General features: G+C 38.4%; 1 protein-coding gene and 1 long non-coding RNA gene across 3 annotated transcripts; one reads left to right on the top strand and one right to left on the bottom strand.

Moving 5' to 3' along the window:
* Positions 1-19,508: 19,508 nt before the first annotated feature.
* LOC103563787 (regenerating islet-derived protein 3-gamma-like) lies at positions 19,509-22,570 on the bottom strand. Its single transcript, XM_008539235.2, has 6 exons — positions 22,530-22,570; positions 22,126-22,206; positions 21,435-21,553; positions 21,097-21,234; positions 20,081-20,207; positions 19,509-19,794 (listed from the first exon to the last, which is right to left on the bottom strand). The coding sequence occupies exons 2-6, from the start codon at positions 22,202-22,204 to the stop codon at positions 19,727-19,729; spliced, it is 531 nt and encodes a 176-aa protein (XP_008537457.1). The 5' UTR covers positions 22,205-22,206; positions 22,530-22,570; the 3' UTR covers positions 19,509-19,726.
* Positions 22,571-44,405: 21,835 nt separating this feature from the next.
* On the top strand, positions 44,406-71,699 carry LOC139075719 (uncharacterized). Of its 2 annotated transcripts, XR_011526423.1 has the most exons (3): positions 44,452-44,657; positions 53,241-53,539; positions 68,208-71,699. It is a non-coding gene; the product is annotated as an uncharacterized lncRNA (long non-coding RNA). The 2 variants fall into 2 exon arrangements; XR_011526424.1 differs by lacking the exon at positions 53,241-53,539 and having other exon boundaries at positions 44,406-44,657.
* Positions 71,700-72,089: the final 390 nt, after the last annotated feature.

Raw genomic sequence — 72,089 nt, 5'->3', positions numbered from 1 at the left:
CTCTCCTCCCCCTGTGTCCATTCTGTCCCATTGAACCCTCCATAATTTAACGTCTTCCAGGCAGTCCTTGGCTTTACTTCTCCTGATACAGTTGATAAAATTGCCCCTCTCTCCTAATATTTGTAGTATCTTATTTTTCTCACTAAAAACTACTTCCCTTCAACTTGGGGGAAAGAAGGTGCGGGTGCTCCAATTTGTGCGTGAGCCGCCGATGCCTAAAATTTGTGTGGGAAAATTTGTGTTTTATTCAATTTCTGAATTCCCCATAATTTTCTCTTCCAGAGTCCATATTTCTATTGAGTTGCTAACAGCTAAAGGTGTCTTGCCTGAGATGGGAAACAGGCTTTTTTAAGCTGGCCTGATTTAGACTATTTGGATATAAGATGCTGACAAGCATTCTAACTCGTAAGCAAGAGGGGACGTTTTTGAAAGGACATGGGTTTATCTCAACGCACCCAAGTTTAGGATGCATAGCTGAGTCTCATGAAGGACCAGTGAAAGAAAGAACAAAGTCAGAAAGGGATGTTACTCTCTTCCTTTTCTCTCTTTCACTGAGTTTTGTTCACAGTCTTTCAGCCAACCAGTTTACTTGCCCTTGGAATACAGACAGTATGATCAAATATGGCTAACTGATTAGAATTCTGCCAAACTTTTCACTCCAGGGGTTCAAAACTTTATATTTTTGGTGAACAAATTCATTTTCAGGAGAATATCTGACTATTCTAGCTAGGACTGGGTGCTTACCCCAGTCCAATCAGCCGCGGCAAAGAATTTGAGTCACATGGTATTATTATGGGAGCTACACTCGCCTCTTAAGTAGGACCTGTGGATGAGACCCAGTTCTTAGAGAAAGGGGTCAGGGAGGCATTCCAACAGAATTTTACTGCAGTGAACAAGACTTAACTGTCTCAGCCTCTCATTCTTACCTTAGCTTATTTTCTGACCTAGATTTCTGTTTTTGGATACTGACCGGTTGCCCCAGGTACCATACCTCCTTCTGACATTAAAGCATCCTCCAGACTTCCAGGAGGGGTCAGTTGTCTATTGGGCTCATTATTCTCATTGTATTCATCCAATCCTTGTTTGTTCCAAGAACTACCTATTTAACCTATCATGATTGGGATTTCTGCCAGTCATCGTGAGCCAATGAACTGGACAAAACATTTTCCTCAGTTGAATCAGCATCCCCACAGGCTGCTGGGCCTCTGGTGGTGCCTCTGTCATTGACTTTACTCTCCATCTAGACTTTGAGAGACAAAACCATCTGATAGCAATAGCAAGTGCAAAGAACATCTGGGTAATAGTTGGGGATACCGAGGGACCCTATTTCCTGATACCCCTGAATGTAACTCACCCCTTTTAGCTTTAGCAGAGTTCTTCCCTCTCCACCTCCAAACCTCCTACCATCAAACCACATTCGTCCATCCTTCCTAAGTAGTTTTTAAAGTGAACCTCTGGGAGGTCATTGCACACCAACTGCATAGATCTCTGCTACAATTTATATGTATATTTGGCACTTGAATTTATTTATGGATTTCTTACTCATGTCTAAATCAGAATCTCCCCAAATCTCACTCTTTGGAATGCTCATTTCATGAGTTACTCAAAGATTTGTTTAACTGTATTGCATGTATGCATTTTGGAAATACTCCTTCCATGGTTAGTTCGGGAAACACTAAGTTATGCAGAGTTGAGCAGATTTCTTTACTCTAGGGCTTTTCCAAGTCTTTGTGTGAAAATGTATGGAAATAAAAGAAAGTAATAGGGTTTGCAGCTCATCAGGCATTTGGCCACAGGTGTTTATGTGCATGTTTGTGTATCCTATTTGGGAGAAATATCTGTTAATAGATCACTAGTTTAATTCAGATCTAATAATAGTCTAAAACACTGTTTTTCAAAGCATGGGTTACAACTTACTGGTATTTGAAATCATTAAATCAATTTAGTGGGTAATAATATATTTTTCTTAAATGAAAGGAGACTTGAGAAAATTCCACAGTATATTGCACAAAGAAGGTAAATACAATTTTGTGGGAAATTTTCATTTTAGTTATATATTTATATGTGAATGCTGCTGAGATACAAAATATATTTCTTATTGTAAATAGCAGTCAGAATTTTGAATGCCACTAGTCTAAAGCACAGGCTTTTAGGTAACTGTGAGAAGATTAAACAAACTACCACTAGAGGGAGAGTTGGCCCAGCACAGAGTGCGTTACTGAAGAAATTAGGTGCATGAGCTGGCTGTTTCTAAAAACAGAGATGGTCAGACAAAAAAGTTAGAGAAAAAAAAAAGTTTAATCTATTCCTACATCTTCTAAGATTAAATGTCTGCTACAGTGGCACATCCCAGGGAACAGAATGAGCAAATCTTGCAAATGAAAATGCACGGTATATAAATAACAAACGGGTCGGAACTGGGTGCTTCAGTTGTGTCCCTAACTAACTAGAAAGCCAGGAGTATGAGGTGAAGAATGCTACACAGAGGAGTAAGTCAGAGAGACCTAGGACTCGAGAGTTCCTTATGCCTTCAGAAACTACGAGTGACTAGACAGTTGTTTGTGGGTCTTTCTTTCTCTAGGCTACTCAGAATGAGAATGCTTCCTATGTGTCGAGGGCGCCCCTCTTGGTGTGGCTCGTGGTAAGACACAGGGTTACAACTCCCACGACAGGAGCAAAGCTGGCAGATATCCTCCATCTGCCAGTTCTCTGGATGGCCCAGCCAGGTAGAGGAAGAAAGAGAAAGAAGCAATTAGAGATCATTTACAGTGGCAATGAGGCTGGGGGTCCCGCTGCAGTGGCAGTCAATGTTCAATGGTTTTGGCTCCCATAGATCTTGATAATCAAATCACTCTACCTACATGATATTGCCTATATTTTTAGCTGCCAAACTTTCCTTGTTCCTTCCTGCTGAACAGACCTGGCGCTCCAGCCTCCCAATGAATCTTTGAGCTAACGAAGAACCTCTGTATTTTGTTTAGATTTTACAACTTAGTCAAGGTATATTTGAAGTGCAATAAACTGTACGTATTTAAAGTATACAAATTGATGTCTTGACATATATTCCATGAAATCATCCAAATAATTGCTGTAATAAACATATACATCACCACTAGATGTTTCCTCCCACCCTCAACTTCTCCAATCTCCCCAACCCAAGGCAATCTTGATCTATTTTCTGACACTCTAGATAAGTTTAATTTGCATTTTCCAGAACTTTATATAAGTGGAATCATACATTTTATATTTTTCTCTCTGGTTTCTTGTACTCAACACAATTACTTTGAGGTTCATTCACATTGTTGCAAGTATCAATCCTTCACTTATTTTCATTGTTGAGTAATAGTCTATCATGTAGATGTAACAGAATTTGTCTATTACCCTATTGATAGACATTTGGGTGGTTTTTAGTTTTTGTCTATTATAAATAAAGCTGCTATGAATATTAGTGTACAAGTTTACATAGAGACAAATGCTTTCACTTGTCCTGGGTCAATATCTAGGAGTTGAATATCTGCATTGCACACTAGGTATATATTTAACTTTTAAAAAACTGCTAGAAGTTTTTTTTTTTTTTTTTTTGAGGAAGATTAGCCCTGAGCTAAGTACTGCCATTCCTCCTCTTTTTGCTGAGGAAGACTGGCCCTGAGCTGACATCCATGCCCATCTTCCTCTACTTTATACATGGGACACCTACCACAGCATGGCTTTTGCCAAGTGGTGCCATGTCCAAACCGGCGAACCCCAGGCCACCAAAAAGCAGAACGTGTGCACTTAACCGATGGGCCACTGGCCGGCCCCCAAACCACAAGCTTTTTAAAGTGATTATATCATTTATATCAACACCAGCAGGGCATGAGAGTTCCAGTTGTTTTACATCCTCATTATTGTTAGTCTTTCTAATTTTAGTCACTCTAATGGGTGTGTCATGACATCTCATGCTTTTAATCTGTTTCTCTCTAATAATGAATGATGTTGAGAAGTTTTTCGTGTGCTAATTTGCCATCTATATATCTTTTTTGATGAAATATATGCTTAAATCTTTTGCCCATTTTGTATTGGTTTGTTTGTTAGTATTATCAAGTTGTAAGAGTTCTTTACAAATTCTAGATAAAATTTCTTTGTTGGATAGATGTTTGGAAATATTTTCTGTTTATGACTTGCCTTTTCATATTCTTAACAGTGTCTCTGAAGAATGAAAGCTTTTCATTTTGATCATGTCCAATTTATTTATTTCTTTTCTTGTGTAGTTTGTAAATATTTTTAAGAAAATTTTTGCTTAACTCAAGGTCACAATATTATCACCTATATTTTCTTTTTCAATTATTATAATTTTACATTTTATATTTAGATCTATAATCCATTTTGAGTTAATTTTTGAATAAGGTGTGAGTATAGGTCAAGGTTAATTTCTTTTGCATATGGGCATCAAATTGTTTCAGCACCATTTCTTAAAATAGCCTTTCTTGAATAGCCTTATGTTAGCTGTTTTTTCCCTAGTTTTATTGAGATATAATTGACAAATAAAAATTATATGTATTGAAGATGTATAATGTCATGTTTTGATAAAATTAGAAGGAATCTGAGACAATGCAGATGAAACCAAATGAATCTAACTCTTCTATAATAAATCACATAAACACTGAAGAGGGTAAGAAAAATGAGCTGATTTAAGTAACTTTGGAAAACAATATTTTGATTAGATACTTATAAAGGCTAAAGACAAAAAAAGAATTCTACATACTGTGCACTAGTAGGTAAGTTTGTTTCTCACAAGGATTTAGGATAGCAATCTGAAACTACACTATATGTGTACTAGAGTTGGATAAATAAGTAAATGTGTTGTAGATAATGAGAGTCCGCTTATTCTCTGCGAGAAAAAGTAGTTACATATAAGAAAAGAAGGAATTCTAGAAAGAACCTTGTGGCTCTGGATTGTAGTTTGTGTCCTCATTTAAAAAAAAATTATATATATATAATATATATATGATCATATATTTTTCTTTTGTATTGTATTAATATGGTGAATTATATTGATGTTTTTGAGTGATAAAACAATCCGTATTTCTGAGCTAAACACTTCTTGGTCGTGATGTTTTATTCTTTAATATATCACCTTATTCAATTTGCTAAAATGTTGCTAAGAAATTTTGTATCTTTTTTCATGATGAGTATTGTTTGGTTTTCTTTTTTATAATGTATTTTTTCTGGTTTTCACATCAGGATGATACTGACCTTATAAAATGGGTCGGGAAACGTTCTTTCCTCTTCTATTTTCTGGAAGAATTTACGTAGAATTAATATTTATTCTTCCTTGATTATTTGGTGGAATTCACCAGTGAAGTAATTTGGACCTGAAATTTTCTTTGTGGGAAGGCTTGAGTAGCTTTTTCTCTATTATTTTTGTTTTCAGCTACAGTGAGAAAACATACTTTGTATGACTCAAACACTCTTAAATTTATTGAAATTTGTTTTATGGTTCAGAATATGGTTGACATTAGTACGTGTCTATGTGCACTGGAATGCGCATTCTTCTTTTGATGAGTGTAGTATTTTATAAAGGTCTTTGAAGACACGCTTCTTTCAGAATGTTGATTATTGATTTTTGCCCTTATCTGGATTATTCCCTTTCTTCTCCTTATATTGGATTTAGTTTAGTTTCCCAGGTAACAGATTAGATCACTGATTTGAAATCTCTTTTCTTCTCTAATATGGGTATTTAATGCTATAAATTGCTCTCTGAGCACTGCTAAACATATACCCCAGAAAAATAAAAACTTATTTTCACATAGAAATTGTTTTTTTATTTATAATAAAACAAAACTGGAAAGTACCCAAATGTCCTTCAATAGGTGAATGGTTAAACAAACTGTGGTACATCCAGGCCATGGAATACTGCTCAGCAATGAAAAAGAACAAACTCTTGATAAACACAATAATTTGAAAAATGCCTAGGAAATTATGCAAGTGAAAAATCTCATGTCAAAAGGATACATATTACTCAACTCCACTTATAAAACATGCATGAAATAACCTAATTATAAAGATATAGAACAGATTAGTGACAGCAACGTTTAGGGATGGGGGAGAAGGGGTAGGTAAGACCATACTGGGATCACAAGGGAGAGTCTTGTGATTGTGATATAGTTAAATATCTTGATTGTAATGAAGGTTAAAAAGATGAGCTTCCACTTCATCATTTACATTCCTCCCCTTGAGAGAGCTGCAGTAGCAACTTAGGTTTAATTTTTCAGAAAAGGAAAACCTAAGAACACCCTTACTTATAGCCCTGACTCCAGCAAAGCTTTGAGCTGGATGGGAAATTCCCAAAGACTCAGGTGACCCCACCTGGGGAACATGCAGGCATCCCCTAAGAATTCAAAGGATGACAAAAGGAGGGGAAACTATAAAAACTTGGGTTTCAAAGAGTCGAACGGGATGATAGCTTGAGTCTCAGTGAACGGGGCAATGCCACCTATATGGTAGTCAGATATTGGTGAGCTCCTGACAGGCTAGGATTATAGACAAGGAGCCCCTACCTCAGAAACTTTTCGATTCAGCATCAGGCTCTATTCATGCTAGTGGCCCCCTTGGTCTGTTCTCTGTCTCTGTTGGATTTGACCCCCCGACTTCTCTAAGTGTTTGCTGCCTACTCCACTGTGAGCGTCTGGCTTCCACTGCCTTTCCTTCCAGAATTTAACATGGCATGTCCCTCATTCTGGAAAGTGTTGGATTATTTTGGTCCCAGAGCCTTCTTTGGCTCATTTCCCAACTCCATTCCCATAGGAACTCAAAGCAGAATCTGCATCTCCCTTTCCTTTGTATCTTTCCACAATGCCTATTGGCGGGACAGCAAGGGCAGGGCGGTGGAAGGAGGAAGTGACAGGCATGTGCAGGAAAGTCTGGCCATGACGTACGGTGCTGAGTTGCTGCTTATAAGCAAAATTCGCTGAGAGAAGACATAAGATTTCACTGAAGAACATAATAGCTTACCATTAAAACAACAAGAAGTGACAAAGCATATGCTTGTGAGTTACAAAAACTGCTAATTAAACAAAATATGCGCATGCTGGCAGCTTACTAAATGTGGTATGTCACGGCTTAGCTTCCTGGCACCCTCAACACCCCTCCACCCCCATCTTCCAACATTATCTGAGCTCTGCAGATCATATATTCCATCTGTTTTTCTATTCCAGTAGTGCCAGCCCTCCCTTGAGAAAAACTCAGGAATTCTCACCAAGAAAGAGAAGTGAGAGATCTTTTCAGGAGATCCTAGTCATTCTCTGGATCTTGTTATGAAGTGAGAACAGCTGGTATCCAGTTCTTGCCAGCTTCAAGCTGACAGCTCCCAACACCATTGGGCTCCAAATAAGCTGTCCTCTGACAGGGAAGAAGCAATAATTGGAAACGTTTCAAACGCAACACAGGCTGTTTATTCTCTCCCCGATCTAAATTCAACCACATCCAACTGCCGAGTTTCTAAGATGTATGGAAACCTACAGATTCTCTCAGGTAGAAAACTAGTTCCCCTACTGAACAAAAGGCATCAGGTGCTTTGCTCCTTCACATTTTTATAAACTTTTCAGTTTTCCATGACACTCTTCTCTTCTCTTTCCCACACTCTTCTCTCCCCACTACCAAAACCTTCCGTTGAAACTTCCTCTCTTGGAATAAGAATAGAAAACATCTTATCTCTGGCAAAAGGAGTCCAGGCATGAGGGAGCCAGCGTGGAAGGAACTGAGGAGTGGGTCAGGGTTAGCGAAAGCTTCCTAAAGAAAATTTCAGTATCCAGAGAATTCAAAGGACTGAGACTCAAAGGTAGCACCATACCCCATGTTTTCAGAAAACAGCGACACCCAAAGGTAAACTTTTCCTCTGGTTACTGAGTGGAGCTCCAGCCGATCCTTCCCTTCAGATGTTCTTTCAGAAACTATTTTCAATTCACTCTCAGGGGGAAGAATCTGGGATCTTGAAACTCTTTCTTCCAGAAGACCTCATAATTTTGCATGAACATTGCCCCTGCTCCTCCCCTAAACTCTGCCTTTCAGGACCGGAGTGTGTTAAATCACAAGAGAACTGAAGCCTTATAATGTGTGTATTTTGTTTCCTTCCCTCCCCCCCCATCCCTTTCCCTCCTCCCCAGTGTGTGAATACATTTCTTGAATTAACATTACTAAAGGAAGCCACTCAAGTAATTATTCACAGAAAAGTATCTGAAGCCTCTCCTATAGATAGAGAACAACTGGTATAATTCTTCAGTTCTGCCTCAATAGATATGATATCATAAAGGATGCGCTCATCCTTGAAACTGATTGCCTCACAGACTGCTTAGGCTTTAAACACACAGGACCCATAATTTATGAAAAGGGATCCATTTGCTACTTCAGAACTGACCCTGCTCTTACCCAAATAATAATAACCAACATTTATTAAATATTGCCCAGGTGCCAGACATTTTATACAGCTTCTACATGTATTAACTTATTTAATCGTCAAACCAACCCTACGAAGCAAGTACTGTTATGATCTCAATATTATACATAACATGCAAGAAGGGGCTCCACCAGAGCATCTGGAGGGATCATGGCCCTGCCAAGACTGTGATTTTGTCCCGTTGATACTAATGTCAGAGTTCTGGCCTCCAGAGCTGTAAGAGAATAAATTTCTGTTGTTTAAAGCCACCACGTTTTGGAAATTTGTTACAGCTGCTGTAGGATACTAATATAGTATATGACAAGCTGAATAGAATCACCGAAGATCCTCAGTGTGTGTCAGTTCTTTCCAGGGTGTTGGAGAGGGTACAAGAGATTAAGAAAACCCAAGGCCTCCAAATATGAAATTCACCATCTGCTTAATTTACCACTTCAGGCTTCTCTCTGCTGGAACTGCATACATTTTGCATCCAAAATGCTTGAGGCATGGACATATGGAATTTCTTCACTAATGAACTTACCCCTTCATCTACGAAGAGCATTTCACAGATGGGAAGAGACGACTGTGGAGGAATCACAGATATCATTCTGGAAGATGGCTGTGATGTATATCAAGGCTGCCCCAGGGAGAGAAGCCCAAGGCCTTTCTGGCCTAAATGCCCATCTATATGACCCTCCAGGAAGTATAGGATGTCCTGACTTGATTCATATCTAAAGTGATATGATTATATGACCACATGATAACCGAATTCCACCTGCACTGATAACCTTTTCTTTTTAAAGATTGGCACCTGAGCTAACATGTGTTACCAATCTTCTTCTTTTTTTTTCTCTCTTTCTTCTCCCCAAAGCCCCCTGGTACATAGTTGTATATTCTAGTTGTAGGTCCTTCTGGTTGTGCTATGTGGGATGCCACCTCAGCATGGCCTGATGAGTAGTGCCATGTCCACGTCCAGGATCCGAACTGGGGAAACCCAGGCTGCCAAAGTGGAGTGTGCAAACTTAAGCACTCGGCCACGGGGTTGGCCCCTGCACCGATACTATTTTAATGACTTTTTTACATGATCTTTCCTTTGTCTTGTGAAAAATAACTCACATACCTATGCCTTATCAATTTAGCCCTACCCTCAACACATTGCAGCTCTTCACTGCCCATGGGTCCTGTCCCCATGCTATTCTCTGAATAAAGGAGCACTACTACCAGACCTTGAGAGTCCAAGAAATCTTTCTTTCAACTCCTTGGCTCACCAAGCCTGCATCATCGGCACATGTTTGAAAAGCATGAGAAAAAATGGCTTTCAAGCTGGTGGCTGACTTTGCAGGGGGACCTTTATAAACCTTTGCCACCAACAGCATTCCTCAGCAAAAACTACACCCAACTGGGGTTGTTTCTGCAAAAAGAAAGCGGCTGAATCTTGGTAAAATGAGTCTACTGAGGATTTGTTGCTTATGATTTCGTACTTTGCTTATGCCACAGTAGGTAGCTCCCTAGACCCAGACAATGCTAACATTTCTTTCAAAGGCATCTTTCTCCTTAATCTCCCCGACTTCTTCCAAAAGGAAATTGGTAGATTTTCTTCTACTCCCTCTAAATATAGAGTCCTTTCTTCAGTGTCGAGCATGGGTAGGGGGAGAGAGTTTGGCTAAATCCAATTACTAAGCACAATTTCTGATGGCTGTAGTTTCCTCCATTCCCTTCCAGGCTCAGTAACCTCTCAAGACCCATTTCAGGAGGCAAGAGTTAGTAGTAAATTTAAACATGTCCACTAAGTTTGAGTATAAGGAGCTAGCATGATATAGATGTTCTCAAAGTATCAAGCAGGTAGAAACTGTAGGCAGCTGATGCCTAGGGAAGCTCAAAGTGGCTGGAAATGAGCCTGAGGTTCCTAGGTTCATTGAAGCTGAAACTATTGGTGTGAAGTTAACTGCCTCTGAGATGGTGTTGTGAAATTGAAGAATTACAAGAACCATCCCAGAATATCCCTTTGGAATCTAGAAAACACAAACCAATACAGACTGAAAATTTAGAAAGAAAAAACCAAATTAAATGTCCGTAGAGAAGAGGTTGGGTATATCAAGACAAATGGAGAAGTAAAATGTAATGGGATACTAAACAAAATTTCAATCAAATAAGTTAAATCTTAACATAATATGGCACACGAAAAAAGCCAGTTTCAGCAAGTTACGAACTATTTGGTAAAATTTATATATGCTTTTAAAGGACATAGGTTAATACTGTATATTAGTTATTGATTAATTCACATGTAGTTTAATAAATGAAAACCCAAAATGGAAGAATATGCACAAAAATGTAGTATTTGCCTAAGAATTTACAATGAATTTTTTCTTTTTATAAAGACTAAAGATTTTAAACAAAGAAAACAAATGTTGACATTTTTATTCTGACTGGAAGGTTCATATGTGTTTGTTTAATTTGTCCAATTTATTTCTGCATTTACTAAAAATAGTTATACTTTTTAAGAGCTTATGACCAGGGAAAGATAGATCTTTTTTAAAAAATAAATAAGAGATTCAGTTATATTCCTCAGAATTACAAAGGATGCAGATGAGAGGTGTCCGGTATACTTGGTTCCATGATAGATTTCTCGTGCTGAACTGAACAGGAAATTAATTTTTAAAAAATTAAAACAAAAGTAATTGTGCCTTTTGTTTTTCAATATGAGAGTTTTCATTACTTCAAGAAGACTTCAAACAAGCAATGACTTTCCAGGTATAAAATATCTGATACTTTAAAATGTGTAATAAAATATATTGTAGCTCGCATGATAAAGGAAACTGCTGCAAGATAAAGAAGGGAGACTTAAAACAAATAACAACTGACATAGTTCTCTCATCAAAATCTTTATTGCCCCCGATATCTGCATTCTTACTGAGATAGCTATCCTTATTGCTTATTATATATCACTGGCCAAATTCCACATGCAAGGTAATAAAATCGAGGACTTTTCTGTGTCCAGAGTGATGCCTTTTTCAGGGAAGCCTTAATTCCCGCTCTTTCAATATTTATTTCCTTGTCCTCGGGAGCCTCAAATTTCTGTCCTCTGATCTCGTTTTACAAGTCTCACACTACCTTCTAAGCATCTCCCTGATGGGACCCTACTGGCCCCCCCTCAGATCCTTCCATCTGGTAGAATTTCCTATCGCTTCTTTTCAACATTGGTATTTTCCCCATTTTTCTAATTAAAGAATACAAAAGGGTCAGACCAGAGAATTCTCTTTCATAATATTTTCCTTAAGCTTGGCCTGACACAATCTTCGAACATATAGAAAATAGGTTAAGATCTGTTCATTAAGAGTTTAGAAGCATAGGGTCCTTGATTCTCGGAGAAGGGAATTATGACACACAGGGATTCCAACCTAAACTTCAAATTTTCATCCAATGGAGACTCAGCATACTAGTTTATTTTTACCGTCTAACAAACTCCCACTCTCATTCAGGTTATTGGTAAAATTCAGCTCCTTGCTGTGTAGGACTGAGGTCCCCATTTCCTTGCTGGCTATCAGCTTAGGTGCCACTCTCAGTTGCATTCCTTGGCATGAGGCCACCTCCATCTTCTAAGCCAGCAATGGCACACTGATTCTTTTTGGAGCTTTGAGATTCTTGACTTCCTCTTATCCTGCCAGTTAGAGAAAATTCTGAATTTAAATAGCTCACATGATTAGATTGGGCCACAAATCTCCCATTTTATTGACTCAGAGTCAACTGATTAGTGACCTTACTTGCATCTTCAAGAATTGCTTTTCCCATATGACACAACATATGTTAGGGGTTCATATCTCATCAAATTTACAGGCTCTACCCACACTCACTGGGAAATTATTATATAAGATCATTGGGGTCATTAGAGGTCATTAGAATTCTGCATAACATAGAATTTTCTGCCATTCATGCTTCCCTGAGCTGGACCTCATTCAAACTCGTATAATGGGAACAATTCTCGTGTGTCTTATATGAAAGCACCTGAAGGACTTGAGACCTGAGAGATTTCCTCTGTGATTTTGCATGTGCTCGCCCCCATGGCTCTTCTCCCCCCTCCTCCAACTGGTACCCACCTGTACAGGACTTCAGCCCCTGTTTCCCTCCACCCCTTTAGAGAAAATTTATGACTGCAATTCTTAAGAACAGTTCATTTATTCTTGACAGTGGCTGACCCTCAACCCACCTTTCCGTGATGAAGCCCTATAAAACATTCCACCTTTCTGCCCCTTGTCAGAATGGTCCTTGGGAGGCTTTTCAGGCCACGCATTTTCAAATAAAGCCTAAAGGTGCTCGGCTTGATTTTCTTTCAGTTTTTGATGCGCTGACTTGGATAGGCGTGGACCCTCTACCTCAGCTCAGCCACTTCCAGAAACTCCTTGACGTGCTCACCTTAGAGTCTCAGCGACTGGCTGGCTGAGTAAGACCCCTCCTGAGCAGCACTCCACTCGGCATTAAAGCTTTCTCTAAGCCTTTATTCTCTCTCTTTGTCGTTGGTCTAAGCCTCTTGATTTGATTTGTTTCACTACCCAGGGTTGTCAGGACAAGGTGGCATCCTAGTGCTGAGGAGATCTGGTTTTTTGTTTCTTGTATGTTCTTATCATTTGAATATGAGTAACCACCAGTCATTCAATGAATTTGGAATCATCGTCTGCATTTTAACATGATCAAGATTACGGTGCCAATAGCACTAAACATTTGAAGCTCTGGTAGTATTTTATCAAGGACAATTTATAACTTCAGTGGCCATACAGCGGAATTTGAGATATGAATAAGACAAGCTGTTTATCTGGTGCCTTACAATTAAAAGTTTCAAAGATTCCAAATATTTAACAGTCAGTGTTTTTTAAATTGTTGTGAAGATGGCTTTAGAAATATAGAAAAGCTCTAAAAAACAGGAAAATTCTAAAATTCCTGCCTTAAATATTCCTGAGGGGAGGCTAATAAAAACAGACAATCTAACCTCCAAACTTACATGACTTTTTGGTTAATTTTCTTCCACACTCATTTTCTTACAAGACTCCCTAATCTATGACCCTCTTGAAGTCCACAATATTTGATATTAGCAGATATTTTAGAAGAGTATTTGTCTAAGATTCAGTTTTCCTTTGAAGAGAGGTTCTTGGAAAACTTAGCCGTCCCTCAGAGAAAAATGGCTGGACTATCTTTGGCAGCATACAGGACTAGATACCATGTCAGGGTGGGGTCAGTAGCTATGAATGGGAAGGAAAGAGAGAGAGCTAAGCCATTGAGGGATCACTGGGAGGGGAGGACTGCCAGTGGATCAGGCCGGGACAGCAAGGCTGACAGGTATAGGTGAAAAAACCCAAAAAATCTGCATTTTTTTTCCTGAAAGGAAAGGACAATGGAAACAATAATAGAAATTAAGAGGCGAGATTCAAGACCCTTGAGTTAAGGTTCTTTTCTTTCAGTGTGTTGCAAGAGAAAAGTGACTCAAGTTCGTGTCAAGAACTATGACGTTTCAAAAGGTTTGCCCTACTTGCAAGCTAAATTGGCCTTCCACAGTTTCATTTATGTTGGCAGAAGGCAAAGGACTTTATTACTTGCAGCAGCATGAGCTTCAGTATGCTTACTGTAGTTCCCTTTACCCCCAAGTACAGTGGTTGGGGATTTAGATGGGCCCCCACAGACGCCTTCACATGTGGTGGGTTACATGGAGGAGAGGAATATCCCCTATAATTATGTTATAGGAGCTTAGGGAATCTGAATCTTTACAATGGCTGGTAAGACAGCCTACCTTTTACTTCAGAGGGAGACATCTATATTGAATTGGAGAGTAGATGTGCCTGTCCTGATTCTGGATGGAAACATCATCTTTGCCTTCCAAACCTGTAAGCCAGCCTGTCATTTGCTTTGGAGGCAGACACCACCTCTGTTTTCAAAGGCTCTTCACTACACAAACATCCCGGAAAAGATGGTCCAGAACAAAGAGTGGTCAGTGCCTCTGCCTGAAGAAGTGCAGAAACACGAGCGCCACATGGCTAATTGTCTCTCAACTCTTCTCTGAACATTCTTTTCTTCCTCAATACAATGAGAGGACTTTTTCAACTTGTGATAGTCTATGATTTTTAGAACAAGATGTGTTTGAGTCTGGGGAAGGGTCTCTGGGAAGCTGACAGCATAGAGATGCTGAGCATTTGACAATATTTTAAATAAAGATGGAATGGAATAATGACTGTGCATAAAGCATTATCCAACTAGAAAACTTTTATCCTCTCTATGATAAATTCTGAGTAACACCTATGATATTACAGGCAATCCTGCAGACAGCATCTCTGGTTAATGCTTTCTTGATAGAACACCTCTTGTTTTTGTTTTTTGGGTTTTTTTGAGGAAGATTAGCCCTGAGCTAACTGCTGCCAATCCTCCTCTTTTTGCTGAGGGAGACCGGCCCTGAGCTAACATCAGTGCCCATCTTCCTCTAGTTTATATGTGGGACACTTACCACAGCATGGCGGGCCGAGCGGTGCTGTGTCCACACCCGGGATCCAAACCGGTGAACGTGTGCACTTAATCGCTGAGCCACCAGGCCAGCCCCCACCTCTTGGTTTTTAACTAACCAAATTTCACACAATGTGTATCTCCCTCAGTGCAATATTTTTCAGCCGCAGTTTATGTAGGAAAATTTTGTATGCGCATTCCCAAATCTTAATATAAATCCTTTAATAAAATTACAAGTGGGCTAAGTCTCAAGTTACATTCCAAACACAATTGATCAAAGATCATAATCACACAAAGGGGACATGGGTTTAGATGTTGCTGGTGCAAAGAAAAGCATCTTTGGGTCATGGCACCTCACACAAACAAAAAAAAGGCTTTAACAAACACATTAATTGTCTGCCAACCAAGAAGTCAAGATTTAAAGAATTTTCCATTTTAACAAGACAGTTTTCTACTTGTATATGCATGTTTATGTGTTTTAGAGAATTGGTTGGAATATTGGGATGGAAACTTATTGTATCATATTTTTTAAAATTTAAAGTAATAAGATATAAGCTCACAGGTGAAATTTTTACACTGAAGTCAGATTTTCAGGAAATGCACATATTGGATTCATTCGGAAGAATTATCTTTTTTTTTTTTTAATCATCCTCATCTGCCACCATCATAGGCAAGTACAGGTCATTTTCCTGAGTTTGATAGAAAGGGCCAAATCAGCAGATAACATGGGCTGTGGGTAGGAGGAATGGTCTGTCCACCCATCTCTGTTTCTCTCGTCCATGACTCTCTCCCCAGATATCTCCATCGGGCACTGGCCTGAGGTCCTGCATGCCCTCGTGGGCCACTTCATCACTTTCATTTTGTAGTCTCTCCTGGAAGATATTTTGTTGCTCCCTCTGCCTCTCAGTGACATGGGAACTGGGCACCTGGGAGCACCCAGAGAATGATAAAACTCCACCTTTGCCCGAAGGAAACCCAGTACTCATTGTGGGAAAGATACCTTATGTTGGGCAGTCCCAGCCCATGCCTGGAAAAGCCTCTCCCCATGCTGGGAATCTCTCTGAGCCCACATTACCTGTGTCCCTTCTCAGGGTCCTGGGTTTGCTCTGCTCACCTGCTAGGCTTAGAATTTGCTCTGCTTCTCCTTTAGGTGCTGTTAGGACAAATCTTCAACATCTACTCTGGCAAAATCGCTCAAGATATTTTTTTTCATTTTAGGAAAGTAGAAAGTACTTCTTTCTGGGAAAATGGCTGGCAGCAAAGAACTGGTTATGAATTTTCTGCACTGTTAAGCAATCGCTAAGCAGCTACATGGTTTATAGATCCAGAATATGGATACTAAGCGGCTTTGTTGGAGTTTCAGGTAAATTAAATATCATAATGTTTAACGCATCCTTAGGAGAACAGTGACGTCCAGCATAAATCTGATTTAGAGAGAAAAGTTTTCAAAAGATTTAATGTCACAATATCACAATTTTTTCTGTGTCCTCCTAATTTTCTATCCTTTCATTGCTCTGAAGACAGAGCAGTATTTTGATTTTATCTTCACCAGATGACTTATTCACTTTTCTAAGATATATAGCATCACCAGCCTATGTTTGAAAAGTCTTGTCATCTAAACTTTAAGTATCAGGAGGACTGGTTACTTTCAAAGGGAGGCTGAGAGTAACCATGCATATTTACATAATTATTTGGACAAAGGGAAACTATCAAGGAGCATTCACAATGTAAATTGGCAAAGAGAATTAGAAAAGTACAAGCAAAAGCATAAGAAATGTTGGAAGAGTGATGTTTTTATGATGCCAGTCGTCAACAGCAAACTGACAATAAGAAAATAGCTGATCTTTGACTTAGACTCTGCTGAATTTGGGATGCCTTCTGTCTCTGGATATGTCTGCATTTTGATTCTTTTGATGGTAGGAATATGGTAATTGTCGATTACTAAGCAAAAAAAAGAACGCGCATATATTGGGGCTGGCCTGGTGTACAGCGGTTAAGTTCGCACGTTCTGCTTCGGTGGCCCTGGGGTTCACTGGTTTGGATCCCGGGTGCGGACAGGGCATTGCTTGTCAAGCCGTGCTGTGGCAGGCATCCCACATATAAACTAGAGGAAGGTGGGCACGGATGTTAGCTAAGGGCCAGTCTTCCTCAGCAAAAAGAGGAGGATTGGCAGCAGATGTTAGCTCAGGGCTAATCTTCGTCAAAAAAAAAAAAAAGAAGGCTTATATCATCTTTCACAACCTTTAATCACAATTGGTTATGACGTTAAGTCTAACCTCCTTCCAATTCTCTGTCTGAATGTGTGTGCGGTGATATTCCCTGGGTACCTACCCAGTTTCATTACTCTCTTTCCCTCTTTCTCTACCAGCACCCAGGTGTTCCACTAAGAAAATTCACTCCCTCCACACTTCTGAGAGTAAACCTTCTTGGGTTTGCTTGATAAGAATCACACTCCAAGATCCTGGACACTTTATAACTCACGTAATTTAACCGGGATAATATGTCCTCTTTGCTCTAATAATGCTTCAAAGAAGATGAGCAGTAATTCAGGCTTCAACCACCAGCCCATGATACTCCCCTGGCTGCCGTAATTTGCTCAGGTTTGTCTAAAAAGAGGGAAGCTCAGGATTTTTCTATTATAAATTAAGGAAGCAGTATTTTTCTCTCTTCTGATATTGATGAAGAACCAGTAGCCCCAGTTGCTGCTGGCAAACGGGCTCATCAAAGGAAGCCAGTAGAGGGCTAAAGCATACAGATGAAAGAGAACGCAGACAAGAAAGCCCCAGAGAAATGCCTCTTGAGCCTAATTGAACTGACTCAAAATCTACTTTACTGCTCGATTTTACGGTTATGTGATCCTATAAACATCTTTACTTTTTTTGAGCCAAGTTATGTAGGATCTTTCTTATTTGCAACTATAAATGTCCTATCTTATATAATGGGGTCCTCCAATTGACAGAACAGGATCTGGTTCCCACAACTGAGGTGGCGCCCCTGCCATTAAAGGGAGAACTAAACTAAGAATTGAAACAAGCACAATCACTGTGAACTTTTCTTTCTTTTACTTTTTAAGATTTTTATTTTTTCCTTTTTCTCCCAAAGCCCCCCAATACATAGCTGTGTATTTTTAGTTGTGAGTCCTTCTAGTTGTGGCATGTGGGATGCCGTCTCAGCATGGCTTAATGAGCGGTGCTGTGTCCGTGCCCAGTATTCGAACTGGCGAAACCCTGGGCCACGGACGCAGAGTGGGCGAACTTAACCACTCGGCCACAGGGCCAGCTCCCACTGTGAACTTTTCTAACTCATTTTATTTCTTTCACCGGGACAGAAAATCAAGACCTGTGGCATTGTAGAATCATAAATTCGTTTAAACTGTTGGAAAAGTGTGTCCACCGAAAATACTAAATAGTTTTTTATTCAAGGCAATCTACCTTGAGAAAAGCAAAAGAAATGTAAACACTAATAAAAAAAAAAGATGACACTATCCACCCATCTCCTTTGTTTATTGAGGAACAATACTCTTACATGGCAATGTTGTAGTGTTCCTGGCCCGCATGAATAATTTTTTTAATGGTCTCTTATGACAATGTCTTTTCCAGATTAAGGAACAGGCCAAGTACATTTTTTGCACAATAGAAACCTGTGACTAGGGAGGGCTGGTGATAAGGTGGAAAGCAGAATAGTGGTCTTGAAATATACAGATACATGAAAAGTTGCTGTCACGTATCTGTGTATTTTAAAACCACTATTCTTCAAAAAACCATTTATTTTATTTGTTTAAATTCTTTTGTTGAGGTTATGTTGGCTTATAACATTGTGTAAATTTCAGGTGTAACATTATTATATTTCAGTTTCTGTATAGACTGCATCATATTCACCACCAATAGTCTAGTTTTATTGATAGAAATTCTGCCAGATATTGAAGTCAGTCCAACTTCAACCCCACCGAGGCCACAGTGTTTTAAGGTCCAAGGACAGAGGACCTCCTGGGGTCCGTTCTCACAAGGTGCCCTCTGTGGAGAAGGGAATATATAGTTCGATGGACCAGTGGTCATATTGAGTTTGCCAGCTGACTGTGGCATAGTAAGTACAGAAATTGAAAAATATTCAAAAATTTTACAGTTATTTGATAGATTACTTTTATATCTGTCAAAACGAACAAAAAATTTGTGTGCATTTTGATTATCTGTTTTATCCATTTAATTATTTTATTTATTCATTTGTATTATAATTTACAGATAGTACTCTCTGATAGATTGGAAATTTTTAAAAATTAAAAATGAAAAAAAAAACAGTCCCTTTACCCCAATAAGTTTAGGAACCACTGTTCTAAACATCATTAGAGCACCTAAGGCTGGATGTGTCTTAGCCCCTGGCATTTGGGAATGTGTGGGCAGTAAACTGGTAGGAAAGCAATGTCTTCATATGTAACCCAAATCCTACATGAGCAGGGCCAATAGCCCTCATTGCAAAAATACTGGGATGACGTAGATTTAGTTGTTTTCTCAGGGATTGGGGGAAATCGGGCAGAGAGAAGACCCATCAAGACTCCTCCCCCAACTACTTCCTCCTCCTCAGGGCCTGTCTATGAGACTGAAGCACACAAGATAGGCAATTGCAGACTAAAAGTTTTTTTATTGCTCTTTGTAAACTCAGGTTATGGAACTCACAGAAGCACCTGAAATGAAGGTGGGGAGGAGGGAAGGTCAGAATAAGGTGGTCAGGTTTGGGGATGTAGAGAAAATATTCTTCTCTTCCTGGGTGAATCTTCACACTTGGTCCACGTCCATGATGAGCTGCATACCAGACTCAGGCTGCTCACCCCCACCTGACCTAGGCATCGAACTTACAGATGTAGGGTAACTTCACATCACAGTTATAATCTTTCCATTTCAGATATCCTGGAGATACAGAAAAGGTGAAGTGAATGGGGTTGGTGCAGTAGAGCTTGAGAACCCACTGCAGAGGCCGCCAGATTCTGGCCTAGGATTCAAAGCCTCTCCCTCTGCTTCACCAGCATCCCACTCCAGAGGAAGGAGACTCAGAGATGAGAGGTGAGAGGGGATGGGAGAAGACAGACCAACATTGCATTTCCTAGCTTAGGAGGATTCCCTGAAGATCAGGCCCAGAAACTGAGGATGAGAGGACAGAAAAGACTGGGCAGAAGCTAGCTCCTCTGTCTCTTACCTGTGCTTTGTGACAGACTTGCACAGTAGCCAGGGTTTGAGACAGTGGCAGGATCTCTCTCCCAAGCAAAGTAATTCAGAACATCAGTGCTACTCCATTCCCATCCATCTGCATAGGGTTCATAGCCCTGTGGGGTAGAAGATGCAGCCAGATGAGGTTGAATGGCCGTTAGAGTTCTTGCACGATTCCATCAGCTAGATATCTGATCCCCTCCTCAGCATCATGGAATTTGGACTGCACATAGGTTCCGCCACAGAGTTTTCCTCTGGGAAACTCTCCCCAACTCCTTGCTCCTATTGGCAAATCCCAAAGCCAATAATCACAAAGACCAATGGAACCACTCAAAGTAATATGTTACTGTCCAAACAACAATTGGTGGTGCATTAGTGACTAGCCTCTAAAACTCAAAGAAAATCACTGTTCTATAGGGGCAAAAATGGATCCTATCTTCATTTAGGATTTCCTCAGCACAGTATGCACAAACTCAGTAAAGCTCAGAGAGCTGAATTACAAGACCTCATGTGTGAATTGTGTAAACAGTTTGACAAGAGGCAGAATAACGGGCCGGCCCAGTGGCGCAGCGGTTAAGTTTGCATGTTCCGCTTCTCGGCAGCCCGGGGTTCAGATCCCGGGTGCGGACATGGCACCACTTGGCACGCCATGCTGTGGTAGGCATCCCACATATAAAGTAGAGGAAGATGGGCACTACGTTAGCTCAGGGCCAGGCTTCCTCAGCAAAAAGAGGAGGAGTGGCAGCAGATGTTAACTCAGGGCTAATCTTCCTCAAAAAAAAAAAAAAAAATGAGGCAGATTAACTTCAGTTGGAGATTAAGATCCTCTGCAAAACACAGCTCTTTAGCTCGCCCCGAGGCCTTCTTTTTCTTCTAATTATCCCCCAGGATCTCTGAACTCCTGGATTCTATAGCATATTTCCTGCATAAGCAGAGGGGACAGGGACTGGGCCCGGATGGCCACACAGCTTGAGAGGGAACAGAGAGGAGAAAAAGTAATCGCACCTGTGTGGGGTCATGGAGCCCAATCCAGATGTATGAGTAGGTATTCACAGTATTCTTAACCAGGGAGCCCACAAAAGATGCCTCAGCCCCACTGAGGATAGACACAAGGTGTCCTGAGGGCCGCTTCTGGCAGGCAATCTGTGTGGGGAAGAGAGACACTGAGGAGGAGCTCTAGATGTCGCTGGGGGAAGGGCATGGCAGAGATAGGTGAGAAGGGTTGTGTTTGCAAAAGATGAGCATGCTCATTCTCACCCTCAAGAAACTCTGGAGAATGGAAACCACCCTCCACTTTAATGCACTTTCACTTCTCACCCCTAACTGCAAGTCTAACTACTCACATCCGCATCCATCCAGGATTTTGGTGTCATAAACAAGGCATAGCAGTGGGAGCCATAGGCATTGGAGCCTTTGGGACAGCTGAGTCGTGGAGAGGGAAGGTTCTTCTGGGAGTCTTCACCTGGGATGGAAGGAAATAAAAGAGGGTGGAGGGAAATGAAGAGTAGGGTTTGGGGTGGGCAGGTGATCCCGAGGAATATTCATGAGGCCAGTACTTGGGGAAGTAACACCATACTCCTGGGTACCTCTCACCGTTGCCAACACTTTCAGGATCCTTGATCTTGAACCAGCTCTGATTAAATGAGGGACGTCTCTTTTCTTTTACCCTTCCTTTTATTCAAAAGTCCACACTTTCTCCCACTTGGGCTGACTCTTTCTACACTGGATCCTCCATTCATTCTTCTTCCCCATATCTCGCTAATGACCCCTCACACCTCCCTCTTCAACCTATCAGTATAACTTAGAGGCCACTGAGAAAATGGGAAATTGTCTCATTTCAGTGGGAATGGACCACGGAGGTGCCTCCCACCACTAGCAACCCTGAAGGAAGGGGTGAGGATGGAGGAACTGTAGGCGGTTCATTGTGTGGGGATATAGCTCACCAAGACCACATGTGTCATGCAGGAGCCTTCCTTCTTTTCTTGGCCCTGAGAATTCAGAGGGAACCCAGTGCTGGAGGCAGAGAAATCTCACCTTGGACCTGAGATAGGAGCATCAGGCAGGAGAGCAGCATCCAGGACATGCTGGGGAGGGCCTTGGTGGACAGCATCATGTCTGAGATTTGAGGAGCAATCAGAGATCACTAAAGGAAGTGTGTTCAGAGAGAGGGCACACACAGGGCCCTCTGTTCTGCTTCTTGTCTTTTCTCTGTCTAATCCCTAGGAATAATTGGATTTTGATGACATCCATCCCTTTCTGTAGTTCTGGAAAGAACTGGAGAATCTGTATAGCCTACTCCCCCTGAGATTTCCCAGGACAGCCCTTGCTGAGTCTCAGAGCTCCTATGTGCTCTGAAGACTGTAATCCTCCCATAACGTCCCCCCAAATGTGTGAGGTAAACCCCCTGCCATGGGTTTCATCTCTCAGCTCTCACTTACCTCTCTTGCAGGGATCAGTGATGGTTGCTCAAGTCAGAAAAGACTGGGCTTTTATAAGAGGATCTGAGGGAGGGGTGCTGAAATGAAGAACAGCCATGTGAAGCCCAGACAGGACTCACGGGGGAGGGCTTGGCACTGGTTTAGGGAGATTTCCGCCATGGGGACGGGTCTCTTCCCAGCAGAGGCTGGGAACTGCCGCAGATGTTGCCTCGTTCCCATTAGCAGGGCAGCACTTTCCTCAGGAACAGGTGAAATTTGTACTTTCCCCTCCTTCTTTCTTGTTAGGGTCCTGTGACACAAAATATGGTATAAAATTTTTAAGGGACATCTACTGGAGGAGTTCTTTTGGTGGATATCTCAAGAACTCACTTCTGCAGGCATACATGTGTATTTATTTCTATTTTGTGTGGTAAAATTAAATAAATGTTGAATTATAAGTGGAGGTGAGTACGGGAATTATAAGTATTACAGATAGGTAAGAGCATAGAAGGAAACAAAGCTAACAGTAGGAGTGATGGTTCAAGGTCGCCTCTTAAACATGGTAGCTAGTTTTAAAGAAAATGCAGAATCACCTGACAAGTCATATGATGGGCCAAGATCTTAAGGAAAATAAGATGAATAAACTTGCCTTACCAGTCTTCTGAGAGATGTAGCTTCCCTGAGGGATAATGATAACTTCACAGAATGAGAGACAATGGAGGAGTTTAAAACCCAAGGAGGACTACAGTCAATGATGCAGAGCCAAAGGAAGAATGAATGAGGTTGAAGAAGGGTCAGAGCAAGAACTGGATGAAATTGTAGACATGATCGTATATACTATATTGCATGTAAGTTAGGCCTCTACTGCAGCAAGATGATCACTACCTTACGCTGCTAACAAGTCCCTTGCAAGACTGTTATTCGGCTGTAGATGAAAAGTCCTCTCTATCACCTTCTTACCGAGAGGGTGGCCAGCTTCATGTGGGGGTGCTGAGAAAAGTTCCTTAGTCAGGCCTACTTCTGAGTTGGCAATTTTGGCAACTATGAGAAGCATACTATGCGTTTCAGGTCCAGTTTAGCCAGTCTGGGAAAAAGTTAGGCTGGGATTTTCTACAGACCCTGACTCTCATACTATTAGTATAGGCCAGCCTGTGCGCAGGCGTCCACTGCAGGGATTTGAGAGGGGGTCATGCAATTAAGCTCATAACTGATTCATGTCCTCAGAATCCAAAAGTCAATAGAACCCACAAATAACCTAATAAGTATAGCCAACACATTCTTTTGTTATGAAGGAAAAAAGGAACTACTTCACAAAATATATACAAAAATATATAAATGCAAAGCCAGAACTATAGCAAGAGCTCAGCGGAAATTAAAATTTAAAAAATAATATATCACGCAAATGTGATAGTTAAGAAAATTTGGGAAGTAGCTTTGCTACGTGAAAACTATTTGAGAAGAAGTGAATAATAGCAATCACAAATCCAGAATGACGTATGTTCTGGAATTCTTGAAAAACTTAGTGTCATGGAACAAAGAAAGCATTTTAGATTAAAAGAACCTAACGAGATATAGCAACCTAATCTAGTGAGGAAATTTTAATTGAGTCTTGATTAATAAAGTAAATCATTTGAGTGACAATTGGGAAATATAAATATAGACTGATATTTGATAATGTCAGAATTTTAAATTTTCTTTCTCATAATAATGATATAGTTAGAGAATTTCCTTATACTTTTGTGTGTGTCTTTGAGAAAGATTGGCCCTGAGCTAACATCTGTTGCCAATCTTTCTCTTTCTTTTGCTTGAAGAAGATTGTCACTGAGCCAATGTCTCTGCCAATCTTCCTCTATTTTATGTGGGATGCCCCCACAGCATGGCTTGATGAGTGGTGCTAGGTCTGCACCTGGGATCTGAACCTATGAATCCCGGGCCACTGAGGCAGAGCACTCAAACTCAACCACTACACCACCAGGCCAACCCCAAGAGTTTCCTTATACTTTTGATATTTATGGTGAGATATTTAGAGGTGAAGTGTCATAATGTCTGTAACTTACTTTCAAATTATTTGGGAAAAAGTGTGTGTGTGTATGTGTTTAAAGAAAGAGAGATGGGTCAAGGAGAGAGAAACAAAGCAATTATTATAAAATGAAAAAAAATTCTGAATTTAAGTGGAAGATATAAGGGCATTACTCATACCATCATTTCAACTTTTCTGTATGTTTAACGTTTTGCAAATAGAAGGTTATAGTTTAACTTTCATGTTCCCTATCAATAATAACACATATGTGTTTTTCCCATCATTACCATAAACCACAGATAACATAACAGAGTAATATTTGTGTAGAATCATGTAGACATATACACATCACAAATAAATTTCATAATTTCAAATAAAATATTAAAGTATCATAATTAAATAAAATATCTGAAATGTTTCATGGTTGGGTTCTTTGATATATGACTATATAAACAAATAAACAGGGAAAAGCAAAGGGGTCAACAATATTGTGTTCAACTAGAAAAAAAAAAATCATGCCTTCAGAGTTAAAAAGAGTGATCATCAGAATCCACCTTTCAAAGCAGAGCTTAAACAGTTTTGAGGATGGAAAACCTCTGAGTCCTTCGTTTCTCTGTAAGAGGCAGAATTGTAGGTGTCTCTCCATAGTCGCTCTTCTGCTTTTCATGCTGTACTTGGTTTACTATCCTCCCAAATCTTCCCCGTTACCAGGTAGAAGTCAGTTAAATTCAGATTCCCCCATGAGAAGTTATTAAAATTTGGTTTTGTTTTGTTTTTACTTGAAATAATGTGATATTTATAATAACCTGTAGGGTTATAATATCCCTAACTGCAATGTAGGACTTTTGCTTCATATGACAACTCGCTAAACTCACTAAAATTTAGTTGTTTTTGTTTTATTTGTAGTTGTTCTTCCTAACAATCCTTATTAACCAGGCATTGAGAAGTGTGTTCGAATGCTGTATTTGAAAAGCTGGTTTTGAGTTATTTACAATCCATTTCTTGGTGGTGAGAGAGGAATCCTGACTCATGGAATATCGAAGGCTGAACTTTAAGAAGTTTTCTTTGCCAAAAGATAAGATTTCCAACTTGTACTTTTTATCCACGTTATCTTCCGAGTCCAACAATATTAATATTTGCAGATAGGCCTCTAGGTTATTTCTAGAATTAAGACAATCAGTAAATGATTACTTTGCGGGAATCCAGTATATTTCTTCCAAGGAAGGGAAAATGTGAAGGGTTCCTGGAAGATGGCTTAGCAAAGCCCACGTCAAAAATAGCCTTGAAACATGTTTTATTGGAGACTTATCACTAAGCACACCCCTTTGGGATATATTAACCAAATATGCAGGATGCTACTTTGGTCCTTTAGACTTATCGTAAGACTATCAGAAGCAATGGGAAAGGGATAAAATGAGCTCTCTATACTTTGTGAAACATGGCAGACTGGCCAAACCTGAGTCTCTGAGGCCAATGAATTATCAAAGCATTCAAAGATATCAAAGCATTGGAAAGCCGATACCACAGCTGCTGGAATTTGGTTAGCCATATGTAAGTAATAAACAGTAACTATCTTATGACCTGTGTAGTTATTGGGGCAATAAAGTTTTTATCAGGAAACTGTGTCAATTTTTCTTTGATTCAATGTCTCACATTGATCTTATGAGATAAGTTCCCTGTTGTATATCATGTTAGTTCTTCCACTATATCTATTGTGTATTTTATACAGGCTATTGGTTGTCATTTATTTTTCTTTCAGGATAAGCTAGTCATAACACAAAGTGTTCTTCATTTTAGAAAAAATTAGGATTACTTTTCCAACTGATTACCATCAATTATATTTAGTTTGTTAGTGGTAACTCTGTAGATCTGAACTGCATTTCCAGTGTTCACATTTCTTTCGGCTGCAAATAAAAATAAAAATAAAAATAAGATGGGGCCGGTTGTGTGGCCGAGTGGTTAAGTTCAAGCGCTCTGCTTCAGTGGCCTGGAGTTTGTCGGTTCAGATCCTGGGTGGGGACCTAGCACTGCTCATCAGGTCATGCTGTGGTGGCGTCCCACATAGAAGAACTAGAATGGTTTACAACTAGGATATACAACTACGTACTAGGGCTTTGGGGAGAAAATAAAAAGAGGAAGATTGGCAATAGACGTCAGCTCAGGGCCAATCTCAAGGTGATGGTTTAAAATAAATAAATAAATAAAAATGAAAATAAGAAATACTTCCATAGCCATGTTGCTTTTCTTTTTATTATGAATTATTTTTCTGATACGGAAAACATTTAACAAACATACAAACATATATGTACTCACCATCTAGAATGAATAGTGATCATATCTTGTCATCATTCTTCATATCTTTATTTTTTAAGAAATAAAGTAACAAAAAAGATACAATAGTACTCTATTTGTATCGTTCCTCAGTCCCATTTCTCTTACTTTTCCATTATTAATTTTCTAATCCTTCTTCTAATTTAGGATTTTAATCATTTACTACATATAGGTATATCAACCAACCATATGTAGCATTATTTCCTTTTTCTAGATTTACATTCATGTATCATATTTAATGTAATATCCTGGAATTTTTTTGTTCATTTGACCTTAGGTTTTAAAAGATCTATCTACTTTGAGATAAATAATTCTTATTCACTGATTTTAACTGCAGTGTAGTATTTCAAACCATGTATCCATTCTTCTACTGGTGGAAATTTCCAATATTTTGTTGATTTTAAGATGTGTGATTTGACACATTTTAAAATCTCTGAAATCTGAATACAGTGCTAATAATGACAAACGTGGTCTTCATCTTTGCTCTCTAGGACAAAGGTCAGCAACTTCTGTAAAGGGTCAGTAGCAAATAGTTTGGGCTCTGTAGACCATACCATCTTTGTCATAGCTACTCAGCTCTGCCATTGTAGCATAAAAGTAGCCAAAGACAATACATAAATGAATGGACATGCCTGTATTTTAGTCAAACATTAATTTTGGATACTGAAATTTGAATTTTATATCATTTTTATGTGTCACAAAATATTCTTCTTTTGATTGTTTTATAACTATTTCAAAATGTAAAAAATTATTCTTCGCTCACAGGCCATATAAAAATGAGCTATGGGCCAGATTTGACCCACTGACTGTAGTTTGCTGACACCTAGTATACAGAAAATGAGAAAGAAATTAATCAAACAATAGCACAATTAGTTATTTAGTATAACATGGTAAGAGCTCTGAAGGACAAGTGTAAGGATTTTGAGAGCATAAAACAGAAGAGGCCTGACTTGTTCTTAGCAGACAGGTGACAAGTTGATCCAGGTCCAAAGGGCACTGATTTTGAAAATTTTTGTCCCATTTGGAATTGAGAAATAGTGTTTAGTGAACGAACTCAAGCTAATCAAAAGAACTCAGAAAAATACATTCATCTCAAATGTGCCTTCTTCCAAATAGTCAGACCAAGTTAAAATGAGCCTAAGCAGCATTTATGAAAAGAAGCAGTATAAGAACAAAGAAGGTCAGTTTCAGACACTCTTATCCAAAATAACTTCTTACTGCCTGTTCAAACAAAATCCGAATTCCAACTGAAGCTTGTGTTCAAGGAACTAGAAAATGCAGATCCAAGTTCCAGGTCCAAAGTTCACATCCAGATCAGAGATTCACAGCTGGCATCTCTGACCAAGGCAAGATCTAGCTCCAGGTCCAAGGGCTAGTCCAAAGTCCGTATCTAAGGATAAAGGCCATGTCCAAGGTTATGGTCCAAGCTATATTTCCACTATCCAAGGTCTTATCCAGATTGGAGTTCCAGGTCTAATATCAAGTCCAAGATCTAGATCAAATCCATTTCCGAGTTCCAGATTCAATGTCCAGAACAGGGTAAAGGGTCAAGAACAAAGTGAAGTTATAAGGTCCAGGTTCATATCTATGTATAGGATTGGAGTCCATGTCCAAGGTCATGTCCAGGTCCAGATCTAAGGTCCACATCTAAGATTAGATGTCTAGGTCAATGTCAAGGGCTAAAGTCCAGGTCCATGACCGTTGAGCATGATTAAGACCAGATTCAAACTTCTGGACAAATCCAGCTGCAAGTTTTAGGTCTTATGTCTCTTTCCAATGTCCAAGTCCAGATGATAGAATCAGGTTAAGGTCCAAGATCCAAGTCTGAGATCCAGGTCTTGGTCTGAAGTCCAAGTTTGAAATCATGGTTCCAAGTATAGGTAAAAGATTCAAGATCCAATTCCAGTGTCTACATTCAGTACAGGTTCATAATCCATGTCCATAATTAAGAGCCAATGTACATATCTTAAGTCAGTTCCATGTTTATAACTGGGGTCCTGGTCCAAGGTCCAGGTCTGGTTCCATGTCTAATGTCAATCTCAAGTTCCACATCATTCCACGGTGCAAGATTTTCCTCCCTTTTCTCCCCCATGACATCTCCTTTATAATATCTGTCAAGTCCTCTAGATTTTATCCCCCCTTACCCTTCCACTCAAATCTGACATACACTGATTCCCAAGGATTTTTTCTCCTTCTCTTCTATTGTCTCCTATTCCCCTTTTCTGACACCTGCTGATTCTCCCCCAATATTTCTCCCCACTGTTTCTCTTCTCCTGTTATATGACACACACCGATTCTCCAATATTTTCATAAGCTTTATAAGAACAAGAAAGCTCATAAATATGTTCTCAGCTTCACTTTCCTCATATGGATGTTTTTGTCTCTCTATGCTGATTTCTTAGGCCAAGACTGAAAATTGAACCTGGAACAAAGGATCTCATCTGAGTGAGGTCCCTGTATGCAGATAAAGACCCACCCTTCAAGTGAAGAAGAGCACAGTGACAGATGCCTCCCTATAATGTGAACAAATACCGTCTAGGTTCAGGATTTTAATACCTAATGAAACCTTATGTGTTGGTCCTACATATATTAGTGAACATGCTTTGCCTACTGTGCTCATCTCTCTGGATGTAGGATTTACAAATATGCAAATTAGACAACCTTAATGTGTTAACTCATATAGACTACAGAGGCCTTCACTGGGATGTGGCTAGCCCTTGTATGTTGTTACTGATGAGGTGATACAGTCAGAATTAGAACTTGGATTCATAGTTATACACATAAATAATCTGCAGAGGGCATTTGTTAGTAGGTCTAAAAATCCATAAACTATAAAAGGATAAATTAATTATATATTTTGCATAAAAATAAAGTACTTCTGTATGCAAAATATTTTATAAAAGAAGCAAAAACAAAAGAAAAATCTGGGAACAACCATTTTTAACTTATACCAAATACATAACAATTTCCTATAAATCAATTTTAAAAGACCAACAACTCAATAGAAAAAAAATTGTAGAGAAGATGAATAAATAGGCTCACAGTAAAGGAAGTGAAATTTTCTTTTAAACACACAAAATATGATCAATTATAAATATGCTCACATATAATAATTGCAAATTAAAACTACGCTAAATCATATGGAAGCGCTGTACTTTTTGCTCAATTCTTCTGTAAACCTAAAATTTCTCAAAAAATAAAGTCTATTAAAGTAAAACTATACTGAATCTATCAAAGTGGCAAAGATCTAGAAGTTTGATTATAAACAGTGTGAGCAGGACTGGGAGGAAGCAGAATCTTCATATATGAGGTGAGAGAAGACAAATTAGTGCGATGTCTCCCCCTTCATGCTGAAATTTGGCGATATCTATCAAAATCCTTTGATCCTAGAGTTTTTCTTCTTAGTATTTATTATATGAATATAATTACATACATGCAAAATTAAGTATGCTCATTACGAGACTATTAGTAACCAGAGAAGAATGTATTAAAAGGTAATATGATAACTGTATTTACATGACATTTCCAGAAAGGACTAGGATAGCAACTCTTTATCAACCACATTAACATTCTGCAGCAATATTCTTGAAAAATCGCATTAGGTGGGATACATAAAGAGTGTAATATCTAAGTATCTTCACTTCAGGTCTGGTCAGGTCATTTCAGATAGCGTGAGACTGCACTGCTGAACTAGGAAGAATAATGGTCCCTCAAAGATGTCCATGCCTTATTCCCTGGAACCTATGAGTTCCACAGCTACGTGACATGTTAGGTTTCATCCATGGGGTTATAAGACAAAAGGAACTTTACAGATTTAATTAACATTATGGACACTGAAACTTGCAGATTGTCATGTATTTTCTGGGTGAACCCAGTATAAGTACATGAGCCATTAAAAATAGAGAGCCGTCTCCTGCTGGAAGAAGAAGGCAGAAGAGAAGAGGAAGACACATGTGGCAGAAAGCAGAGGCACAAAGAAGGACTCTAGGAACCATTGTTTGTTTAAAGATGGAGGGACACAAAAGAATATGGATGTCCTTAGGGACTGAGAGAGGCTGACAGCCAACAAGGAAATGGAGACCTCAATTCTGCAAATGCAAGGAATTGAATTCTGCTAGCAAACTGAGTTTGAAAGCAGATTCTCCCACAGAGCCTCCAGAAAGGAAGATACTTTGATTTCGGCCTTGTGAGACCTGGGGTAGAGAACCAGCATCCATGGTGCACCTAGATTACTAAACTGTGGAACTGTGAGACAATAAACTTGTGCTGTTTCAGGAGTCTAAAATTGTGGTAATCTGCTCGAGTAGTCATAGAAAACTAATACAATCACAAAAAGAGTAACAAAAATACTTTGTTTTCGATATTTTTTTTTTTTCTTTTTTTTTAGGATCTCGCCTCCCTTTATTATTTTTTTTTTTTTACTGAGGTGACACTGGTTTAGAATATTATATAAATTTCAGGTATACATCGTTATATTTCGATTTCTGTGTAGATTGCATGATGTTCACCACCCAAAGACTAATTACCATCCATCATCACACACATGTGCCTAATCATCCCTTTCACCCTCCACCCTCCCCGCTTCCCCTCTGGTAACCACCAATCCAATCTCTGTATCTTTGTGTTCATTTTTGGTTGTTGTTGTTTTTATCTTCTACTTACAAGTGAGATCATATGGTATTTGACTTTCTCTCTCTGGTTTATTTCGCTTAAAATAATACCCTCAAGATCCATCCATGTTGTTACAAGTGGAAAGATTTCATCTTTTTTATGCCTGAGTAATATTCCATTGTGTGTGTGTGTGTGTGTGTTTGTGTGTGTATCTTCTGCATATATATCTTCTGTATCCATTTGTCCCTTGATGTGCACTTAGGTTCTTTCCAAGTCTTGATTATTTTGAAGACTGTTACAATGAACATAGGGGTGCATATATCTTTACCCATTTGTGTTTCCATGTTTTTGAGTGAATACCCAGCAGTGGAAAAGCTGGATCATATCATACTTCTAGTCTTGATTTTTTGAGGAATCTTCATACTGTTTTCCATAGTGGATGAACCAGTTTGCATTCCCACCAGCAGTGTATGAGAGTTTCCTTTTCTCCACATCCTCTCCAACACTTGTTATTTCTTGTTTTGTTGATTATAGCCATTCTGACAGGTGGCAGGTGATAGCTCATTGTAGTTTTGATTTGCTTTTCCCTGTAATTAGTGATGTTGGACATCTTGTCATGTGCCTGTTGGCCATCTGTATATCTTCTTTGGAAAATGCCTGTTCAGATCTTTTGCCCATTTTTTACTTGGGTTGTTGGGTTTTTTGTTTTTGAGCTGTAGGAGTTCTTTGTATATTTTGGATATTAACCCCTTATCTGATTTATGGTTTGTAAATATCTTATCCTGATTGTTAGGTTATCTTTTTGTTTTATTATGGTTTCCTTTGCTGTACAGAAGCTTTTTAGTTTGATACAGTCCCATTTGTTTATTTTTTTGGTTGTTTCCCTTGCCTGGTCAGACATGGTATTTAAAAATATGCTGCTAAGAACTGACATCGAAGGGCTTACTGCCTATGTTTTCTTCTAGAAGTTTTATGATTTCAGGTCTTACATTCTTTAATCCATTTTGAGTTAATTTTTGTGTATGCTTTAAGATAATGGGCTACTTTCATTCTTTTGCATGTAGCTGTCCAGTTTTCCCAACAACATTTATTGAAGACACTTTCCTTTTTCTATTCTATGTTCTTGGCTCCCTTGTCGAAGATGAGATGTCCACTATGAGTGGATTTATTTCTGGCCTTCGATTCTGTTCTGTTGGTCTGTGTATCTGTTTTTGTGCCAGTAACATGCTGCTTTGGTTACTATAGCTTCGTAGTATATTTTGAAATCAGGCAGTGTGATACCTCTAGCTTTGAACTTTTTTCTCAGGATTCCTTTGGCTATTTGGGGTCTTTTGTTGTTCCATATAAATTTTAGGATTCTTTGTTATATTTCTGTGAAAAATATTGTTGTAGCTTTGATAGGAATTTCACTGAATCTGTAGAAAGCCTCAGGTAATATGGGCATTTTTAACCGTGTTGATTCTTCCAATCCAAGAGCACAGAATATCTTTCCATTTCTTTGTGGCTTCTTCAATTCCTTTGAACAATGTCTTATAGTTTTCAGTGTACAGGTCTTTTACCTCTTTGGTTAAATTTAGTCCTAGGTATTTTATTCTTTCTGTTGCAATTGTAAATAGGATTGTATTCTTAATTTCTCTCTCTGCTACTTTGATATTCGTGTATAGAAATGCAACTGATTTTTTGTATGTTGATTTTGTATCCTGCAATTTACGGTATTAATTTATTATTTCTAAAAGTTTTTTGGTGGATTCTTCAGGATCTTCTGTATATAAAATCATGTAATCTACAAATGGTGACAGTTTCACTTTTTCCTTTCCAATTTGGATCTGTTTTATTTCATTTTCTTACCTCATTGCTCTTCCTAGGATTTCCAAACCTATGTTAAATAAGAGTGGTGAAAGTGGGCATCCTTGTCTGGTTCCTGTATTTAGAGGGATAACTTTCACTTTGTCTCTGTTGAGTATGATATTGGCTGTGGGTTTGTCATATATGGCCTTTATTATGTTGAGATACTTTCCTGCTATACCCCTTTTATTCGGAGTTTTTGTCATAAATGGATACTGTATCTTGTCAAATGCTTTCTCTGCATCTATGGAGATGGTGTGATTTTTATTCTTCATTTTATTAATGTGGTGTATCACATTGGTTGATTTGCAAATGTTGAACCATCCTTGCATCCTGGAATAAATCCCACTTGATCATGGTGTATGATCTTTTTAATATATTTTTGTATTCGATTTGCTAGTATTTTGTTGAGGATTTTTGCATTAAAGCTCATCAGTGATTTTGGCCTGTAATTTTCTTTTTTTGTGTTGTCCTTGTTTGGTTCTGGTATCAGTGTGATATTGGCCTCATAGAGTCAGGAAGCTTCCCCTCCTCTTCAGTTTTTTGGAAGAGTTCGAGAAGCAAAGGTTTTAAGTTTTGTTTGAATGCTTGGTAGAATTAACTGGGGAAGCTGTCTGGTCCTGTATTTTTATTTTATGGAAGAATTTTGATTACTGATTTGTCTTCCTTACTGGCGACTGGTCTATTCAAATTCTCTGCTTCTTCTTGATTCAATTTTGGAAGGTTGTCTGATTCTAAGAATTTATCCATTTATGCTACATTATTCTATTTGTTGGTATATAGCATTTCATAGTATTCTCTTATGATCTTTTGTATTTCTGAGGTGTCTGTTGTAATTTCTCCTCTTTTATTTCTGAAAATTTATTTGAGCCTTCTCTTTCTTTTTTATCTTTTTTTTTTTTTTGGTGAGTCAAGCTGAAGGTTTGTCAATTTTCTTTATCTCTCCAAAGAATCACCTCTTAGTTTCACTGATTTTTTTCTATAGCTTTTTTAGTGGCTATTTCATTTATGTCTGCTCTGACTTTTATTATTTCCTTCCTTCTACTGATTTGGGGCTTTGTTTGTTCTTTTTCCACTTCCTTTAGGTGCACTATTAGATTGTTTATTTGAGATTTTTCTTGTTTCTTGATGTAGGCCTGTATTGCTATAAACTTCCCTCTTAGAACAGCTTTTGTTGTATCCCATAAATTTTGTCATGTCATATTTTCATTTTCATTTGTCTTCAGCTATCTTTTGATTTCACCTTTGATTTCTTCACTGACCCAAACATTGTTCAATAGCATTTTGTTAATCTCGACATATTTTTGGCTTTTCTGCATTTCTTCCTGTGGTTGATTTCTAGTTTCATACAGTTGTGGTCAGAAAAGATGTCTGGTATTATTTCAATCTTAAATATATTGAGACTTGTTTTGTAACCTAATATGTGGTCTATGCTGGAGAATGGTCCATGTGCAGTTGGAAAGAATGTGTATTCTACTGTTTTTAGGTGGAATATTCTTTATAGATCTTCTAAATCCATCTAGACTAATGTGTCATTTAAGGCCAATCTTTTCCTATTGATCTTCTGTTTTCTATTCACTTTTGTAAGTGGTGTGTTAAAGTCCCCTACTATTACTGGGTTGCTGTCTATTTCTCCTTTTATGTCTGTTAATAATTGCTTTATATATTCAGGTGCTCCTATGCTGGCTGCATAGATATTTACAAGTGTTATATCTTCTTCTTGGATTGTTCCCTTTATCATTATGTAGTGCCCTTCTTTGGCTCTTATTACAGATTTTGTTTTAAAGTCTATTTTTTCTGATATAAGTATTGCTACCCAGCTTCCTTTTCATTGTCACTTGCATGGAGTATCTTTTTCCATCTCTTCACTTTCAGCTTGTGAGTGTCTTTAGGTCTAAGAGTATCTCTTTTATGCAGTGTATATATGGGTCTTGTATTTTTATCCAATCAACTACTGCTTTTGGTTGGAGCAGTTAGTCCATTGACATTTAAACTATCTGTTGACAAGTATGTACTTATTTCCACTTGGTTACTTTTTTCTGGTTGCTTTTGTAGTTTTCTGTTTCTTTCTTCTTCTCTAGCTCTCTTCCCTTGTGATTTGATGGCTTTCTTTAGTATTATGTTTGGGTTCCTTTCTCTTAAATTTTGTGTATTTATTATAGGTTTCTGGTTTGTGATTACCATGAGGTTCATAAGTAATAACCTACATATATAGCACTCTATATTAAGTCAATGGACTCTTAACTTTGACCTCTTCCTAAATGTTCTACTCTTTTACTCCTCTCATCCCACATTTTATTTCCCTGATATCGTATTTAACCTCTTTTTTGTGCATGTGCATCCATTACCCTCTTATCATGGAGATATACAAGTTTAGTATTTTTGTCTTTTGACCTTCATATTAGCTTTGTGGTGGCTGATCTGCTACCTTTACTGTATATTTACCTTTACCAGTGCATATTTTTCTCTGATAATTTTCTTATTCCTATTTGTGGTCTTTTCTTTTTCACTTAAGTTACTTTAGCATTTCTTATAAGGCTGCTTTATTGGTTATTAACTACTTTAGTGTTTGCTTGTCTGGGAAAGTCTTTGTCTCCCCTTCCATTCTGAATGATAGCCTTGCCAGATAGAGTATGCTTGGCTGTAAGTTTTTTTCTTTCAGCACTTTAAATATGTCATACCACTCCCTTCTAGCCTGTAAAGTTTCTGCTGAGAGGTCAGCTGATAGCCTCATGGGGTTTCCTTTGTATGTAACTTATTGCCTTTTTCTTGCAGCTTTTAGGATTCTCTCTTTCTCTTTAGTTCTTGACATTTTAATTACCATGTGTCTTGGTGTGGGCCTCTTTGGGTATATCTTGTTTGGTGCTCTCTGTGATTCCTGTACCTGGATGTCTGTTTCTTTCCTTAGGTTAGGAAAGTTTTCAGCTATTATTTCTTCAAATAGATTCTCTGTCTCTTTGCCTCTCTCTTCTCCTTCTGCACCTATAACACAGATGTTAGTGTGCTTGATGTTGCGCCAGAAGTCCCTTAGACTGTCCTAGTTCTTTCTTCTTTTATCTGTTCAGCTGGAGTGATTTCCTCTAGTCTTTCATCCAGCTTACTGATCCATTCTCTGCATCATCTACTCTGTTATTGATTTCCTCTCATGAATTTTTCATTTCCAGTATTGTCTTCTTCTTCAAGTTCTTTCTTATATTTTCCAGTTCTTTGTTGAAGTTTTCACCGAATTCATCCATTCTTTTCCCAAGGTCAGTGAGCATCCTCATGACCATTAGTTTGCACTCTTTATCAAGTAGATTGTTTATCTCTCTTTCATTTCATTTTTTTCCTGAGGATTTGACTTGTTCCCTTATTTGGAACATATTCCTTTGTCTCCTCATTTTGTCTCTTTCTCTGTGCTTATGTCTATGTATTAGGTAGATCAGCTATGTCTCCCAATCTTGGAGAGATGGATTATGTAAGAGATGCCTTATGAGTCCCAGCAGTGCACTTCCCTCTTGTCATCAATTCCAAATGTTCCAGGAGCGTCCGCTGTGTGGACTATGTGCGTCCTTCTGTTGTGGCAGGGTTGCTTTTGTTGCAGGTGTGCAGGGAGGCTACACTGGTCTGTGGGCCAGCTGGTTATAATGCTCAGCTGTGTGTGGCTGATATGGTTCCTTTTGTCCCTTTATTGGGCATGAGGAGCCCCAGCACAGTTGGTTGCAAGGTCTAACCGCAATTTCTGATGCAGTTTTTTTGTTAAGTGAGTAGGACCCCAGTGTGGCTGGTTGCTAGCCTCAGGGGCTTACAATTGCTATAGTCTTCTGGCCTGAAAGGTTACTGTTAGCTCTCTCAGGAGTATATCTGGCTGGGGCCAACCCCAGGAGTGGGAGCACATGATTGTTTCTGGCATTGGAAGGTGAGGTTGACCCCCATGTGGCTGTTTGAGATACACAAGTCTGCTTTGGCTGACAAGCTTCACCACCCACAGGCCCACATGCCCCTTCAACACAGTGCTGCCTCATGTGCACATCCCAACCCACTGAAGTGGCCCCACTTACCACACTGCCAAGGCCCCACATACCCTACCAACACAGTCCCACCCCTCATGCACACCCTGCCCCACAGAAGCAGACCCAATCACCAGCTGCAGAAGCCCCACACATTCCACATATGCAGGCCCCCAAGCTGCATTATAGCTTGCAGTTGGGTGGCACCAGTCCCTAGGGTGGGCTTCCTGCCTTTACCAGCCTGATTAAATCAGTCCTGTAGTGGGTAAGGCAGACCCCTGAACTAACAGGCCAGGGGGAGAATTCCAATGGTGTCTGCCAGGGTCTGTGTCAGCATGCATGCAATAGGTCAGCTGCTGCCAATGTCTCAGTTCCTGGGGAGTTGGTCCCAGCCTAGGGAGGTCTTGCATCTCACAGAGATGCACTCAGAGCCTATCAAGTGAGTCTCTTTTCACCAAAGGACTGTGCACCTTTCTTTCTGGTCATTTTAGGTTGCCTTCCAAAATGGATGATTTTGTACATAGGCCCTTTAAGAGAGGGATTTTTCTTTTCCTTGTGTTTGATAGCTTTTCTAGGGGTATTTCCTCTTGTCATTAATAGATAGCAAAGTCAGATATTATGACACTCATCTTGTTTGCGCTAAGTCCAAAAGCTGCTTATTGCAGCAAACCTCTAATGCTCAGATCCCCTACTTCTGCAGGGGATGATTTGTACCTTAAGTTTGCTCCCAGCCATGAAGCACTGTGGTTAGAAAGTGGCTTTTTGCTCTCAAGAAGGGAATTTCTGTCACTTCCACTTCAGTTAGCACAGTCCCTTATTTTGGGGGTTCTTTTTATCCAGTCTTCAGTCTTCTCTCAGGGTTAATTGTTCCAAGGGTGGTTGTAAATTTGTTGCATCCATGGGAAGAGGTGAGTTCAGGGTTCTCCTATGCCACCACCTTCCCAGCAATCTCTCTCTTTTTTACTTTTTATTAAAGTGAAACATATATGCAGAAAAGTCCACAAAGTGTAATGTACATTTTAGTGAATTTCCAATAACTGACTACATCAGTGCATCCAGAGCCCAGATCAGGAAATAATACATTATCAGCATCCCAGAAGACTCACCTTTACTTTCTTCCACAGAGGCCTGGCTTCAAATACTGTATTGAGTTTGGCTTCTTTCCGTACTTGGCATAAATGGAATCACAAAACATGTGCTGTCTTGTATCTGGCTTCTTTCAATCAACTTTGTGTTTATAAGATACATCTAAATTATGTTGTCTAATTATAGATTGTTCATTTTAACTGCTGTGTGGTGTTTCATTATATGGGTATACTGCAATTTTTTAAATCTTTTCTTCTGTTGATGGACAGGACATTTGGGCAATTTTCAGTGTTTGGCTTTATGAATGGTGCTGCTAGGAACCTTCTAATACATGTGTTATAGTGTGCATGTGTATTCTTGGATATATATCTAAGAGTGAAATACAGAGAAATTTAAAGTTTTGTTTTGTTTTTCTGAAAAGCAGATAAAGAATTGAGTATCCATACTATGTAACTACTGAAAAGAACGTAAAAGTTATTTGTGTACTGATGAGAAAAAATTCTAAGATATGATTATAACTGAAGAAAAAGGTACAAAATAGAGTGTATTGTATTTTGCATAAAAGGAAGATAATAAAATATGTTAATATTTGCTTTTATATGCATGAAGAAACTCTTTAAGGAAAAAGAAGACACTAATAAAGATGGATACCATCAAATATGGGGTGGGGGGAGTCCTACAAGATGAGGCCAGAGGTAAGAGAGAAACTTCCCCTGTACACATGTACACACACATATATGTATATAAATGTACATAGTTTTTTCAACTGTGAGAATGTACTACCTACTCAAAAATAAATAAAACATAACTTTCCAAAGGGGTCAAACCTTTGCAGAGGAGATATTCCCTTTTCAAGGTGTAGTTACATTTGGCAGTAGAGATTCTCTCGCTTTCTAGTCAGTTTCCTAGACAGTAGTTGCCCCAGCTTTTAGCAACATAGTCCTTCCTCCAGGGCAACTGCTGCCTTCTCTGGGGAATGCTCTAATTCTTTCCCTATATTAAAGGTGGCTAGAGGCATTACCTTGTTTTATAATTAAAACAAACAAGTGAACCAAAACAATTCTTAAAACCACAATTATATTTAGAAATAAAATATCTTCAGTTTGTTTAAGGCTCTAAAGGGAAAATCCTGCATCCAATTTTCCCTGATTTAAAACTATGGCACATATTTCCAAGGTAAAATTTCATGAAAGAGAAGTTAGCAAGCTATCCTTCCACCCTAATGAAGACCTGGGGTATGTTGTACAAATAGGAAACAATATGCATCTGAGAAACCAAGACGTATTTTTCCAATGGCCAATATGATAACCATTTTTGTTTCCTCTATCCATAATGTATATTCCCATGGCAGCCTCATGGCCAGGCTTGGCTGGCTGGGCCTGCTGGCCCTCCCAACCTCCTCACCTTCTCACCTCCTTTGACTATGTCCAGCAGGAAAGCCCAGGGAGGCACAGAGTCATCTACTATGCCCACACATAAAAGCAAAAGACATTATGAATGTAAAAGTGACTCACCAATTTCTGGTCCCAATTCAAAGCTCCGTAAAGGCTTATACCACTCCTTCTCCAATCATAGTCATAAATCCAGCTTCTGCCTAAGAAGCCATAATAATTGATGGCTACATTTCAAAGACAAAACAGGCAGTATACAGGGCAAATCTCCCTATCCATTTTTTTTTAAATCATACATACAATTTATGGCCCTTCTAACTGATCATCACTCCAAGAATATATTGATTTTTTTTAAAACCACATAGTTGACATCTGTGATTGCCGGCTCCAAATGGAATTGATATTTAAACAGCAAAATCATTTTAGCCTTTACGTTTTTAAGAGGTCAGCCTTTCCAATTATTTCACCCAACTTTCTACAAGCTTCCAGCCCTGAGAGAATCTGTGACTTATGGCCTGAGTATTGAAGGAACAAATTAGCATTTCTTCAGTGCAGGAACTTTGTTGAACATTGTGATTGACAAAATTCTAAAGGTATCCCCCCAAGATTTCTGCCCCCCTGATAATTCAATCACATGATAAACTAGGTACTGCTGTAACTTTGCAGATGTAATTAAGGCTACTCAGTAGCTGAACTTAAAATAGGGAGATTTTAAGTTCATTGATTACATGCACAGGTACAATCTAATCACATGAGCCCTTAAAAGAAGAGGAAGACAGGAAAGTCTGCCACAAAGATGTGGCAGAAGAAGTCAGGAGAAATGAGGCAGAAGGAGAAGACAAAGAGATCTTAAGCATAAAAAGGACTTGACTCATCATTGTTGGCTTTGAAAACGGAGGAAGAGGGGCATGAACTAAGGAATGTGGTTATCCTCTAGACTCTGAGAACAAACTCAGCTGACAGCTAGCAAGGCAACGGGGACCTCAGTCCTACAACCACAAGGAACTAAGTACGGCCAACAACCTCAATGATCTGGGAAGCAGGTTCATCCTCAGAGTCTTGAGAAAGGAATACAGCCCTACTGCTATATTGGTTTCAGCTTTTTGAGACCTGGAGCAGAGAAAGAGCTGAGCCATGCTGTGCCTGGATTTTTAGCCTACAGAACTGTGAAATAACAAAAGTGCATTGTTTGAAGTCACTAAATTTGTAGTTATTTGTTATAGAAGCTATACAAAATGAATACAAACATTTATTAGTTTTTATATAAAAAGTAAAATTTTCCTATAAAACATGTCATGGTGTAGGCCCCACACAAACCTTAGTATCTATCCCGGCCAGTATAGTCACCAACATCCTTCCTTTCATCTGCTTCATTTTATCATCTTTACCACCATATTCTCCTCATAATGAGCTATCATGATGCTACCCATTATGAATAAATGCGTTTCAAGGGGTTTTTTTGGCAGAACTGAGTCTTCCTCATCTTTTTAGTTTTTATAGCACGTACTGCAGAGCCTGGCACATAGAAAGTCTTCAATAACCCTTGTTGATTGGAATTGATGATTTATTTCCCTCTATGAATACCATCTAAACATTTTTATTTTCTGAGATGTTCTTTCCCACCTTTCTACCAATTGATGGCAAAAAGTCAGATGGGTCACTGAGTTGTAGCTCCACAGTAATGGGACTAAGTAACACTAATACAACCAAACCCTTCCCCAGCCCCCTGGTCCCACTGGCATATATTTATGAGGCAGGTTATGATGGTAAGTTTCAGTGTGCAACTGTGGCTAGAGGTCAGAGGGAACACAAAATTATAGGTCAGTCTAGTTATGTCTAGGAGTCACTTCAAAAAGAAGGGCCAAGTGCTGGTCTATTGATCTAGAAACATGCCTGAGGATCAACTTGTGGCCAGCACTGATGTCAAATTCTGCTTATGTTTTAGGCAGAGTTCTACATTAACTTTGTAAATTCTCCAAAATCTTCAGATTAGCTCTAAGATTTCTCCAGCATTTACTCTGTCTAAAAATGTTAAATCCCTCCCAACTAACCAGCTATGCAGCATCAGGAAAACTGCTGATACTCCTTAGCCCCCAAAATGGGAAGGAAGACTTTGCGAGTTGTGGTAGCCATCATTGATAATGATGTTATCACCTTGGGAGATTGCCGTGAGGAAATGGTAGCCTCTATGTTCACTACCCAAAGTGGATGGAACAGAAAGACTCACAAATGATATAAGGTCCTCAAACCATGTAGTTTATTGAATCAATTCAAAACATAAGGTGAAAATGCAAGGGGAAGAAATAAAGTAAATTAACACTTAGGAAAGGGTGTAAGCAGAGTGGAAGGACCACTTAGTCTGGGGCTACACAACTGCAATAGTTACCTATAGGTGTGTAACAAATTGCCCCCAAAGCTAGCACCTTAAATACTTACTATATCACAGTTTTGGGAGTTGGGAATGCAGAAGAATCCAGGAACAAAATAAAGTCATTAGGAAAATACTGAGGAAATCTGAGGAAAATATGAACTTTAATTAATTAAAGAAAAAACAAACTGCTGTATTTATTTGTTTTTTAGAAAGAGTTTGTGAGTGCTACAACTACTATCTTTACTTTATGTTATTTTAATCCAAAAACGATATCCTGGCTGGTTACAAAACTCTTTGAGAGGGCTGGCCCGGTGGAGCACTGGTGAAGTTCGCACATTCTGCTTCGGAGCCTGGAGTTCACCATTTCGGATCCCGGGTGCAGACATGGAACTGCTTATCAACACATGCTGTGGTATGCATTCCACATATAAAATAGAGGAAGATGGGGATGGATGTTAAGTCAGACGCTGTCTTCCTTGACAAAAAGAGGAGGCTTGGCAGCAGATGTTAGCTCAGGACTAATCTTCCTCAAAAAAAAAAAAAACTCTGTGGGAATAGACTTCCCCTTCCAGTTTTCTATGTGAGTGGTCTATTGAGTTCTGGAATCTAATGTTTCTTGGAGAAGAGTGAGAATAACTTAACTTTTACCTCCCATGTAGAACATATGATCTTTCTATCTAGGTTCAGATAGACTTTTATTTATTGTTTTACTACATTATTTACTTTTTTTTTTTAAAGATTTTATTTTTTCCTTTTTCTCCGCAAAGCCCCCCGGTACATAGTTGTGTATTCTTTGTTGTGGGTTCTTCTAGTTGTGGCATGTGGGACGCTGCCCCAGCGTGGTCCGATGAGCAGTGCCATGTCCGCGCCCAGGATTTGAACCAACGAAACACTGGGCCGCCTGCAGCAGAGTGTGTGAACTTAACCACTCGGCCACGGGGCCAGCCCCTACATTATTTACTTTTTAAGTTCTTTTCCCTTACATTTGACCATTTCTCAAGCCTGTCTTCAAAGTTACTAATTTTGCTTCTTTTTCATCTCAGATTTATTCTTTAGTACTTCTTTAGCTTCAGATCTATGATAAATTTTTTTTCTTCTATATCTTAGTAAGAAGATCATGTATATGGAAAGAGACTACAGTGACCAAAAGATATAATTTGTACAATTGAAGAAGGAAACAGAATAAAAGAAGAGAAAAATTAGTCAAGGAAATAATAAAAATAAAACTTTAAAATAAAGAACTATCTGAATCCAAAACTTTCTGGATTCCAGAAAAAAGAGAGGGAGAAAGAGATCATACACTTACTGTCAAGGTGACTTAAAGCTAGATGAAGGAAATTCAAGAATGAGAAACCACCATCATCACTCTTTCCCCATGTTATTCCATCTTCTACCTTGACTACTTTTTTTTTTCATTAATGGCTTCTTGCTCTTTTGAGAATACAAAGAAACTTGCAAACGTTTTCTTCTTTCTTGAATCCTAACATGCATTCTTCATTTGAACTTCACTTCTAATATCTATGACCTTCTTTTTGTTTGACACAATAAATGTACAGAGATCCAAGGCTGGATCATTGTTTCTTTGTTTGTTTGTTTGTTCGAGGAAGATTAGCCCTGAACTAACGTCTGCTGCCAATCCTCCTCTGTTTGCTGAGGAAGACTGGCCCTGAGCTAACATCCATGCCCATCTTCCTCTACTTTATATGTGGGACGCCTACAAAAGCATGGTTTGCCAAGCAGTGCCGTGGCCACACCCAGGATCCGAACCGGTGAACCCCAGGTCACCAAGGCGGAACGTGCACACTTAACCACTCCACCACTGGGCCAGCCCCTCCATCATCTTTTTATTCATCTTTCAATAGAAGTTTTATCTGTATTGTTATTTTGCCCCACAAAAAAAGTATTGGAAGATTCCACTCAACTCCTCTCTTTGTTTCCCTGGATACTTTTCATTTTTCACTTAGTGCCTGAGTTGGAAGGCTATGTATTGCTGGTTTGTAATCTCTGTTAGATCTTGTATTGCTTGAGCGTGGGAGGAGGCAACAGTATCTGGAGTGAACTGGCAAAACGAGCAGTTGGCAGCTGGTAATTCTAATTCGGGTAAGATCTCTCTTAGAACTTGCCAAATTGGAAACACCATCTGCCCAAGGGCTGTATGTGTTCCCTTGATTAGAAGCATGATGCTACTCAGAATTCATCCTTTTCCTTGCTTTGAGGAGAACAAGTCATATTTTGGGAAATGAGTGACTGAAATCCCCTTGGCTCGCAAACTTTTTGTTTCATGGTTATTAACTTATCTCATTTGGCTTTCATCTGAAACTGCAAATCTGAATATCAGCTTGTGGTAACTCAATATTCTCTGCCCTCCTTCATCTCGTATCTCTTTATGAGTGAAGAAACCCAAGTGGCTTTAGCAGTACGTCTTTTGTTTTGTTGTTTGTTTAAATAAAAATGTAGAAGCTGGGCTAATTTTGTGGAGGGACTGATCCACCACCAAGGACTGAGGTATCTCTAAATCTTCTCTGCCTGCTCCATTTATAGTTGAATATTGTTATAGCTGGGTTATGGACATATGCGGTTTATTATATTATTTTCTCTGCTTTTGTATAGACTTGAAATTTTTAATGTTAAAAAGTAAAATGAAATTATCCAAATGGGGAACTCCTCACATACCTCTCCATACCCTCTTTATTTAAATCAAAGATTTTTTCAGACCCTTTTCCCACTTTTCATCTTATATCTTATCTCTCCACTGTGATGGAGTTGTAAAGTGTCCTCTGCACCTGTCTTTCCTTTATTAGATCCAAATTTCATGTACTTGGTAAGCTTATCATACAGACTTGTGGCAGGTTGACTAAAGATGGATTTTACTATACTATTTTGGACTTTTGTCCATTCAGATGGGTTGCCTTTGGAAAAGGGAGTTAAATAAGTAAGAAATTTTTTTTGCCAAGAGAGTCTCTTAAGAAGGGCGTATTAATATAATATTTCTCTAAAAACACAGCATAAAACACAAAACTGTACTGACATAAATAATCCCAAAAATATCACTACCAGATATAATACTTTCTTCTAGGAAGGAGGGTTCAAAGAAATCTTTACCAAGTTTTCAAATTTCCTCTCTTCACGTGGCCATAATTCCTTTGTGGTTGAAGTTACAATTCTCTTTTGAGGCTGTTGGACTTAGTCCTGGAAACAAACCCATCTCGGTCCAAGGGACTATTAGAGCCTTCTTCCAATCTATAAATAAAGTTTTAAAATATGATTTCCTCAATCCCATGCTGTCGTCATTATAAAAAGCAATTGATGACACGTTTCATTGAATTAATAATAATCTTTCCATAAAAGAGTAAATGTTGATTGGAAGATCTTTGCTGATTTCAGAAATGTGAGTATGACAAAATACGTCTGCTAGAATTGCAGAAATCTGCAAGTCTCCTGTTTTCTTAGGCCCAAGCAACATGAAGCTTCTTGGAACCCAGGTGCCAGCTGTCAAACCAGTTTACAGCTCATCCCAGCTTAGCTGCAGCCCTGCTGCGGGGAGCAGTTTTTCTGAGTCTGGCTCTCATCTCTGTGAGTTCCTTGTTGCCCCACATCTGGGTTGCCAGGATACCAAGCTTTCTACAGATGCCGGCTGTTGGACCATCTCTTTCACCTCTTATCTAGCCACTCTTTTTCAGCAAGATCTTAAGTGTTGAACTTTCCTAACCTAACCTTAAATTTACTAGCTCCAACTCAATTCTATATCCTTTTCCATCATTCTCTCATGTTAGAAATTATAAAAGTGTCCACTCCTCTTGATAGATTCAGGGAAAGTAACCCCTGGAGAGTGAGGGATAACACGTTGAACTGCCTTGAGTTGTCTATCATACCCTTGTTCAGTCATGGGAACCACCCCACAAAGAAATTGTCTACACTACTGTAGACATTATCATATCCTACTGCTTTCTTGCCCACTTTTTAGCATAGTATGTTTATATCAACTGCTGGGAGTCAGTGATGACAATTGTGTTAAAACCAAGAATTGGCGACCTAAATACAGTGGTCCTTGGGATAGCGTTTAATTCAATGGCTGCCTTACAGCTAAACATAGTGGGATTTTCAAAGGGAAACAGACACAAAGAAGATTTGTGAGAGAGTCCCCAGGGAACATAATGAGCATCTGTTTTATCTGGAACATGTAGATCCTCCTTCCCCAAAGAACACACACAGCCTGCAGGTGCCACTGCCACGTCTTCATTATGAGCAATTTTTTCAGAGTAAGAGAAATCCAACCTAACAGCTGTCATATCATATCTCTTAACATCCTAGCTTCTTATGATGAAGAAAGCCACAATCAGCCAAGTTAGGAAGAAGTGACTACTGATGTTCTGATTTAAATCAATGAAGGTCTTCTTTCCACCTCTGCAAATCTTGACTTTTAAATAACAGCAGCTCTGAAATGCTGGCAGTATGTACTTTGTTCTATCCCATAGCAAATCTTTACTGGGCTATATCAAGAAGAGAAAAATAGAGAAATTGATGGAATAATATAAAGTTGAATTTGCTCAATTAAAAATTTCACCTGTGATTATGGTTTATATATATTTGGGGGTTTTAGAATATCCTCTATTCATAAATAATGATGAAGATAGACAGTAAATTTTGTTTTATTTTGCTTTACTTTGTTTTGTTTTTAGTAAAATACAGAATCAGCAATCCTATTACAGCCTCCCATATCTAATCTGTGAAATTCATAACATTGATAGGTACTTCTATAATTCATGGGTGCTACAAATACTTGATATTGTCTGTATCGGCACAGTGTCTGACACAGAAGGTATTTAATAAATATTGTCATTGCTATTCCCATCAAGCAAACTGGTCATTTGAGAATCTTAGATTGTTCTTTTCTCCCATTTGTAAACTGGGGAATGGAGAGTGAAACTGGCAATGACTTTAGCGAAGGAAAAGGAAAGATTTGTGTCCTTCATGCAAGTGTGCTTGTAAATTAACAAGCGATTGTCACATATTTTGTATAAGACAGCACATAAGCAGCCGCATCTGTGTGATACATCAGAAAATCTAAAAGTGTCTGCTAGTAATACAGACACCTTCTGAGCAAAGCTGCTACAGGTGGGTTCTTACTTGAGATTACCATACTTTGTACCATGATATCTTACCACTCTGGCAATAGCTGATTAGACTAGAGTGAGGTGCCTGGAGTTTTAGTGGTGATAAGATGGCCTAGTTCCTGCCTAAAACTGACACTCTAAATTTGATAGTGTCTAACCAAGGCAAAGACATTTTTCTTTTTGTAAATTTTAATACAAAACCTACTGAGAAGAAGTTGCAAGTGAAAGAAAAAGTGTAGATATGAATTTATCCATCCATTCACTCATTCCACAGTGATTATAGAAGCCATGTCAAAGGAGGGAGGAAGTGACAAGAATAGGAAATAAGAGACACCTGCTTCATAAGAGATGAGCACTCTACATTAGAATTTCAGAAGTTCTGTTGCATCCCAAACTAAAAAACAACTTCACCTTTATGTGATCGTTTCTGAGTTCTCTTTTATTACTGTAACAAATCCAGCTCAAGCTACCTTAAACTAAAAAATGATTTTACCATAAAGATAAGAGCTTATCTCACATAACCAATAATAGGAAAAGTATTGGGTGCTGGGAAGACCCTGGATGCAGGGCCTCCACCATCAGATTCCTCCTGTCTCCTATCTCTGCAAATCTACTTCAGTCATCTTTCAGAGCACTACTTTTTAGAGAAATTGGTGTACCACTTTCTTCTATTTCTCCCATCACTGTAGCCTAAAATACAGTGGCTTTCAGTCTCCATGTCACAGTCCAGCCACCAGAGAGACCCTGACCTCTGCCAGTGTCTATTCCCAACTCAAGTTCCCAAGGAGAAGTTTTATCTGTCTCAGTGTGGATCAGAGCACATAAAACAATGGTTCACAGTTTCATTACGTAGCTGAAGAAGGAAGGTATTTTACAGAAAAAAGGTTCTATGTTGAAAATCCAATTAAATTTCTGCCACAGATTTCCTGCATTTCCATCTACTTTTTGAAACACAACCTCCTATTTCTTAAAACTCAAAAAATCTTAGAAATGTAAGACATGGTAAGTATAAAGTCTTTCCTCTGAAAAAAACTCATAGTTGGGTATTGAAAATAATGGTGGGATTGTGTATTTATATATGTTATTATGGTCACAGGATCCAGAAATGTCTGAATCCACGTCTAAAATGGACCAGTCCTTAAACTCTACGATAGAAGGGTCAACAACAAAGAAAACCTTAACACCATAATTCTCCCCTTTTTATTTCATTTCTTAAAGCTTATTTCATTTTGATAAAAACACAATGTGACGTCTACCCAAATTTTCAAATACTTTTTATTCTAAGTCATTTAGTTTTGCTTCTGAATTTAAGTTGTATTATATAACAAAAGAATTAAGTTGTATTATATAACTAATAACAAAAGAAAACAAGTTATGACCTAATAATTGTTGGCTCTGCATGTATAAACTTAAGCATATATATGTTTTCTATTTGATCCCATTGAATCATATGCATTTGTAGCACATTTTTAACTTGTTATATATCTTTAATTGTCACTTAAAATATGTTCAGAAGATTAGATTAGCATCATTGTAGTAAAATTTTTATGTTTTCATAGAAAAGGCTACCTGTTAATAATTAAAGGCAGTACAAATGGCTAACTATCTTGGATTACATCATAGAATTTTGAAGAATTTCAACTAGGAGATGTTGTTGTAACTGTTTAATGGTTCACAAAAGTCTATCACTCAGGCATAGACTCTTTAGTTATCAAAATCTTTGGCAATATATGATGTATGACTTATTAGATACAAACAAACAAAACAAGTTTAACCAACTACTAAATGCAGATAAGAACCTAGAATTCTTTAATAGCTTCAGACTTAAAAGAACGTTATAGGTCAAGATCATAAACAGTTTATAAAAAGCCGTAGATCATTGCAATGATATCGTAATTGCTAATTCCAAAAGATGCTTAAATACAAAGCTGCTTACTGACGAAAAAAATGATATGTAATTTTATGGATATATGTGTATTATTGTCTATTAAGATTTTTAATATGTGCATTAAGGAATGTTTATTTTTTCCAAAAGTATATCAGTGGTGTATCTTATAATGCATGACATTCTAGAATAGATAAAATAGAGTATTATATATAGCTTCTGCCCATCACCCCAGTGAGGGAGCTCTAGTGTCCTAGTCTGGACCATATGGCGATCTCTTCTTTTCTAAACTATTTGGGCTGATGTTCTTGCTCTGCTTCAATTTCCAATCACCAAAACTTTCTTTGATTCTGATCATCCTCTGTCTTCACGATAGGAAGAGGCAGAAGCAGCACCTAGAACACTTTACCTTTATAGTGGCTGCCCCATTGGCAGAGTGGCTCCATCATTTGCTAGAATATAATAAATCATAAAAATAGCATCTCCCCTGGAGAAGAATCAGAGGAGATTGGATGGGAGAGGCAAGATAGGTGTACAGGCAAATGTGAGATAGAGACAATAGACAAAAGAAAATAAGCATATTCTTAGAGATGGGAGAATTCACTGGAGTCGGGGGAATAAGGGAATAACACTTGAACTGGATCTTAGAGGAAAGTTTGGATTCACAGAGGTGGAAAGCAGATGGAGGGTATTTTAAACGTAGGGAGTAAGCAGTGGAAGCAAAAGCATCAATATGGAAATGAGAAAAGTTGCTTTGTGGGGTCAGACTGGAAGGATAGTTATTGGAAAGACAATCGTGTACACTCAGAGAGAGAACTTTGTTAATTTAAGCTCTCAGTCAGTCAGAATTACCTTCTACTCCATTGAGGGAAAAGCACACTGTTATTTATTTGATAAAATGAAAGGAAGTAAAAATCACTAGTTCAGAGCTAAAATGTGAACTAAATGGGATCAGGCATCGTCTGTATTATTAAACGTGGTACAACCACATCCGATTAACACAGTGTCTGACACATGGTGTTTGTTCAACAAAATTTATTGAATCAATTTCAGTGAGGGTCTGGGTGTTCTGAGGAGCTCCAACATCAAGATGTTTGTTAAGCCCAAATTGTGAACACAGGACATTACTCAACAAGAGAGTAATGTTTAAAATCAACTCATCTCCGTTCATGGCACTGCAAATAACACTTAATATTGAATAACAGGTAAAATTTTTAAAAAGGATCTTTGGTTTTTAATAACAAATAGATACAATAATATGTCTTTTCTTTCATACTTGATATTGATCATTTGTGTTTTTCCTTTTTTTTACTGAATCATTTTTACTAGAAGTTTGTCTACTTTACTGATATTTTCGAAGAACCAACTTTTAGTTTTATGATTTTCTCTACTCTGATATTTTTTTCTATTTCATTGATGTCTGATTTTACCATACTATTTTCATCCTTCTACTCTCTTAGGATCTAATTTGCTACTTTTTCCTCTTTTCTTTTAAAATGGAAACAAATTAAAAATCACACTGGAAAAGATGAGCAAACAGAAATTGCCAGATGCTCAGCTGCACTGAAGCAAAAGACAAGAGAGATTTTAAGAGCTGTGGTGGGGAGAGGAGAGACCACTGAGTTTGCGAATTAGCTTTACCCTGAGGAAAAGTAAACTTACTCCTCTCTTTACAACAGTAGCTTTACAACTTGGAGCAAGGTGCCCACTGAATTAGGCTCCTATCCTTCCAGAGAGACTGGGAGATAAACCTTCTTTGATGATGACATTTCAAAGAGATGGATCAGAGGTCCTTGAGAAAGAGTCCGGGGCTGTGAAACTGGTAGGAGGCTTTTTAAAAGATTTCCCTCTCAAAGAGGCAGAGACAGATTTTCAATTACAACTTTTCTAAAGTAAATGTTCTAAGAAGAAGAAAGTCAGGGGCCACGAGTCAGGAAGAAGAAGCCCGTCTAAAGTTTAGTCAAGCCCAGGGGAACATTAAAGCCTCTGGCTCAAAACTTAGACTATCTTCTTTCCTACTATTTGTTTTTAAAACTATGGTTTCCCCTCTAACACTACTTTAGCTGCAGACCACAATATTTTAGTATGTCACGTTTTTTTAGTTCAAAACTTTTCTAATTTCCATTGCAATTCCTTCTTTGACCTCTGAGTTATTTCAAAGTATATTGCTTTATTTCTAAACATTTCAGGATTTTCTAGTTATCTTTGTTATTTTTTAAATAAATTGCGTTTATTGTTATCAGAAAATATACTCTGATTTCCAGCCTTTGAAACAACATGTGGACTATTATCTTGAAAGTTTCCTGTGCATTTAAATGAACTAGTTAGTGTTCTCCAACTGTTGGTTGTGGTGCTCTAAATATGTCAGTTAGGCCAAGTTGGTAAGACATTGTTTAATCTTCTATGTTCTGCTATCTTCTATTTGTTCTATCGTTATCAATCACTCTTTCAATTTATAAGTTGGCAAATGACTTGAGGAGAGACTGCAGGCAGATTTTGAGCCTCATGGTAGTTTCCTCCTCGCTGAGATTTTGCTCCTCAAATTCCAGATGCTTGGACAACTCGAATTTCAAGTTCTGTCTAATCCTTAGTCCTATGCAATGACCACTTTCTACTTGAACTTCATTCTTCTGTGCTCTGAGCTATGCTCATGGTCATCATACTTGGACATGATAGTTGGCCAGTAAATGTTATCTTTCCTTTTTAATAATTGTCACTAGCTTGGACTTTCTGGGCCTGGAAAGTAGACTCATAAAATTTAGAAAGACACTCAAATAACAGTTAAATGTCTGAGTCTACTTTTTGGCTTATCAGCTCTGACTAAAGGGGAAGAGAGCATTCACTGGCCACCAGTTGTGGACCAAGGTGGGAAAATTACTGCTTGATGGCATACTGTGGGCTCACTGTGAACACGGTGAACCATAGATGGATATCTACACTGGAAAATGGTAAGTCCCCTGAATTTGCTGCATGGACACCAATTGTCTTTAATAAGGAGTTTTTGTTACAAAGAAGAGCAAGGAACTTTTTAATAAGCGAGGGATGGTTAATGGTAATTATTGATTCCAAAACTGGAAAGTCATCATGGCCCCATGTGGTCCCTGTGTCTTCCTCTCACCTTCTCATTCTCCTCATAGTCATAAATCTCTCCTTCTTTGCCAATTCAGCTTTCTAACTCTCTGCAGACTGGCTTTTCCTGCTTTTCCATACACAAGGCCAAACACAGTCATATTCAAGAGCCTGCCAAGATAACTGCTTGGTAAATTCTGGTCTCATTACAAGAAGTACAAATATGGCTGCGAATGAACTGCAAATGCTGTTGCACACTCACAGTTAGGATAAGCACTTTAAGTATTCAGAACAGAGTTAGTCTCCAACTCTATTCAGAGAAGCATCCCAATGATGTCAGCTAAATTCCATGTTGAACACATAATTTATGTGCCATGTCTCAATATGCCCAACGCAACGGAGTATAATCTGTCTTAGTCTGGCAGTTCTTCAAGGGGTAATAAGAACAAGACAGTCAACTATCATTTGGACTTTGTAGGACTCTGCTCCTTAGTCTCAACCTCGATGCTAATCTTATTTCATAATACCGCAGTCTTGTTAAGAGCTTCACCCTATACTTTGGTTGCAAACCCATCCCATAACACTGACCACAAGCAGGTGTCCTAAACTTGCCACAGACTGAATGAGAGATGGAGATGCTCCGTGTTGCATGTCACACTTATGGATTAAACTCACCTTGAATGTTAAACACAGAGTAGCCCTGAAATACTGCCTTCTTAACCACAGAGCATTACTTTCTCAACCCTGGATGTCTCTCACTTAAATTAATGAGACTCTTTCATTTGAAAGCAAATAAACCACATCAGTCCATGATAATCTGAGTACACATAAGCTAACATAGAAAATTCAGCTAATTTTTCACTTACAGTTGAAACTCTGAAGTGTAAATCTAAGCACTATCTGTATTTCCAGACGATACTGTTCTTAATTTAACTTGAATATTTTTGAAATGGTAAGTTGATAATAGACTAATCTAAAGAGCTTCTATTTTTCCCATCTTGTATATGCTGCTTTCTTCAGAACCAGGAAACAAACACTGTTATACCCACAGACTCAGAAGAAGAACAAAATTCAGACATTATAATGCCAACAGGTCTCTGCAGCACTTTCCCAGCCCAGGGATCTCAATATCTTTACACCTGCCATCAACTTGTTTGCCATACATGTCTGAGTGAGACAGGGGGTAGGTAATATCATCTGAGGAAGGAGCAAATTTTGTCATCTCTGAATCCTCAAGAGAGAGAGCAAGGCCCACTATATGGAAGCAATTCAATAAATATCATTGAAGGAAGAGAGTCCTGGAGCCCAAAATATAAAAGGTAAGTAATAGTTTGAGGTAAGAATGCCTGGGTGGGGTGGAAGGAAGGGCATGGACTCAGTTTTATGCATCTAGAGTTTGAAATGTAGTCCTCGGAGGCCTTTTAAGTGACACGTTAGAATTTGTAGTAATTAGATAGTCCCAACTATTTTCACACAGTCTCTCCAAGTTGAGCAGCTCTGAAATAGACCGAAGCCAACCTTTCGTTATTTTGCGCCTTTTCAGGAGTTATTGAATTTCAGCCTCTATTAACCTTGTGAATTTCACTCTTAAAGTTATGTACTGGAGAAAATATTTTTCTTTCAATGGACAACTATGCATCATCTACAGCAGACCCTCTGGATTATCAGGTTCTAGTGCTGTTCATGGTCATTGTCTTTGAGTTAGTTTGCAATTATTTGTAAGTTGTAGGTAGTATATATACTGTATATACAGTATATACACATACATATATAGGTACTATATATACAACTTTATATACAGTCTAGTAGCGATTTGACTTCCTCCCCATCCCGCCCTCACCCTGCCCGTGGAAAAAACCATTCCATTTGCAATTCATTTTGTCCCATTTGCAATTCATCTCAACACATTTTACCCATATAAATAAATCCGTGTTGTTTTGACTCTTCCTTTGAACTGGTTATAACTTCCTCCTGGTTTCCTCATAGCATATGAGTAAAATAAAATTTTTAACCTGTGTTCAATCAGTATGAGTTTGATTTAGCCTTTTTCTGAAAATTATCTTTGAAGATATCTACTTCACAGGTTTGCCTGTGAGCGCCTCATACTTAATAATCATTTTGCTTTGGTCTATGAGTAAAGAACTGAATAATGTTAGGAGCTTTTTTGAGGTTTCTCTGAAATTTTTCAAAATGTTTACTTTATGTACCAACTTATTTCATTTCTCTGCAAAGCAAATTCATTACACTGGAGGAAAGTGGACATTCTGCCATCTCAGTGAAGGCTGCAGTGCAGTTTACTTGTAGAAATGGCTTAGGGTCAAGTGTCTGTGTGATAAGCTATTTTTGTGGTGGTTGTCACAGGATTTGTGTTTAGGAATGCATACTTCTTTATCTCTTCTCAGAAACTCTATGGTTCTGATTTATATTTTTAGAACAAGAGAGTGAGATGGTTCAATTTACTTTGGTGCCATCAGCATCCCTCTTTTCCAGATTCTTTCTCGTATCATTGCAAGGTCTGCTTCCTTTCTCTAGACCTGTTTCCTCATCCACTTGTGAATACTAGCCACCAGGAAAAAATTTTGTGGTTGTTTCTTCATACCTTGAAACATGCAAAGTACTAGAAACTACTTTATCTCCCTTTCCTGTGTTCCTCCATCCAGAGACATGCATTGCGTGGAAATAAACACAGAGCACCACATTAGAACCAATATATACTATTTAGTCAGAGCTTGCTATAGCAAGGGAGTGAACTGCCATCAATTGCATTTAGCAGAGACTCAAAAGCAGTTAGGGGAGTAGGAAAGCTTTGCAGTGAAAAATAGGGATTCCTTGATTGGAAGTTGCTTGGATGAGGAAGCTGGAGGAGAACTAACAAGAAATGATGCATCTTAGTGATTGGTTGGAGAACACAGTTGGCTTTCTCTGGTTGGTCCTCAGTTGGAGGCCAAGGCGAAAAATAGGGGAGCTGGCAGTCATTGACCAAGTCCTAAATGTTCAGGGCTGATTGCTGTGGAGGCTGTGGTTTGGTTTCCCAGGCTGGTTGCTGCACAAGTTGTGGGTCAGAGTTACATTGTACATATGGTCTAGCCAGTGTTCATTTGCATATTCAATCTCTCACTGCCTAACTTCCTTTCATAATGTAAAATGATAACCATAAACCTAACAAGATCCAAAAGAAAAAGACTATCACCAAGAATTTGGGGTCTCATCCCATTTTTTGGTGCTGAAGATTAATTTTTGTTGACAGTCCATGGAAAACTAGATACTGTGTTGTGTGTTTTATTTACATGATGTCATGTGATCCTTACATCAGCTTTGCCTGGTAGGGCTTTATCTTCCTTTTGCAGACAAGGAGTCTGAGACTCAGATGTGGTAATAAACCTTATGAAGACAACACAGCTAGAAAATAACGGTGCAAACAAAAAATTTTAACCCAAATTCTAAATCCATTATCTATAAAAAGGCATGGAAGGATGCAGACCAAAGTATTAAACTTGGTAAGCTGAGTGTTTGAAACTTGGGAAAAGGTGGTAGTAAATTTTCCTGTATAAATTTTTGAATATTTGGTTAAAATAAGCATGAAGTGCTTTTATGATAAAAAGAAAATTGATCATCTAAATGAGCAACAATAACCCTTACTCAATGTACGCACCATATTAACTTATGTCTGGGACTCTAACTCATAAGCTATTACATAAACTTAAATCACACACAAATACTTTATCACAGATAATAAACCCATATTGGTTATTTGAAGAATTCTTTTCTGAGGAGATTTACACAGTAGGATATTATTTGCAGATTAACAAATCAAAAGGAGCAAAGAAACTTCATATTCTTAAGACATTCCTATCAAGTATAGTAGTTTAATGAATAATTATTCTATAATAGTACTCTGTTGCTTTTATTTATTTATTTATTTTATTGAGGAAACATTGGATAATGTTATATAAATTTCAGGTGTGCATCATTTTATTTCAATTTCTGTATAGACTACATCATGCTCACTACCAAAAGTCTAGTTGCCATCTCTCACCATACAAATTTCCTCCTTTACCCATTTTGCCCTCCCCCCATCGTTCTTCCTCTCTCTTAAACACCAATTTATTCTCCATATCTGTGTGTTTGTTTCTTTATCTTCCACATATGAGTAAAATCATGTAATATTCGTCTTTCTCCATATGACTTATCTTGCTTAGCATAATATCCTCAAGGTCCATCCATGTTGTCACAAATGGCAAGATTTCATCTTTTTATGGCTGAGTAGTGTTCCATTTTATATACATATATATACCACATCTTCTCTACCCATTCATCCAGTGGTGGACACTTAGGTTGTTTCCAAGTCTTGGTTATGGTGAATAATGCTGCAATGAACATAGGGGTGTATATCTTCTCAAATTAGTGTTTTTGTGCTCTTTGGATAAATACCCAGAAGTGGAACAGCTGGATCACATAGTAGTTCTATTTTTAATTTTTTGCAGAGTCTCCAAACAATTTTCCATAGTGGCTGCACCAATTCACATTTCCACCAGTAGTATATGAGGGTTACCTTTTCTCCACATCCTCTCCAACACTTGTTATTTCTTGTTTTAATAATAACCACTCTGACAGGCATGAGATGATATCTCTTTGTAGTTTTGATTTGCGCTTCCCTAATAATTAGTGATATTGAACATCTTTTCATGTTGACCACCTGTATATCTTCTTTGTAAAAATATGTGTTCATATCCTTTGCCAATTTTTTAATTGGGTTGTTTGTTTTTTTATTATTGAGTCATATGAGTTCTTTATATATTTCGGCTATTAGCTCCTTACAGGATATAAGAGTTGCAAATATATTCTCCTAGTTGTTAAGTTGTCTTTTTTGTTTGGTTGAGGACTTGCTTTGCTGTGCAGAAGATTATTAGTCTGGTGTAGTCTGATTTGTTTATTTTTCCTTTTGTTTCCCTTGCCTGAGTAGACATGGTATTCAAAAAGATACTGCTAAGACAGATGTCAGAGAGGATACTGCTTATGTTTTCTTCTAGGAATTTTATGGTTTCAGGTCATACATTTAACTTTTCAATCCATTTTGAGTGAATTTTTGTGTATGGTGTAAGATAATGGTCTGCTTTCATTCTTTTGCATGTGGCTGTCCAGTTTTTCCATCAACATTTATTGAAGAGAATTTCCTTTCCCCATTGTATGTTCTTGACTCTTTTGTGAAAAATTAGCTGTCCATAAATGTGTGGGTTTATTTCTGGGCTCTCAATGCTGGTCTATTCATCTGTGCGTCTGCTTTTCTGCCACTACCATGCTGTTTTGATGTCATAGCTTTGTAGTATAACTTTGCAATGTGGAAAGATGGTACTTCCAGTTTTGTTCTTTTTTCTCAAGTTTTCTGTGCCTATTTCAGTCTTTTATTGTTCCATATAAATTTTATAATTCTTTTTTCTGTTTCCATGAAAAACATCATTGGGATTTTGATAGAGATCACATTGAATCTGTAGATTGCTTTAGGTAATATGAACATTTGAACTATGTTAGTTCTTCCAGTCTATGAGCACAGAATATCTTTCCATCTCTGTCTCTTTGATTTTTTTCAATGTCTTAGAGTTTTCAAAGTACAAGTCTTACAACTCCTTGGTTAAGTTTATTCCTAGGTATTTTATTGTTTTGTTGTGATTATAAATGGAATTATATTCTTAATTTCTCTTTCTGCTCGTTTGTTGTTAGTTTATAGAAACAGAACTGATTTTTGTATCTTGATTTTGTAGCCTGCAACTTATTTATTATTTCTAATAGGATTTTTTTTTTGGTGAATTCTTTAGGATTTTCTATATATAAAATCACATCATCAACAAATAATGTTCTTCCTTTCCAATTTGGATACCTTTTATTTCTTTTTCTTGCCTAATTGTTTTGGCTAGGACTTCCAGTGCTTTGTGAATAAAAGTGGTGAAAGTGAGCATCCTTGGCTTGTTCCTGTTCTTAGAGGTATAGTTTTCAGTTTTTCTCTGTTGAATATGATATTAACTGTGGATTTGTCATATATGGCCTTTGTTATGTTGAGATATTTTCCTTCTATACCCATTTCATTGAGTTTTTGTCATAAATGGATGCTGAATTTTGCAAATTCTTTCTTTGCATCTATTGAGAAGATCATGTGATTTTTATTCTTCATTTTGTTAATGTCGTGTATCACATTGATTGATTTGCAAATATTGAACCATCCTTGCATCCCTGGAATAAATTCCAATTGATTATGTTGTACTATCCTTTTAATGTAATGTAAATTTGATTTTTAATGTAATGTTGTATTTGATTTGCTAGTATATTGTTGAAGATTTTTTGCATCCGTCTTCATCAGCGATATTCCACCAGTAATTTGTTTTTTTTGTGTTGCCCTTGTCTTGGTATCAGATTTTGGTATCAGAGTAATGTTGGCCTCAAAAAAGAAGTTAGGAAGCATCTCCCCCTCTTCAGTTTTTGGGAAGAGTTTGAGAAGGATGAGTATTAAGTCTTCTTTGAATGTTTGATAGAATTCACCAAAGATGCTGTCTGGTCCTGGACTTTTGTTTTGGGGGGAGGTTTTTGATTAGTCTTTTAATCTTCTGACTAATGATTGGTCTATTCATATTCTCTAATTCTTCTTGATTCAGTTTTGGGAGGTTGTATGATTCTAAGAATTTATCCATTTCTTCTAGGTTATCCAATTTATTGGCATATAGCTTTTTATAATATTTTCTTATAATCATACATGTTTCTGTGGTATCCATTTTAAATTCTCCTCTTTCATTTTTGATTTTATTCATCCAAGCTTCTCTTTCGTCAGTGAGTCTAATTAAGAAATGTCAATTTTGTTTATCTTTTCAAAGAACTAGTTCTTAGTTTCATTGATCTTTTCTATTATCTTTTTAGTCTCTATTTTCACTTTTATTTTTATTATTTTCTTCCTTCTACTGACTTTGGGCTTTGTTTGTTGTTGTTTTACAGTTCCTTCAGGTGTAATATTATAGTGCTTATTTGATATTTTTCTTTTCTCTTGAGGTAGGCCTGTGTTGCTATACATTTCCCTCTTATTACCACTTTTGCTGAATCCCATAGGTTTTGGTGTGTGTGTTTTCATTTTCATTTTTCTGTAGGTATTTTTGTTATTTCTCCTTTGATTTTTCATTGGTTCAATAGTTGTTCTATAGCACGTTGCTTAGTCTCCACATATTTGTGACTTTTCCAACTTTCTTCTTATAGTTGACTTCTAATTTCATACTATTGTGGCTGGAAAAGATACTTGATATGATTTCAATCTTCTTAAATTTACTGAGACTTGTTTTATTTCCCAACTATGCTCTATCTTTAAGAATGTTTCATGTGCACTTGCGAATAATGTGTATTCTGCTACTTTTGGATGAAATGTTTTATATTTTTCATTTGGTTTAAAGTTTCACTTAATACCAATGTTCCCTTGTTTACTTTCTGTCTGGATGATCTATCTATTGATATAAGTGGGGTATTAAAGTCCCCTAATATTATTGTCTTGCTGTCAATTTCTCCATTTAGGTCTGTTAATAATTGCTTTATATACTTTGGTGATCCTGTTATAGGTGCATATATATTCAAAAATGTTATGTCTTCTCGATGGATTGTCCCCTTTATCATGCTATAATGTTCATCTTTGTATTATCTTGTTATGTTTTTTGTCTTGAAGTCTATTCTGTCTGATATAAATATGACTACATACACTTTCTTTTGGTTGCCATATGCTTGGAGTATCATCTTCCTTCCCTTTACTTTAGGCCTATGTTTGTCTTTAGAGCTGAGATGGATCTTGTGGAGGCAGCATAGTGTTGGGACTTGTTTTTTAGTCCATCCAGCAACTCTGTGTCTTTTGACTGGTGAATTCAATCCATTTACCTTTCAGGTGATTATTGATACATAAGGACTTAATACTGCCCTTTTATCCTTCATTTTCTTGTTGCTCTATATTTCCATTGTTTCTTTTCCCTGCCTTTCTGTTGGCCATTTGAGTTTAGCGGTTTTTTGTTGTTGTTATGTTTCTCAGTTTTCTCTTTTTTTAATGTTTTTCTTTCTTTTTTTTAATGTTTTTAATGTTTCCATGACTCTGCTCTGAATTTTTATTTTACAGTTACCATTAGGTTTGTGTAAAAGGTCTCATAGATGAGGTAGTCCTTTTCTGCTGATATCTTCTTATTTTTATTAGCCTATGCAGGTTCTGTGCTTTTTCTCTCTCCCTTTCATGTTTTGTTGTCCCAAATTATCTCTTTTCGTATTGTAAGTTCATTACCAAATTGAAGTGGTTATAGATATTTTTAATGCTTCCTTTCCCTTTAACCTTTGTGATATAATTGTTTAGTAACTTATTCTGGAATAGAGTTACAATTTTCTGATTCTCTCTATTTATCAATTTGCTTAAAGCTTTGTTTACTTCTCCCTTTCTATTTCAGGTAAGAGAGCTCTTTCCAACATTGCTTGTAAGGGTGGTCTAGTGGGGATGAACTCCCTCAGCTTTTGTTTGTCTGGGAAAGCCTTTATTTCTCCTTCATATTATATTCATATAATTTTGTTGGATAGAATATTCTTGGCTGGCAGTTTTTATCTTTCAATAATTTGAATATATCATTCTGCTGTCTCCTGGCTTGTAGAGTTTCTGCTGACAAATCTTCTGATAGCCTAACGTGGGTTCCCCTGTAGGTTATTCTTTCTTTTTCCCTGGCTGCTTTTAATATTCTTTCTTTGTTATTGACTTTTGACAGCTTTAATATTGTGTCTTGGCAAAGGTCATTTTGCATTGAGATAATTAGGTGTTTTATTAGCTTCATGTATTTATATATCTGCTCTCTGCCCCAGGTTTTGGAAGTTGTCAGCTATTATTTTTTTAAATGAGCTCTCTGCACCCTTCTGCCTCTCTTCTCCTTCTGGGGTACCTATTTTCCTTATATTGCTTTTTATAATGGAGTCAAATATTTCTTGTAAAATGTCTTCATTTTTTAAAAATCTTATTTGTCTCTTCTCTTCCAAATGAATCATTTCTAGATTTCTATCTCTGAGCTTTCTAACTCTGTCTTTCATATGGTCTGCTGTATTTCCCATGCTTTCTACTGTATTCTTCATCTTATTTACTGAGTTCTTCAACTCCAAAATTTCTGTTTAGTTCTTTTTCAGAGTTTCAATCTCTTTGGTGAAGTACTTCTTCTGTTCATTAATTTTATTCCTGAGTTCATTAAACTGTCTTTCTGAGTTTCCTTGTAGCTCATTGAGTTTCTTCATGACAGCTATTTTGAATTCTCTATCAATTAGAGTGCATTCTTCTCTGACTTCAAGTTTGGTTTCTGGAAAATAGGCATTTTCTTTTTGTGAGATTGTGTTACCATAATTTTTTATTTTGCTTGATGTATTGTTCTTCTGCCAGCATATTTGTAATAGCAAACACATTTCTTATTTAGGTAAGGCTTTGTTTACTTTAATTCTGAGCTGCTTTTGGTTGTGTTTGAGAGCCAGCACTTTCCACCCTCCACTGCCTCTGCCAGAGGTGTTGTCAGTGCCCTTGTTGTGTTGCTTATGTCTCTGAGTTGCTTATGTCTTGCTGCTACCAGTGTCCCTGAGATTGTGGGCATCACCACCAAGGTCACTGGGCTGGTGAGCACCTGTGCTACTTCTGAGGTCATCTGGGTCACAAGTTCCCCCACTGCAGTAGGAGCCAGTGTCATGAGCACCTCTGCCACATCCAAGGTTGTTGAGTTCACTGGCACCCTATGGGGGGAGAGGTACCTGTATCATGGACATCATTGCCATTCCTGGAGCTTTCAGTCTTGGGCACTGCCATGGTTTTTGGAGCTCCAGGTCATGGGCACCACTGCCACTGCTGGGGAAGGGGGTGGAGCTGGGTTGTGAGTGCTGCCATGGTTCCTGGAGCCTATGGTCTCAGGCACTTCTATGGTACTGGAACCTCAGGTCAAGGATACCACCACCACTATTGGGTCTTGTGTGCAGCCCCCACTGCCAAGAGGGCTGTGATGACAGGCACTGCCACTGCAGCCTGGGGAGTGGGAGGGATCAGGTTTGTGCACTGCTGCAGTTCCTGGAGCCTCTGGTTATGTGTGACTCCTTGGTTCCTGAAGTCTTTGTTTGTGGGCATTGCCACAGTTCCTGGAGCCTCCAGTCGCAGGAAACACTGTTGCCCTCCCTTGCTTCTGCTGCTTCCACGAGGTCTAGTCTACCCACCTTCAGGTGTCTAAATGTATGGGCCTCTCAGGTGTTGTGGTGTGCTGTGTACAGAATCTTTTGTTAGTCTATGGATGCCCTATCAGTTGTAACTTAGGGAGGGGAGACAAAGGCAGGAACTCACGCTGCCATGGTCCTGATGCCACTCTGTTGCTTTCAGATAACTGGTACTACCCATTCATCTATCCATCCATCCATCCCTCCACCAAATAATTTTAGAGCTTATAATATGTTTTAGACATGGTGTTGGTGACTGAGATTAAAAGCAAACAAACAAACAACATATGGCATTTAAGAGATTTGGATTTTTCTGGTTGTTAAAATATAATTTTCAAGAAAAAGGTAAAATCATGAGTCATACAGATATGAAAAGATTGCAGTGTTAAAGATTTTATTTAACTCATTAATGAGGAAATTGGTAAGATATTAAAACCAATTCAAAGGTGACTCTAAAGAACAGACAAATTTGTGTTTCAGGAATATTGAAATGAGTATGCAAATGGGAAACAGAACTGGTTTTCCCTGAGAGAAAATCTGCCAATGTACAGAACTCATTTGCATGTCTACAGACAAGAATTATTTTGCATTGTTTTACAATTTACTGAGTTGTAAAATAACTCCTGTACAATTGGAATCAGAAAGCCAAGAATGGAATGCTCTAGACGGTGCACAGTTTTCCCTTGAAGCATAATTTGTTGCTAAAGAGCAAAAACAAACATATAGCATGTATGGCAGACATTGCTATCTGCCCCTTCAGTGTTCTCTTCTACCACCCCTCTCTGCTAACAGAACCTTGACCTCTTTAGGGAAATGCAGAGTTCTCTACTCCTGCCCCCAAAAATGAACTAATGATACCTCATCATTCATCTTGGCCAGTGATTAGTCTGTGTGATTAGGGTTGGCCTCAGTATTACACAACAAGATGTAATGGAAAGTTTTCTTTGTGAGATTTCTAAGAATGTTTTTGCTTTCCTGATAAAAAGATTCAGTGGCAACTGACATAGCCCTTTCTCTTTTCCCTCTCCCCTTTTGATAGCTGGAATGCAAATGTAATTACTGGAGTTCAACAGCGATCTTGTGGCCATAGAGTGACCAGCATAAAAAATAACATATTAATAGGTGTATTCGAATGCTCGGGATGCTATAACAAAATACCATAGACTGAGTGGCTTAAACAACAGGCATTTATTTCTGACAGTTTTGGAGGCTGGAAGTCCAAGATTAAGGTGCTAGCTGATTTGGTTTCTGGTGAGAGCTCAATTCCTGGCTTGCAGATAGTTACCTTCTCACTGTGTTCTCATATGGTAGAGAAAGAAAGCAAGCTCTCCCCTTCTACGGACGCTAATCTCATCAGGAAGGCCCTACCCTCTTGACCTCATTTAAACTTAATAACCTTCCACGGGCTCCACCTCCAAATGCCATCACATTGTGGGGTAGGGCTTCAATATGTGAAATTGTGGAGAAAACAACTCAGCCCATAACAACACCTAGTACTTATGTAGCATTTACTATGTGCCAAGTATTACTCTAAGTTCTTTTCATATATTTACCCTTTTAATTATTGCAACTATCCTGAGGATAGGTGGGATTTTCACTATTTTACAAACGAAAAGATGACATGGCTGGACATGGCTTGTCCAAGGTCATGTGACTAAAAACTAGTAGAGTCAGGACTTGAACAAAGGCTGTCTGGTGCAGAAGCTGTGCTCCTAACCATTATGTGATCCTACCCTCCTACGAGAATCACAGAGACACTAGCCCTAACCTCTTTGAACCACTGAATGAATGCCAGCAGCCACCTACTTCCAGACTTCTGATCATGTAAGCCAAATAAACCTCTATCAATTTAAGCTGCAAATAATTAAATTCATAACTGGTACAATTTTTCACCATTTATTGCAAATTTTCTGTAGTTTTTGTTGTTGTTTAGATTTATCGGACTAAGAGAGTCTCCTTCTTTTGCTAGCTTGCTAAAAAACTGCATCATAAATTTAAGATGATTATTTTCTTCCAGGGAAGATTTCATTTATTTCTGCCAGATGCCTAGGGCACCAACAGTACGATCACCCTAATCCAACTTCAAATATTGAACTTTTCTGGGCTTCCCGTGACTAGAAATTTGGCTGCAATGTGAGGGCTGGCTAACTTCTACTTTACTCTGAGTCCTGGGGTGTGACCCTTTGAGGTCCAAACTAAAGCACAAGGTTGCTTTTACTCCACTTTTTGACACCGCAGCCCTGGGAGGCTACCACATGTGCTGTTCTCATCTCTTTTCTGGAATTATCTTGTGCCCACAGGGCTAAAGAGTTCGACAGCTACCTCTCTGTATTTCAACATCTCCTGGATCTTGGCTCAGTCATTCTTCATAAGTCTTTTAGCTTTCGAGTACCCTCAAGTAGATTTGTTTTTACAGTTGCCACATTTTGTACTTGTCCTTAGAGGAAAGGTTGTCTGAAGTACCACTGTTGGAAACATCTTCTCTTCCCATTTTCCTGTAACCTCACTTTCAGCTCCCTTGATGCCAACATATATTCCATACATCTGAGGTTGCCATCTTCTTTTATGTTGCAGTAACATAGCTAAAAGCACATCCCTTGTACTAGGTAAAGCTCTCCTCAATATTTCTATATGGCTTTTTTTTTGGTGGGGGGAATCTTCTGGTTTTCTGGGGTTTTTTTGCTACAGCCTGCAACCCTGCTGTCACACAGCCTAGCAACTGGTCTCACATTGCTCCTGACATGGAATACAACATCTCCATACATCATGCCCCAATGTTCCACAAATGGAAAGCTTTGGGTGCAGTCATTTATTACCAAAGCTTTGAGATAACAGAAAAGGCTCCACTGAAGCATGGCAAACACAGATCAACATAATTTAACAGTAGACTTGAAAGTCTTTAAAGCTCTTTAATTCCCTCTCCCATGTAGAATTCTCACTTGTCTTTCTCCTCAGTCATCTTTCCCCCACCCTTTCTGTTCCCTCCACATCCCATGCACTCTCCAGCCCCTGCAGGTTGCCACATTGGTTGGGCTCTCCCGCTCCTTCCCACAGCTCTGCAGTTGCTTATTTTCTCCTTTTCTTAACCTGTCAACCTCCAAAGTTGTACTTATTTCTAGTGGATAGATGTTTAAATCTCTCTCCAATCACTATTTTAAACTAAGTGCAGGTCCAACATTATGCTAAAAGATAATTTTCAGAAAATAGCGAAATCAAGATTCTCCTACAGATATAAAAATGACAGTTTTAAAGACTTTAGTTAATTCATATAATATAAGGGAACATAATTTAAGGAAACGAATATAATTCAAGGGAAATGTCAAAAAGCACAAACATATAGAGTAAAGGAATCAGATTGCAAATAGAGGCAAAACGACATTTCCACTGTAGAGAGAGAAGTCAATGGAGACTCTACTCAGCAAGACAGAGTATGCATATTCATCGATTACCTGCAATTTAAAAAGAGGCACAAGGGGCTGGCCCAGTGGTGTAGTGGTTAAGTTTGCACACTCAGCTTCAGCAGCCTGAGGTTCGCTGTTTCGGGTCCTTGGAGGAACTACACACTGCTTATCAAGCCATGCTGTGGTGGTGTCCCACATATAAAATAGAGGAGGATGGGCATGGATGTTGGCTCAGGGCCAATCTTCCTCAAAAACTGAAAGATAGAAAGAGGCACAAAGTAGCTTAAAGAGAATGAAAAGTCTTGGAAACAGACTGCCCAGAAGGATGTGCTATAGACAATGCATGGTTTTTCAATGAAGTACAAAATTTTTTTCTATGTTTAGCATATTCAAAAACTTACAACTATTTCCTTTACGATGATCAAAATGGGAGGCAGTATCTGAGCCTCAAAGAAAGTAATATGATGTTTTTGACTACTTTTCTCCAGTGAAGTCCCACAAGGGTAATTTCTTCTTTTCTGTCTCATCTGAATTGTATAAAATATGCCAACTCTCTCTTCCCATTGTCACCTGAGTGAGATGTCTGCTGACAATCCTGGCTGTGGTGTCTTTTACCATCAATGAGTCATCTCAACCCATTAAATGTTGGTGCAGATGATATTAATAGCCAAAGGTCAAGACTTTTAATTTCTTGTCTCTTACGGAAACGGTTCAGTGTTTAAAACAATAATAATGGGATTACAAAATGTCAGCACCAGAAGGAGACTTAGAAGTTATCTAATTCAATATTGTATTTTACAAATTATGACAAAAGGGCCACAGAGGGGAAGTGACCTCCCAACTAAGGTCACACTGAGGGCTAGTTGCACGATAGGAGCTGGAACCAAGGAATGCCAGGCTGACTTTCAGTTTATTTGCCTTTTGGCAGCTATATCTGAGTCAGCTTAGTTCCTTTGGTATCCTCCTATAAGTCCTCTGTCTCCCTCTCCACAGGGACTTTTTTTCCAGCTCCTAATGTTCCTTGTGCTTAATTCTCGTGGATTTGTATGCTAATTCCTAGTTCAATAAGGAACTGATCACAGATGAAGCTCTTTCTACTTCCAGCAATTATTTTGCCTTAGATATTAGACTCTTAAAAAGCCTATCAGAATTAAAAGAATGAATTTCTCATGATGAAATGACAGTCTTTATGGAGAATTTAAAACATGTCCACAATTCTTTGATATTCCAGTCATCAAGTTTAATTTCTCTCCCTTGAATATGGCTTCAACGACTCAATTCTTCTAAAGATTAGAGTTCACGGGAAGTAACACTGCTGACGTCCACTGCTGAGTCCTAGAAAACCATAAGTCTTCTGCATGCCTGTCTCTCATGACATGGTTTTGCAGGCCTGAGCTTCCATGGAAACAGTCAGCTACCCTGAAGCTGCCATGCTAGAAAGACCACACAGACCACAGAGAGAGAGAGACAGAGAGATTTCTGAGGCACCCCAGCTCTTCTTGTCTCCAGATATTTGAATCTTCCCAGGATATGAGTGAAAAAGGTTTCAAAATGACTCAGATGCCTAATTAAGCCTGGTCAACACCCAGAACTGTGAAAGAGAAGAGTAATAAACAACATTGTAGTTTAAATTTGCCATGGTTTGGTACATAACATTAGATAACCAGAACAGCCCTTTTTAGATTCAGTAGAATATCTGGGCCCTGAAAACCTCAATCATAAACAAAATTGTTAAGGTACAGAGAAGTCTCTAGCTAACCAGCGTGCTGTTCCCATTTCTTCAGCTTGACTGCATTTATAAGAACTCAATACAGTAATTCATTTTTCAACCGGAAAGACTAAACTGATGATAAAACCCAGAAGCTCACTACCATAGGTCACTATTGCCCATGGCGACCTTCGCTGACGGTGAAGCCATTTTCTCCATTGCTTGGTAGAGCTTCATACAAGAGCGATTCAGTGAAACAGGGCATACTTGCCCGTGAAACCTCTGCCCAACGCAACTTCATGCACCTTGAAAAGCTGAAGATGATCTCATTTTCACATAAAAGCACATCACTCGTTTTGCGGAGGGAACTGGTTCAGGGAGATGAAGTGATTTGCTTGAGGTCTCCCGATATTTCCACTGCACGTAGTTTTGAATGCCCAGCCCTTTCTTGTTTTTCTCGCATTGGATTTCAAAAGTTGAATTTCCTGCCTTTTAGGGATCCCAAGAAGCTAAAAGCCAGCAGCAAGCTTTAAATCTCTTTTTAAAAACAGACTTTGCATTGTGAAAACAGCAACCAGAGTGGAGAGCCTCCTCTATCAATGTGTCCTTGCTTCTTTGTTCATCTGTTGACCAAATGTTTATTTGTTTATTTTATAGACACTTCGAGAGTCAAGTGCTTCGGTACTGGATCTCCCTCCTAGAAAGTGCCTGGCCCTGCCCTGGGACCTGAAGAGCACCCAAGGCTGCGTGGGAATTCAGCAATTAAGGAAAAAATTTCTTAATAATAAAGTTCTAGTAAGAAAAAAACTGACAAGCACATTTAAATATAGTAAAAAGCAGGGATCTCTGATTTAGAGCTACAAGGTCAATATATTTCATTGCTACTACTTTTCCATAACCAGATGAAGATAAATAGTACCAGTCTTCATCAAAATTGTAAGTTCCGTCTTTGTCAGTCTTAATGTCCTCTTTACACACTTTTTTGACCCTTCAGCTCTCTTGTTTCACACTTCAAGCCTCCAAAGCTTTGCTACGCTTCTCTCCTTCCTTCTCTGCTATTTTGATTGTCTCCTGAATATCCCTTTCTTTCTCTTCTTTGGGTAGCAACTTTATTATAAGAGTGGCAATAATACATTCCCAGCTTCAGGAGGACGCTATTTGCTGCAGCTAAACCTAATCAACTTCAGGAGGACCCTAGCTAGCTATAGTCGTTGATTCTTCTAGATACAGTGATAAGTTCAGTGTTTGATGGAAGAAGCCCTCCCTTCCTCATAACTATGAGCAAGGAGGAGGTAGAACCAGTTACTTTTAGCACTTATCTTATAAATCCAAATGGAGGATGAGGCCACCATACTCAAAAAAACAGTCAAAAAATTATAGAGAAACCAAGATAGAGCACTGATCAAACTATTCCTGAAGGCCACTTCAATCCCTGGGTTTTTCAGTTATGTGATTAGTTATTGTGTAAGTTAGTATGAGTTGCGTTTTCTTTCTAAAGTATCCTGGAAATCAGTGACAGTACCACATCTCTTGCTTTACATGGTCCGGTGAAGTTTCCATGTCTGCTAATATGGCAGAGTACATTATTTGGACCAACTGTCTGAGGAAAACAACTAAAAATACCAAATAATCTTTTACAAACATCTTCTTAAAAGCATCAAACAGATGACAAAATGGTAAGAAACTATTAGGACAATATCTAAGTGAAATCTGGAACCTGATCATTTAAGCTACTTTTGTCCTGACGGCATTTGCAAAAAAAGCCAAAACTGAGCATACATTTTGAACACTTTTTTTGGCATGACTATAGAATTCATGAAGGTTGAATATGCACTTCAAAGCCCAGGCCCCGCTTAAGGTGGATGTCCAATAGGAGACTCTACCTTTTTATTTTATTTTATTTATTTATTTTTGAGGAAGATTAGCCCTGAGCTAACATTTGCTGCCAATCCTCCTCTTTTTGCTGAGGAAGACTGGCCGTGAGCTAACATCCATGCCCATCTTCCTCTCCTTTATATGTGGGATGCCTACCACAGCATGGCTTGCCAGGTGGTGCCATGTCTGTACCCGGGATCCAAAGCAGAACGTGCGAACTTAACCTCTGCACCACAGGACCAGCCCCGAGACTCTACCTTTTTAAACAGGGAATCTCATAAACTTACCCCTTAAAGTAAGGAAGAGCCAGAAGTAAACACCCATCAACTCTCCCCCTTGAGAAAACTGCAAGAAAAATTTGCATTGGCACTGAACAGAATGAGAATATGAGAGTCACTGAGAAGTGGGGGCCATAGCTGGCCCTCGTTTGGATCTGTAGCCCAAATTATCATCGCTTGGGTTATCCCCTCCCAAAAAAACACAAAGAAATTTCCACAGATTTCTAGAATAGAATGAAACAATAAGGCAGAGAGCATGAACATTTGTGAAAAATGTGGTTTCTGATCTGGGCATGAAGAACAAATTGTGGTGGTCGCGGACTTCCAAGAGAAGTGGCTCCACGCAGACCTGGTATGGTCAATCACGAGATGCATCGTCTGTGATGGAAAACTTCTCATTTGTCAAACGTGCTGGTCCTTGCCCATTTCTGATGACTCAGTGAGGATGAATGAGACCATCAGAAGGAATTGGGGAAGGCATATGAGGATCTCGACATTTCCAGAAGCACAAGAAAGAACTGCAGTATTTGGGGAGTTTTTTCTTTTGGAATTTGGGATAGAGAAAAATATTTGAGTGGTGATGATATTGAATTTTACCTGAGACTTGTACACACACAAACAGTGACAGTTAAGAAATTCTCCTACCCTTTTGTGTTCTGGGAAATGGCTAACCAAAAAGGACAATTGGCCTTTACATATTCCAAGATAAAGCCAGTCTCCATTCTCCCTCCTGACTCCTACAGACTTATGTATGACATGGATAACTCCCTTACCTACACGCCTCTAAATCTTCAGGCCCCCTTGCTTTTATTTAAAATCTTCATCATTAATGAACATTCTCCGTATTGCAATAGCCTGAATAAAATCATCTCTTTAATTATCCAGTGAATTCTTGTCTTTCACAAGTGGTAAATAGACTGGCTGTACAACTGACACAAATGAATGATATCTGGATTTTTGAAACATATTTCAAGATTCTAAAAGAATGGGCTCATAGCTGGGAATGTAGTACATCTCAGCTAGATGGGAAAAGGTATGTTTACTCGAGGTAGGCTGAGCTAATTAGGAGGACAAACTTTTTAGCTAAATCTATATTCCAGTTATTATGGAGAATACCAGGTTTGAAAGGACAGAGAAAAAAGAACTTAAAAGAGAAATTGGAAAGTACACGTACTTAGAATGAGGCCGGCATTTGAATACCAGCCTCTGTGGCTAACTAGCTGTGTGATTTGGGATGAGCTTGGTGTAATTGCTATTCCCAGTGGATACCTGTTTTACTCTTCCAGATGAAATTTGGCTGTCAGTCAAGCCACACATCTTCCTCTTTCAGGCTTTTTCTGTGTTACTGGGTGTATCTGGCTCGAGTCCAGGGCCCTCTCTATTTCTCCTTCTCAGTATGGCTGTGAGTAAGCTGTCATGATTTGCCACTGAAACCTGTGCTGTGGCAATAAATTATTTAAAGTTTAATTTGTGAATGCAGAGAAAGGAAATACAGGCTCATCAGGAATGAGTGACCTTGTACTAATCTTGTTTCCTTCTCTGACATAGAGACAGATGGGTAGAACAGATACGTAGTAAAAACAGGGCTCCACCCTCATCAAGGTGTTTGACATTAATACTCACGTGGATGTGATAGAGATGCAAGGGATGGATGATAATACTTAGGTAGACGTGAACTAATAATAAATATCCTGAAAGGACACTAATGTAGAGAAAATTTGTTATCGACATATGGCAAAACCCTTCTGGGATATCAGCTTCTAGTCTTTTATTTTCCTTAAGCTATTTTATGATTCTTTGTGAGTTGATAGACATGCAATTTCTGTCTTGTCCAATGCAACTTTGATTGACTTTTCCCCCTCTGGTGGAAAAAAACCAGTTTTGCCTCCACTTATCATTCAATTCCTTTATTCCATATATATTTGTCCTTTTTAGCTTTTCCTTTGAACTGATTATAGCATTTGCTTACTTCTCTCAATAAATGCGTAAAATACAATCTTGTAATATATATTCATTTTTACATCAGTTTGAGAGTCAGGATTTTACCTTTTTTCTGAAAATTATCTTTTAACACTAATGAGAACTAAAGTCAATGATACTGTAGTAAACAACATTGGGACCAGAAAAACTTTCCTGTGTCTGTAGTCAACTAGTTATGCCAAAAAAATGTCTACTCCTAGAAGACAATTAAAATTGCTTATTTTAACAAGGCTAACAGATTGCTTTTCAAAGCTCCCTTGAAGACCATGCACCCACTAGCCCACCAATCCAAAGCTAATAACGTCACAACTGCATGAGTTTCCTGCTATACTGGACTTGACTTTAAATGATCCAGCCCGGGCCCTAAACCCCCATAAACACCCTTCCCTACATTTTTCGTTTTGAG

Source organism: Equus przewalskii, chromosome 14 (assembly GCF_037783145.1).
Source record: "Equus przewalskii isolate Varuska chromosome 14, EquPr2, whole genome shotgun sequence".
Lineage (NCBI taxonomy): Eukaryota > Metazoa > Chordata > Mammalia > Perissodactyla > Equidae > Equus > Equus przewalskii.
The sequence above is the reverse complement of the archived record's forward strand: the minus strand, read 5'-3'. Positions and strand labels throughout refer to the sequence as shown.

Bases quoted from the DNA above. Each gene is read 5' to 3' on its own strand.
- LOC103563787 (XM_008539235.2), bottom strand. From the start codon at position 22,204: ATGATGCTGTCCACCAAGGCCCTCCCCAGCATGTCCTGGATGCTGCTC. The intron at 21,554-22,125 runs GTGAGATTTCTC...CTTCCATCCCAG, and splicing joins GCTCCTATCTCAGGTCCAAG to GTGAAGACTCCCAGAAGAAC. The intron at 21,235-21,434 runs GTGAGTAGTTAG...TTCCCCACACAG, and splicing joins AATCCTGGATGGATGCGGAT to ATTGCCTGCCAGAAGCGGCC.